Source organism: Acomys russatus, chromosome 13 (genome assembly GCF_903995435.1).
Source record: "Acomys russatus chromosome 13, mAcoRus1.1, whole genome shotgun sequence".
Lineage (NCBI taxonomy): Eukaryota > Metazoa > Chordata > Mammalia > Rodentia > Muridae > Acomys > Acomys russatus.
The window spans coordinates 43,145,401-43,212,171 of NC_067149.1; the positions used below are offsets into that span (position 1 = coordinate 43,145,401).

A 66,771-nucleotide genomic window follows, 5' to 3' on the forward strand; every position below is an offset into this window, starting at 1 on the left:
GTCGCCTTTACTCACAAACGATAGCGACCCTGGTTGTCCTTTGTCCCACATTTTGAACAATTCTGGGCCCTCTGGTCTGTTCCCAAGCTTGGCTTCCATGCTGGGCACCTCAGCCAGATCATTGCTTGCCCTCCCCCCCTTCTCCCCACCCCCGGCCCCCCCCCCCCCACCCCCTCTTGTTTATCGAAACTGAGGTTGGCCTGAAACCACCAGTGCTGAGAATACAGGTACACACTACCACAGCAATCTTCCTCCCTCAGCCCTCATCCCCCCCCCCCCCCCCAATGCTGGAATTACAAGCTTGGAGTAATATACAAAACAAATATTGGTCTATTTTGATTTAAAAAAAAATAAGTATGAAAAAGCTTGCATTCCCCTGAGATAAGCAGGGTGCTGTAGCAGTCCATATCACACATTCTAGAGCCAGGCTGCCTGAGTGTAAAGCCCGTCACTGCCACTTCTCATCCGTGTGGCCCTGAGTCATGTGTTGAGTGACTTCATGCCCCTCCTCCCTCAGCCGCGGACTCGAGGCTAACGATAGCTTCAGCCTCACAGGACAGGGCTGGAGGCCTCCTATGCAGACTGCTGGCTGCTGACCTGCGGTGTGGGTTCTGTAAAAACCTGCCCTCACTGAACCCTCAGACCAGGGAAGGCAGGAGATGTACAGGTGGGGCACTCAGCTAGCAGCTACAGTGCTGGGAGGAGAGGAGGCCAGTGCTAGGAAGTCTTCCAGGGTTTCACCGTAGCTCAGACTGAGGGAGAAGACGCTAAGAGAGGGATAAAGAGCCGCTGGGCTTCAGCCATACGCTCATGGGCCTCCTGTTCAACTCTCCCAGCTCTAGGAAGCCTGTGGGCCACCAGCTGATCCGCAGGGGGCACACAAGTGTTTCAGTGCTTGCCCTTTAAGGAGAGGTGGTGCTAGTCAGTTCGGAGGGAAAGTGTCTCTTCATTTTACAAATGAGGACACTGAGGCTCAGAGAAGAGTAACTTCCCCAAGGTCACATAGTACCCTCATACTTCATTAAGGGGACACAAAGTCAGGCCAGGGAATTGAACCCAAGGCCTTGAGAACACTAGGCAAGGACTCTATTACTCCCAGCATTCCCCTGTGTGATTTTAGTGCAAGTAGGGTTGACAGGCTGTGGTCTCACTCTAAGCAATGTATGTATGTATGTATGTATGTGTGTGTGTATGTATGTATGTATATTTGAGCTGAGTACCACATTTATGCCCAGGAATGTGAAGAACTGGCTGTCAAGAGGCTGAAGTGGCAGAGCTCTGTGAGTCTGAGGCCAAACAACTGTACCTGATGAGTTCCAGGCCACCAGGTTTGTATAGTGAGTTCCTATCTTAAAAAGGAGGAGACCTGGGTGTGGTGGCGCATGCCTCCACCCTGGGTATGGTGGCGCATGCCTTCAATCCCAGCACTCAGGAGGCAGAGGCAGGAGGATTGCTGTGAGTTCGAGGCCAGCCTGGTCTACAAAGTGAGTCCAGGACAGTCAAGACTAACACAGAGAAACCCTGTCTCAAAAAACCAATAAATAAATAAATAAATAATAAAAGGAGAAGGAGGAAAGCTCGAGAGGTGGCTCAGTGGTTAAGAGCACTGACTGCAACCCTGTCTGGGAAAAAAAAAAAGCACTGACTGCTCTTCTAGAAGTCCTGCGTTCAATTCCCAGCAACTACGTGGTGGCTCACAACCTTCTATAACAAGATCTGGTCAGCATTCATGCAAGCAGAACACTGTATATGTAATAAATAAATCTTAAAAAAAAAAAAAAAAGGAAGGGGAGAGAGGGAGGAAAGACAGAGGAGAGAGAGAATTGGGTAAAGAGAGGAAAAGGGCAGTGGGTCTATCCTTATAGGGAGAGGAAGCACCCCTTGCCCCTGCCCCACAATGGTTCATTAACTAAGTCTATGAAACAAGCCAACCATGGACAGGGGGAGATGCTACAAGATATTTGATCCCATTGTGAACTCCGAGATTGTGAACTGTAAAACCCTGTTTCTAGTTGTGGAGTGGTTCAGCCCTAACACATACCTTTAATTCAAGAACTTTCTGTTTATCGTAAACAGGTGATTATGTGTGGCTCAGCCCTAACACACTCCTTTAATCCAAGAGCTTTCTGCGTGCAGGATTTAATAAAGTTAGCCCTAGGTCAAGAGGTGGAGCAAGAAACCACCTGACAGGGCCTGAGTAGGTAGGAGAGACTTTGAGAGGAGGGTACTAAGGACAACATGGAGAAGACAAAGCTCTGGCTTTTGGGCTTTTGGCTTTTTCCTTCTGGGCTGTTGGGTGAGCTAGTAAGCTTGGGCCTTGGGCTTTTGGCTTTTTCTATCTGGGACATGAACTGAGTAGAAAGAGCTTTTTCTTCTGGGGTGTTGTCTGAGTAGGAAGGTCAACTGGGTGCTTTCTCTGCCTCTCTGAGTTAGTAGGTTTTCACCCCAGCATCTGACTCCTGAGTCTTCATTGGTAAAATAGAACAATTTGGGGTCTTTCTCTCTCTCTCTCTCTCTCTCTCTCTCTCTCTCTCTCTCTCTCTCTCATCTCTCTCTCTCTCTCTCTCTCTCTCTCTCTCTCTCTCTCTCTCTCTCTCTCTTTCTCTTTCTTTTTTGGTTTTTTGAGACAAGGTTTCTCTGTGTAGCCTTGGCTGTCCTAGACTCACTTTGGCAATATGGGATCTTAATTTTTTTTTAAAGATTTATTTATTTAGCCAGGCAGTGGTGTCACATGCCTTTAATTCCATCACTCGGGAGGCAGAGGCTGGCAGATCGCTGTGAGTGTAAGGCCAGCCTGGTCTACAAAGCAAATCCAGGACAGCCAAGGCTACACAGAGAGACCCTGTCTCGAAAAACCAAAACCAAACCAAACCAAACAAACAAAATCAAAATCCAAACAAACACAAAGTAATACTTAGGGACTAGAATGATATTTCAGTGGTTAGGAGTGCCTACAAAGCCAAGTGTGCAGGCGCTGCCTTATTCCCAGCACTCAGGGAGGTAGAGGCAGGCAGATCTCTATGAGTTTGAGGCCAGCTTGGTCTATAAAGTGAGTCTAGGACAGCCAGGGCAACACAGGGAAACCCTGTCTTGAAAAACAAAAACAAAAAGAGTGCCTACTGATCTTCTAGAATATCTGAGTTTAGTTCCCAGCACCCTCTAACTCCAGTTCCAGAAAATCCAATGCCCTCCTCAGGGCTCCAAGGACACTGTACTCAGGTGTACATACCCACACACAGATATACACACATGGCTCAGAGGTTAAGAGCACTGTCTGCTTTTCCTGAGGTCCTGAGTTCAATTCCCAGCAACCTCATGGTGGCTTACAACCATCTAGAATGAAATCTGGTGCCTTCTTCTGGTGTGCAGACATACATGCAGGCAAAATACTGTATAAATAATAAATAAATAAATCTCTTTTTTAAAAGGCTGGAGAAATGGCTCAGAGCTTAAGAGCACTGGCTGTCTTCCAGAGGTCCTGAGTTCAATTCCCAGCAACCACATGGTAGCTCACAACCATCTATATGTTATCTAGTGTCCCCTTCTGGCATGCAGGTGTACAAGCAAATGGAACACTCATATGCGTAAAATAAATAAATAAAATCTTTTTTTAAAAAAGCTGAGCATGGTGGCACACGCCTTAAATCTCAGCACTTGGGAGGCAGAGGCAGGTGGATCACTGTGAGTTCGAGGCCAGCCTGGTCTACAAAGCGAATCCAAGATAGCCAAGGCTACATGGAGAGACCCTGTCTCGAAAAACAAAAAACAAAAAACAAAAACAAACAAAAAAAGAGTAATACCTGGTATGAATTTTTTTTAGGCTAGGGCCTGCTTTTGTCATTTATCTTAATCGTCGTCTTTATGTCTCTTGTTCCAAGGCAAAGGAAAGATATTCTGTCTGGTTGTGTAAGTTCCCTGGTGCCCTCGTGGTCTCTAACACTGCAAAGCTTCAGGAGGGTGGCTCTAAATAGAACATCTTGAGTTAGTTGAAGTGTGTTGCGAAATGTTTGCTGTGGTTCCCTAAATAACCGGCATTGGCAGGGAATGATACATTTGTGTGAACCACTACAAAACAAAAACAAAAAGCAAAATGAAAAAGCCAGTCCTGAGAGAAAATACATGTCAAGTTTCCATTGTGGGGCTCAGCACAGAACATAGATAAATGCCTCTAAACAAGGAAGACAAGGGGTTGGCACCTCCTCAGGAGAGAATCAGAGGACAGGTCACACCTAGGCTAGAGCACTTGCAAAACTTGTCCTCAATCTTCCTACCTACTTAAAGAACATGTGGGAAAGCCTAGCAGAGGGAAAGGGAGAAGCCCCGTGTCCCATTGTCTCAGCTGAGCTCAGGATCCCAGCTGTCTCCACCAAGGTGTCAGCTATGTGCCTGCACCATGTTGGACATTCCAGGCCAATTAAGGCACAACCGCCTTCTGTCCCCGCCAGCATGGCGTGTAGCCAAGGCCTGCAGACACCTCGGCGATCATCATCATGTCCATTGAAGCTTGCTGGCATAGTCCCTAAGTGCCCATGTACCTACATGGTACGGCCCAGAACAGACAAGGGCCCAGCCCAGAAAGCAATGTTAAATGTGGCTCTTTCTTTTTTATTTTTTATTTGTTTTATTTATTTATTTTGGTTTTTCCAGACAGGATTTCTCTGTGTAGCCTTGTCTGTCCTGGGCTCACATTGTAGACCAGGCTGGCCTCGAACTCACAACGATCTGCCTGCCTTTGCCTCCCGAGTGTATTTGTTTAATCTGTTTGTGTATATGTGCAGGTGTGCACAACCCACAGACTGAGGATGTCGTTTGCTTGGTACAGTGCTTGTATAAAGACCTGGTTCAACTCCCAGCACTACACAAATTATTTAAAAACCAAAAACCAAAAACCCAGAGTCTCACACAGGCCAGACATGCCTCTAGCCCTGGTCCGTTGTGGATGGCAGCAGACATCTTGATTCTTAGGCACCGGTACTGTCAGCATCTGGGGTTCAGGCCTTAGAGGCACAACTCTCCACTCAGCACCCTCAGCAGTCCAGGGAGTTCCTCTGGACTTTTCAGGGTCCTCAACTCAGATCAAACAGGGCTTGGTGGCTTCTACACAGAAAAGAATTTCAGGACTAACCAGCTTATGAAGCAGAATTGGGGTTAAATACAGATATATTACAGGCTGCTGTAGAGATGGCTCATCAGGCAAAGACACCTGCTGCCATGCCTGATGACCTGAATTCAAGCCACGGGACCAACATGGTAAAAGGAGACAGTGGACTCCTGGAAGTTGCCCTCTGACCTCTATGTACACCTTTGCACATGCGCACCTACACTCACAATAAATATAATAAAACATTATTGACATAGAGTTAAGTTTAAGGGTTAGGAGAAAGTGGTGGGGAGGTTGGAGAGATGGGTCAGTGGTTAAGAGCACTGTCTGCTCTTTAATTCTCAGCATCCATGTGGCAGGTCAAAACTGTAACTCTACTTCCAGAGAACCAGACACCCTCAGACAGACACACATACAGGAAAAACACCAGTGCACATGAAATAAAAATAAGTAAATTATGAGAAAGAGGGGGCAGGATTTGTTAGCATAAAAACCGCTGTCTCTAGGTTGCTTAGCAACCCATGATGTCATTGCCTGCTGCCACCAGATGTGTGCCAGACTATAAATGGGCCAACCTGTTACTCTCTGTCTCCCTCTCTCTCTCTCTCTTTCTCTCTCTTTTTCTCTCTCTCCCTCCCTCCCTCCCTCCCTCCCTCCCTCTCTCTCTCTCTGGCATTTCTCTATCTGTCTGTCTCTGTTCCCCTGGGGGGGCAGTCCCCTTTTTTCTCTCCCCCAAGCTTCTACAATAAATCTTATATCATGCATGTTGTGTGGCGCATATTTAACAGTGCTCACAAAACAAGCTGAGGAAGCACGGATGTGGGCTTCCCAGGGAAGAGTCTCTGAACATAAGACATTTGCAACGTGGGTGCAGGCTCCTACAGGGAGATGAAGGGAGAATGGCTGCTCTTTGTTACAGACAAACTGCTAAGAAACCCAAACTGGGGACCAGACATTGCGCTGCACGCCTTTAAATCCCAGGGCTTGGGAAGTAGAGGCAGGTGGATCACCTGCCAGTTCCAGGCAGAGAGAGACCCTTGTTCCAAACAAGCAAAACAAAGACAGGTAAATGAGGGTCCCAGGTGATTCCAGACAGGGAGGGTACCAGTTGATAAGGTAAAGTCAACTCCCAGGGACACAGGAATGTCAGATATCTTCACTGCAAACACAGGTTTTGTTTGAGATTCTCAGGCCCTGTGGGGAAAGGAATGAAGCCCTAGCCAAAGTCGTATATATATATAAGCCTGGATCATTGCTACTTTTACAGCAAACCTGGATGGTGTTAGAATCCTTGCTTCTTGGCAGGAGGTAGGCTGTACTCAGACTCTAGGGTGAGGGGTTCCTTTCCCTGCCGGTGTCCCCATAATTTTCCCTACTTGTGTCTTGCCTGAGAACTTACCGCTTTGGCTCGCGGGCCTTTCACCCCTGGGCCTCATCAATCCTGAATGAGAAACTTGACTGTAAGCCTAGGCCTAAGGCTGATCTCAGCTGAGATGTTGGGGGCTGTGGAAGGTGGGAGAATAGTTGGCTTTGCACATGAAATATTCAGGGGCCTTGGAAGGCCAGAAGAGAGCATCGTTTCCAGTGGAGCTGGAGTTCCAGGTGGCTTGTGTGCTACCTGCAGGGGGTGCTGGGAACTGAACTTGGGTCTCCGCCTGGAAGAGCAATAAAGTGTTTTTAACCTCTGAGCCACAGAAGCAGACTATGGCGACTAGTCTCCAAAGATGGCCCCCAGTGACTTATGCCTCTAGATGCTCATGCCTTTGGGTAGTTTTCTCCCATGTGGGAGCTGGGATGGTCCAATGGCTTTGCTTTAGCCAATAGAAGGAGGTGGAAGTAATGCTAGGCCAGGTCTAGGTTGATATTAAAGAGACCCTAACAGGGTCAGTTGAGGGAACCCTGAGCCACCTTGTACCAAGAAAGACCACAGCCTGGCATGGTGGCACATGCCTGTAATCCCAGCTTTCTGGGAGCAGAGACAGGCGGATTGCTGTGAGTTCGAGGCTAGCATGGTCTACCAAGTGAGTCCAGGACAGCCAGGGTTACACAGAAGTCTTGTTTTGTTTTTGTTTTCGAAACAGGGTTTCTTTGTGTAGCCCTGGCTGTCCTGGACTCGCTTTGTAAACCAGGCTGGCCTCAAACTCACAGCGATCCGCCTGCCTCTGCCTCCCAAGTGCTGGGATTAAAGGTGTGCGCCACCACCGCCCAGCCGTGAGAAATCTTGTTTTGAAAAAACTAAAAACAAACAAAGAAAAGAAAGAAAGAAAGAAAGACTGTATAGAAAGGCTTTGAAGCCGAGCGTGGTAGCGCACGCCTTTAATCCCAGCACTCGGGAGGCAGAGGCAGGTGGATCTTTTTGAGTTCAAGGCCAGTCTGGTCTACACAGCGAGCCCAGGACAGCCAAGGCTACACAGAGAAACCCTGTCTCAGAGTGAGGGAGTGGGGGGGGGCAGGGGCAGGGGTGAAGGCTTTGAGGGGATGAAGGAGGCTAAAGCTGCTAGGAGAAAGCCCAGCAGAGTCTCAGCCTCCCACCACAGCTACAGAGCACACTCAACCCACAGAGCCCTGAGTTAGCTCTCTCTTTCTTGTGGAAGTTGGTGCTTTTTCTAGCACGTGAGTTTCTGGGATTAAGTTCAGGTCCTCAGGCTTGGTGGCAAACTTCCTCAGCCGCTGATCGGTCCTCTGGCCCAAATGATGGGTTTTGGTTTTGTGACAGGGTCTCACTCTGTTGCCCTGGATGATCTGAAACCTGCTACAGGCTGGCTTCGAACTTAAGTGCTGGGACTAAAGGCCCGTGTCACCATGCCTAGCAATGTTGGTAATTCTTCTTTAAACTTTATTTTAGATTTATTCTTATTTTATCTTTGTGTGAGACTGTGCACCACGTGCAATGCAGGGTGTCCATGAAAGTCAGAAGAGCGCACTGGAACCCCTGGAACGGGAGTCACAGATGGTTGTGACCTACCATGTGGGTGCTGGGAACTGAACTTGGATCCTCTGTAAGACCTGCCAAGTGCTTTTAACCACGGACCCATCTCTCCAGCCCCAATGCTGGTGATTTTAAGCCATTAAGTTGTGGGATATTTGATATGCAGCAATAAATAACTTCAACACCACTGGCTAAGTTTATTCGGAGCACCAAGAACCAGGTTACCCACTAAAAGCATCTTGCAGTCAGCTTTAGGCCAGTGTGGGTTATAGAGTGAAACGGGGCCTGGAAAATAAAGCAAGACCATAATAACTTCAGCTAAGGGTTAGGGTGAGTTTTCTCAGAGCGACAGAGACTCTAGGACTGATGGCTGAGAACTCCCAGCATCTAACAGTCAGTCACAGAAAGAAGAATACAATGGTGAGGTGGAACTAACCAGACAGTGCAAGAGAGAAAGGCTAAGACAGAGCATGCAGGAAATGTGAGCATCCAAATCCAGTCACTGGAGGATTGATGACATCTATCGAGGTATGTGGCCTCTGGGAATCCATTTCGGTTTTTCTTCTGCCTTCTCTCTCTCTCTCTCTCTTTCCTTTTCTCTTTTAAAGACTTTTAAAAATAGGGCCTGGAGGCTGGGTGTGGTGGCATACACCTTTAATCCCAGCACTGGGGAGGCAGAGGCAGGTGGATCACTGTGAGTTCAAGGCCAGCCTACTCTACAAAGTGAGTCCAGAACAGCCAAGGCTAACATGGAGAAACTTTGTCTCAAAAACCCAAAATACATACATACATACATACATACATACATACATACATACATACATACATACATACATACATACATACATACATAATAGGGCCTGGAAAGAGGTTAAGAGCACTGGCTGTTCTTCCAAAGATCCAGAGTTCAATTCCCAGCAAGCCACATGGTGGCTCACAACCATCTATAATGAGATCTGGTGCCCTCTTCTGGCATGCAGGCAGAATACTGTAGTACAAATAATAAATAAGTATTTTTTTTTTTAAAGATTAAAAAAAAAGTTTGTGTGTGTATGTGTGTGTAAGAGAGGGACAGAGACAGAGTCAGACACAGAGTCAGACAGAGAGACAGAGAGAAAAGTATGCCACTTGTGTGCAGATGCCCTGGGTGTCCAGAAGGGGGCGTCATATTCCCGGATGGCATTTGTGTGTTGCCTAATGTAGGTGCTAGGAACTGAACTCTGGTCACCTGCAAATGTTCTTCGCCACTCAACCATCTTCCCAGCGTTTGTTTGTTTGTTTTATGTGTTTTAAATGTAAGGGGGTTTTGGTTTGGTTGGTTGGTTTGGGTTTGTTTTTTGGATTTGTTTTTGTTTGTTAGCTTGGTGATATAGTCCTTTAATCTTTGTACTTTGAAGGAAGATACAGGCAGATCTCTATGAGTTTGAAGCCAGCTTGGTTTACATAGCAAGTTCCAGGCCAGCCAGGGCTAAAGGGTGAAAGACTCTGTCTCAAATAAATAAATAAGCCGGGCGTGGTGGCGCACACCTTTAATCCCAGCACTCGGGAGGCAGAGGCGGGCGGATCGCTGTGAGTTCGAGGCCAGCCTGGTCTACAAAGTGAGTCCAGGACAGCCAAGGCTAACACAGAGAGACCCTGTCTCGAAAAACAAAAAAAAAATAAATAAATAAATAAATAAATAAATAAGAATTTTTAAAGAAGATTTGTTTATTTTTATTTTCCATGTATAAGTGTTTTGTCTGCATGTACATATGTGCACTGTGTATGTACCTGGTGCAGCAAAGGCCAGAATAGCGTGCCAGATCTCATGAAGTTTGTGTTTCAGATGGTTGGCAAGCCACCATATGGGTGCTGAGAATCAAACACAGGTCCTTTGCAAATGCAACCAGTGCTCTGGACCACTGAGCCATCTCTCCAGCCTATATTTGTGTGTTTGTGTGTGTGTGTGCATGCATGTAGTGCCCACTGCATCAGGAAGAGCATCAAGTCTCCTGGATCTGTAGCTGTAGGCAGTTGAGAGTCACCCAGTGTGGGTACTGGGAGCCAAACTCAGGTCCTCAAAAAGAGCAGTATGGGCTCAGAACTACTGAGCCATCTCTCCAGCCTCCTGTTTTCATTTTCCATGGGATCAGCCCTTTACTCAAACTCCTACCAGGCAAAATGAAAAGAGAAGGTCTATAAACTGGAGGCTGCAAGACTGCCAGGGTTGTTTCCAAAGAGAGGGTCTGAAAACACAGGTGTTCAACATTACTCACTCCAGAAATGTGAAAAACTACCAGCAGGCTGGCTATCCAAGGCCATGGGTGGGTTCAATGCCCAGCTCTAAACTAAAAAACAAAAGAAAGAAAGAAAGAAAAAATCCAGCTACCCAAATTGCCACGTTTCATTTGATACCCACTGAACTGACTGAAAATGAAAAGAGCAATCTCAGCATTTCCTAAGGATGCTGAGCTAGTGGGCCTCTCTTCCATTGTAGTAGGAAGGTCGCATGCTGCCGTTCCCTAGGGAACTGTATGGCATCCATCTGTCTTGCTGAAGATGCATTCTGGGTTAGTCAGTCTCCCCCAGAAGCAGATTCTGAACAGCAGGTTGACATAGGGCAGGTGTCTTACTAACTCTTTTGTTGCTTTGATTAAACACCACAACCAAGCCAACTTATAGAAGGAAAGGTTTATTCGGCTTACGGTTACAGAGAGGCGGGTCCGTCCTGGCATGGAGACAAGCTGAAAGATCACATCTTGAACCACAAGCATGAAGTAGCGGGTTAACCGGGAATGACATACAGTGTTGAAACCTTAAAGCCACCCCCAAGTGACAGCCTTCCTTCAACAAGGTCACACCTCCTAAACCTGCCCAAACAGCACTACTAACTGGGGGTTGTGGGGGGCATTCAAGAACTCTCAGGGACACAGGTGAGGGTAGGGGGTGTGACATTTCTTATAGGAAGAGGAAGAACTCTGGCTTATAACAGAGATGTCTGCTGTTGAGATGGCCTTTAGGGTGCGTGGTAGTCATTGTTCTTATCACTATGACCAAATACCTGACACAAGCAAGCTAAGACAGATTTATTATAGGTATCAGTTTGAGGAGACATTGTCTACCATGTTGGGGAAGGCAATGTGTAAATTTCAGGCACCAGTGCACCAATAGTGCACATGTAGAAAATAGCAGAGTCAGTTCTCACCTCTCACCATGGATTCTGGGGATCATATAGGGGTCTCAAAGCATATGAGGCCAGTGCTTTTTACCCACTGGGCCATCTCACTGGCTCTTTTGTTTTTAAGCTGGTCTTGGCCTCTCCGTCCTCCCAGCTCAGCTTTCTGAGGCTAGAGTTCAGGCCTGTGCCACCATGCCTAGTAAGAACAGAGTCTTAGAAGAACATAAGTCCAGGCAGCCAAAGCGTGGGGTCCTCACGACCACTTTGGGCGGCCCTAGGATAGCACACCCTTCAACATCAGCCTCCAGCACAAAACACATCCAGTGAGAAGGGGAAACGATGGGTACAGAGTGGTTAGTAGCCTTCTTCAACTTTCTGTGAGCCATGTCTTTGGGGCAAAGAATAGAGTTTTCAGAAAAGAGGAGAAAGAAGGAGGAGGAGGAGAAAAAGAAGCAGGAGGAAGCTGGGCGTGGTGGTGCACGCCTTTAATCCCAGCACTCGGGAGGCAGAGGCAAGCGGATCGCTGTGAGTTTGAGGCCAGCCTGGTCTACAAAGTGAGTCCAGGATGGTCAAGGCTACACAGAGAAACCCTGTCTCGAAAAAACAAAAAAAAAAAAAAAAAAAGCAGGAGGAGGAAGAGGAGGAGAAGAAGAAGGAAGAGGGAGAAGAAGAAGAAAAGAGGGAGAAAAAGAAGGAGAAGGAGAAGAAAAAGAAAGAGAAAAAAAAATTCCCAGGAGTCTAAGTCTCTTTTTTCTTGTCCCAGTTCTCACTGTGGCCCTGGAGACTCACAGCGGATCTACAGAGACAGAACTTTGGTCTAGCTGGACTGGAAGTCTCCCATGCATTGATAGAGAAAGTCTCAAGGCAGGCAGGGGCACTTGTGGGAAGCATTGAGGGCAATGATGCTCCAGGGAGCACTGAGCACAACAGCTGAAGCAACTATGTGCTCTGACGAAAGCAGAGACACAAGGAAGAGTAAACGCCTGCAGTGCCCACTCTTTCCCTATCTGTGGGGTAAAGGGAGGATGATTGACTTCTAGAATGGCTGGAAAAATGCCTCAAAAAAAGAGAGGGGTGTGGTGGCTCACACCTTTAATCCCAGCACTCAGGAGGCAGAGGCAAGCAGATTGCTGCTATGAGTTCGAGGCCAGCCTGGTCTACAAAGTGAGTCTAGGACAGCCAAGGCTACACAGAGAAACACTGTCTTGAAAAAAACAAAAAAAAAGAACAAAAAAAGAGAGAGAGAGAGAAATAAAAAGAAAGAGAGAGAGGGGAGAGAGAGAGAGAAGGAAAAAGAAAGAGGGAGTGCCTGAAGGCCCATGTGTGGCTTGCATGTAGGCTACAGTTCCAAAGTCCTCTAAGCCAGCGGCTCCTGGGATGAGTCCGTGAGTCATATGCAAACCACTGGACCACTTCAGCTGCCTCAGGAAGGTTATGATATTATCTGAGATCAAATCTTTAGATTTTTTGGTTCTGTTCTGTGATACAGAGCATGAGCAAAAGCGACTTGGCGTGGGAATGGTCCCTTTAGCCTACAAGTCCCAATCACAGTCCACTAAGGGAAAAGTCAGGGTAGGAATTCAAGTAGGAGCAGAGGCAGGAACTGTGGAGGAGGACGGATATTAACTGACTTGATCTCCATGGCTCGCTCAGGTTGCTCTCTTATACAACCCAGGACCACTTGCCCAGGAGTGCCACTGCCTACTATGGGCGAGGGCCTCCTACACCAACCGTAATCAAGAAAATGCTCACCGGCGAGTCTGACGGAGGCACGGGCCAGTCTGATGGAGGCAGTTCCTCAGTTGATGGTTTCTCTTCCAAGGTGGCTCTAGTTTGTAACAAGTTGTCATCAACTCACCAGCAGAGATTGGCTGAGAGGCTCTGTAGCCTGGAAAGGTAAACCCACACTTCAAATATATGTCAGTCCCTGCCAAGATGACTTCCTTATCCTTCCAAGTTAAAAAAAAAAATCTCATGTCTGTCATTAGAGAGATGGCTCAGAGGTTAAAAACATTGTCTATTCTTCCAGAGGTCCTGAGCTCAACTCCCAGCAACCATATGGTGGCTCACAGCCATCTATAATGAGATCTGGTGCCCTCTTCTGGTATACAGGTATACATGTGGCAAAACACTGTATACATGATAAATAAATCTTAAAAAAACAAACAAACAAAAAAACAACTCATGTCATTACTTTGCTACCAAGTGCTGTGGTCTTCCTTGCAGGAGGGCAGCCACACTGAGGGATCCATCTCCGTCTCTGTCACTGGTAAATCAGACATTCTCAGTACCTAGACATTACTGGTGAATTCAAGGCCTTTAAACCTGCCACGTGCTTCCTTTGTTCATGAGCCCAGCAGTGCGGCTGGTGACAGATGCCGATTTGAGCACAGGCTGGCTCATTAAGTCAGCTTGTGGTACCAACCGATGATGGATGCTTTCGAGTGTCACAGATGTGGTGTTAGCATACGACCCCCAGTCTGCCTAGCAACCTATGATGTCATTACCTGCCTGCCACTAAGTGGGCCAGCTGCCTAGGGTATATAAAGGACAAACTCGTCTCCCTCCCTCCCTCTCTCTCTCTCCTCTCTCTCCTCCTTTCTCTATCTGTCTCCTTTTCTGTGGGGTCCCCTGCCCCCTTTCCTGTTCTCCCACATTCCTATAATAAACCATATCTGTTGCCTGGCACCTCATTTTTAATCATTATACGTGGGGTGCCAACGTTTTCACATTTTGTCTGTCATAGTCCATTTTTTAAAAATTGCTATAGTAGAATACCACAGACTGAGTAATTTATAAAGTAAAGGAGTTCTCAATGTGGCAGAGGCTGGGAAGCCCCAGGGCGTGGTGCTGGCATCAAGCATACTGCCTCACAAGCAGGTAGAAGACGAAGGAGGAAAATGGGCCAAGAAGATGGTGGGGCTGCAGCGGGGCGTTTTACAACAACCTACTCTGGAAAAAAACCAAGACCCCAGACAATGACATTAATCTATTCATGAGATTCCATGCACACAGTTCAGTCACCTCCCATCAAGAGCCACCACCCAGCATTGCCAAACTGGAGATCCAGCCTCCACACCCGAGCCAGAGCAGAGCCTTTCACAGGTCTGTCCACACCACTTTTTCCAGACCGCCTAGTCCCTGATCCTACTATATTTATCTTTTATCTTTGTTTAGTTTGTTACACTTATTATGTATGTGGCGGGGGACATGCCACCACACAAATGTAAGGATAAAAAGCACTGGAATTGAGTCTTTCTCCCCATTATGTGGGTCTCAGCGACTGAATTCAGGTTCTTGAGCTTGTTAGTAAATGCCTTTACCTCCTGAGTATTCTTGCCTGCCTAATCTTTGCTATTTTTTGTCTCTTTTTCTTTCTTTCTTTCTTTCTTTTTTTCTGAGACAGGGTTTCTCTGTGTAGCTTTGTCTGTTCTGGACTCACTTTGTAGACCAGGCCGGATTTGAACTCACAGCGATCCGCCTGCCTCTGCCTCCTGAGTGATGGGATTAAAGGTGTGTGCCACCACGCCCGGCACATCTTTCCTATTTTTATCACCCATTGTCTCTCTTGCCTCCGGTGGATGTTTGTGCACACTGCCTTGAAGCTGAGCCTGTTGGTAGAATCGGCCCCCCCCCTTTTTTTTCTTTTTTTTGGTCCTGATTGGTTACTTCAGCACCTTGTCTGTTCTCAGTTTGCACCCACATACCACACACACTCATCTGTAACTCCGGGGCCACCAGTCTGAGGAAGCCCCACTGTGCCCATGGTGGGCTGGAGGAGACGTGCTGCTATGGCGCTGATCTGGGGAGTGAGGCTGCTCTGAGAAGCTTTCTTGTGCAGAGACCCTTCTCAGCACAGGCTTGAGCCTGATCCCACTTGTTACTATCTCTCTATGGTGTCTTCAGGCCACAGGATACAATGCTTCAGTGACTTGCAGCGTGCTGCAGGGACAGCTAAAACCTATGGTCAGATGCCCATGTCTCTCAGAGCCCACACTAGGAGAAGTTTCTCTGCTTTTCCTTCTTTGTTCCTTTTCTTTCTCTCTTTGTTTGTTTTGTTTTTCAAGAGAGGGTTTCTCTGTGTAGTCCTGGCTGTCCTGGAAGTCACTTTGTAGACTAGGCTGCCCTTGAACTCACAGAGATCCATCTGCCTCTGCCCCATGTGTGCTGGAATTAAATAAAAGAGCCACCACCAGGCTCTACCCCTCTTTGTTTCTTTCTTTCTTTTCTCTTTCTTTTTCCTTTCTTTTGTGTTTTTGTTTTTGTTTTTTGAGACAGGGTTTCTCTGTGTAGCCTTAGCTATCCTGGAACGCACCCTGTAGACCAGGCTGGCCTCATACTCACAGAGATCCACCTGCCTCTGCCTCCCGAGTGTTGGGATTAAAGGCGTGTGCCACCACGCCCAACTCCTCTTTTTCTTTCTTAAAGTCTTATTTATTTGTTATTTGTGTGTGTGTGTGTGTGTACGTGCGCGTGTGCACGCGTGCGAGAGAGAGAGAGAGAGAGAGAGAGAGAGAGAGAGAGAAAGAGAGAGAGAGAGAGAGAGAGAAGGAGCCCTTGGAGTCTAGGGGAGAAAGCATCTGATCCCCTAGAACTGGAGTTGCATGCAATTGTGAACTGCCACGTGGGTGCTGGGAACTGGATCTGTGTCCTCTGAGAGTAGCAAGTACTCTTAACTGCTGAGCCATCTCCCCAGCATTGAGAAATTTCTCAACTGGCAATAATTTATGCTGCAGACTCCATGGCCTTGCTCAGAACCCTAGGGGTCCAAATAGTGTCTCTCACACCACAGACCCCACTGTGAGAAACTGACAAAACAACAAAGATTTATCTTGGCTTACTGTTTTAGGGGGTTTCAGTCCATCCCAGCTGGGAAAGGAATAAGGAACAACTCACCCGTGATAGCGGGAGAGCGTGTCTAAGGCTGCTCACATCATAGTGGACCAGGAAATAAAAGGCCAAGCCAGAACCAGAGGATGGGCTATAAATAACCCTCAGAGGCAAGAGCCACCCATACTGATCTTCTTCCTCCAGTGAGGTCCCATACTCTCCCAAAGAAATGTCATCACCTCAGAAACAAATGGGAGCTGTGAGAACTTGTGTGTGTGGGAGAGGAACATTCCAGGTTCACTCCAACACTGATAGCACCCAGTCTTCCAGATGAGATGGAGAGCTGCATATATACCAAAGCCCCAAGCAGCCTCAGAACCCTTGTTTGCCCTAGGGCCTGCTCAAAGCCCTTATTGCTCAGGAAATTAATTAAGGGAATAAATCACCCTTCAGTATGCATGAGATGCATCCAGGATTGCCAGGGAGGGCCAAAGCCCCATCCAGTCGAATCCATCATATAAAACAGAGCAGTGTTTGTATGTCACTCCGGTATGTATGCTTTAAAGCTTTGTTTAGTTCAGTGGTTCTCGACCTTCCTTATGCTGCAACTCTTTCGTACAGTTCCTCATGATGTCATGATCCCAGCCATAAAAATTAGTTTTGTTGCTATGTTATAACTTTAATTTTGCTACTTTTATGAATCGTAATGTAGCCAGGCAGTGGTGGCACACGCCTTTAATGCCAGCACTGGGGAGGCAGAGGCAGGGGCATCTCTGAGAGTTTGAGGCCAGTTTGGTCTACAGAGTGAGTTCCAGGACAGCCATGGGTACACGGAGAAACCTTGTCTCAAAACACCAAAAATAAAAAATAAATGAATCATAATGTAAAGATCTATGTTTTCTGATGATCTTAGGCGACCTTAAAGGGTCAATCATCTCCTCAAAGGAGTCATGACTCATGGCTTTAGATGATTATATAAAGCATCCAATATAAATGGAATATAAACAGTTATTATACTGGATTGGTTAGGGCACTGAATAGGGGGAAATGTATACATGTTCTGTATAGACTCAGGTTAGCCTTGAACTCGCAACAATCCTGCTTCAGATTCCTTAGTGCCAGATTACAGGCATAAGCTACCACAGTTGACTAGATGGAAACATTACCTTCTCCAGTGTGTGTGTGGTTCTCTGAATTCAGGCATGTGGAACTCACAGATGTAAAAGGCTGGCGGTTTTCCTGAGAACAAAGTGTGCTGACTCTGGACCCGGAAGAGGTTGGTGGGTGTTGTGCTTTCTTCCAAGGGAGGCACAGGAATAGTCACTGGTCCTTTCCTTGAGAGGGCACCCTGCTGCTCCATGTCCACACACATCTGTTGTGATGTTTAAAAAAAAAAATCTTTAGATTTATTTATTATCTATACAGTATTCTGCCTGCATGTATACCTACTTACCAGAAAAGGGCACCAGATCTCATTATAGATGGTTGTGAGCCACTGTGTGGTTGCTGGAATTGAACTCAGCACGTTTGGAAGAACAGCCAGTACTTTTAACCTCTGAGCCATCTCTCCAGCCTCTTTGTGCTTTTTTATTTTATTTAATAATTTATTTATTCATATGTTTTGAGACAGGATATCTGTATATAGCTATGGCTGTCTTGGAACTCTCTATTTAGGCCAGGCTGGCCTTGAACTCACATTGACCCACCTGTCTCTGTTTCCTGGGTGCTAGGATTAAAGATGTGAGCCACTACACTTAGCTTGTACTTTAAACAATCAAACAAGCAAGATTTATCAATTTTTATTTTATATGTCTGAGTGTTTGCCTACTTGTATGTGCAGTGTCTGTAGAGGCCAGAAGAGGGCACCAGATTCCCCTTGGAACTGGAGTTACAGTTGGCTATAATTGACCTTGGGTCCTCTGGAAGAGCAGCCAGTACTCTTAACTGTCAAAATATCTCTCCAGGCCCCTGAGCCTAATTCGTAAAAGTGCTAATCCAGGACTAGAGAGCTGGCTCATCAGTTAAGAGTACAAATAACTTCCAGAAGACCCAAGCTTGGTTCTGAGCGCTCACTTTGTGTGGCAGCTTACAACTCCTATAGTGCGTCTTCCTCTTCAGGGGATGTATCACTCTGTTTTGGCCTCTATGGACACTTGCCACACAGATGAACACATACAAATACAAATGAATAAATATGACTTAAAAGTGGGAAATCAAACTCAATGTAGAAAGTGTTAGCTTTGACTCCTGGCAGTGATTGGACAGGCTTTCTCCCCCAAGCTATATGGCAGTACATTTTATCATTTGGTTTGTTTCCAGGATTGTAATGGAAAAGGAGAAAGGGGGGAGGGGCATCAATGGGAGAGAGAAAAACAAGTTGTACCCAAAATTAAAACATGCCTCCCCCAAGAACCAGAGTATCCTGAGGCTGCTGGAGGCTTCTGAAAAATACCCTTTTTTCCCCCACCCAGCCAGGGTCTCCCTGTGTATATGTAGCCCAGGCAGGACTTGAACTCCAAATCCTCCTGACTTGCCCTCTCCTGGCTGTAATCCTCTGTTGGTACCATATGCCAGCATCACCACCCTCGGCTCAGAGATGCATAAATGTCCCAATGAGGGAGCAGCCCCCGGCAGTGTCCTCAGACAAGTCACCTCCAGGGTCTCAGCTTCCTCATCTGTACAGTGGGCACAATGACACTATCCTGCTCAACTCTGAATCTCCAAAGTACCTGACACAAAGGGTCACTTGACAAGTACAGACTGCATCAATTAATTAGTGGCTTTTGAGTATTAAATGAGATGGCACACACAGCCCACAGTGTATGGCAGTCATTATATTCTAGGGCCCGAAACACATTCCTATCTCACCCTGCCCCCCAACAAGGTCTCACTTGTAAACTTTTTTTTTTTTTTTTTTTTTTTTTTTTTTTTGAGACAGGGTCTCTCTGTGTAGCCTTGGCTGTCCTGGACTCGCTATGTAGACCAGGCTGACTTTGAACTCACAGCGATCCACCTGCCTCTGCCTCCCAAGTGCTGGGATTAAAGGTGTGCGCCACCACGCCCAGCTCACTTGTAAACTTTTAAACCCAGGCTGGTCTTGGAATTCACACTATGTAGCCCAGGCTAGCCTCAAATTGGCAATAATCCTCCTATGCCAGCCTCCCTAGTGCTGAGCTCATAGCACATGCTGTCACACCCAGCTCATGCCTATCTTCTGACCCAACAGTTCCACTTGTAGAATTGGAAACAATACTAATAATTTAGGTAATTAAGGGGACAAGTGAACAATTATGATAATCTTATTCAGGTGATTGGTAACTAAGGACACACCAGCAATTTAGATCTAAGTGTGCCACTGGAAAGACAAGGACCTAGCTTTTGAGGGTGAGGAGTCTATGTGTGTAGCACACAGAAAGTCACACATGTGTGTGAGGTGAAGGTATCTGATGTAGCCCAGGCTGGCCTCCTCTCATATGTGCATGAGGATGGATCCTAGATTTCTAATCCTATGGGCTCTACTTCTTCAGTGGGGCTGGGGTTACAGGCATGCTCCGTCACCACAGTTTTATTCAGTACTTCCTGAATGCCCACTACAAACTAGGCTCCATCCTCAGCCCACAGAGAGACCCCATAGGTGATAGACTAAGGTAACAGTCCTCACAGTGAGTCTGGGGACTAGACGTATCAATGCTTCCTGGGAATGTGCTAAAAAGGTAAGTTGTTCAAAACGTTAAAATATGTTGCGTGTGTGCCTAGTATACACAGTACACATGCTCATGAATGTGTAGCTCTGTGTGGGGGCCAGAAGCCAGCGCCATGTTTCTTCTTTGATCACTCTCCATTTCAGTTGTTTGTTTGTTTTTCGAGACAGGGTTTCTCTGTGTAGCCCTGGCTGTCCTGGACTCTCTTGTAGACCAGGCTGGCCTTGAACTCACAGCAATCTGCCTGCCTCTGCCTCCCACCCAGCTTCTCCACTTCAGGTTTTGAGATGGAGGTGGAGCTCACTGACTCATGTAGGATGGGTGGGCCATGAACTTTCCTCTACAGCTCAGTGCTGCGTCCTCCGTGCTGGGATTACAGGTGTCAGCATCACACCTGGCCTTACATGACTCCTGGGGATGGAGATGCAGGCCTTTGTGTTTGGATAACAAGCACATTACCGAGTCATCTCCCCATCGCCCTTCATCCCAGGCTGGGATGGCATGCACTGGGTAGCTCAGGCTATCTCAGCCTCTCAAGTGGTTGGATAATAGACATAAGCCACCATGCCCAGTTTAAGAGTTGCTTTTAGGGGAGGGAAGTTATTCTCTGAGCTGTGTGTGACAAGTACACACACACACAGAAACACAAATACATAAATATACACGTGAGTAAATAAACAAACAAGACACTAATGCTAAAGGCTTTCTTTTAATAAGGTGATCATGAGTGGGTCCAAGTTCAAGCACCACAAGCTCTAAGGTATTTCTAGAGTGTTTGCTTAACAAAGGAAGTATGGACACTTTACTTTTTTTCCCTCTAAGACAGGGTTTCTCTCTGTAGGCCTGGCTGTCCTGGAACTCACTCTGTAGACCAGGCTACCCTTGAACTCACAGAGATCCATCTGCCTCTGCCTCTGCCTCCCAAGTGCTGGGATTAAAGGTGTGCACCACCACCACCTGGCTTAATATTCTTGGTTTGATGTTCTTAATCTTTCTGACTTCCTTGGCACAAGTATGCCTTACCAACTAATGGAGAAACTGCCTAACAGACTAGTTGTGGCAGTGGGTGCCTGTAACCCCAGCACTCAGAGGCTGAAGCAGAGGTACAGGTGTCTACTGCTAAGCCTGAAGACTTGAGTTCAATCCCCAGAACCCACATGGTGGAAGAAGAGAACTAACTTCTTCAAGTCGTCCTTCAGCCTCTGCACACGCACGAGGGTATATGCACCCTTCACCCCAATAAAAAACACATGTAAAAGTGAAATAGTTGAATTTTAAAAATTATTTATTATGTACAGTATCCTATTGCATGTACACCTGCACACCAGAAGAGGGCACTAGATCACATTACAGATGGTTGTGAGCCACCATGTGGTTGCTGGGGATTGAACTCAGGACCTCTGAAAGAGCAGCCAGTGCTCTTAACCTCAGCCATCTCATCCCCTGCTCTGCGCCCCCCCCCCCTTTTTTTAATTTAAAAGGATGGTTGAACTCTTGACCTTGTATCTTTTCTCAGCAAAGTGAGCTGATACTTTTGTTTATTTGTATTAGTCCTTGCGGGGAGGGCAGGTGGGTTTGAAACGGAGTCTTATTATGTAGCCCTGGCTAACCTGGAACTGGCTGGCCTTGAACTCACAGAGATCCACCTGCCCCTGCCTCCCACGTGCTGGGATTAAAGGCTACTTTGGGAAGCCTGAAAAGGTGCAGCCCAGATTCCTGCCTCTAACCCTTCAGGGTATCACACCAGCGTGTCTCACCACAACCAGCTAGAAAGCTGATTAAAAAAAAAAATCTAAATTTTAAAAATATTTATATGTATATGAATGTTTTACCTGCATCATGTACATGCTTGGTGCCCATGGAGGTCAGAAGAGGATGTCAGATCCTCTGGACCTGGAGAGTAGTTATAGATGGTGGTGAGTGGTCACACGGTGCTGGAAATTGAACCCAGAGCTTCCTGAATGCTAGCCAAAACCCTTTGCCCACTGAACTACATCTTCAGGCCCCAAGATAACTTAAAAAAAAAAAAAAAAGATTTATTTGATTTATAAAGATGGGTTTTTATTTATGTGTCTGTGTGTATGCCATATGTATAAAGATGCCCACAGAGGCCAGAGAAGGCAGTGGAAGTCCTAAGAGCTGGGGTTAAAGGAACTTGTGAGCTCCCGGGAACTGACCCCAGGTTCTGCAAGAGCAGCATGGCTTGCTTCTTTTTTTGTTGTTGTTGTTTTTTGGTTTTTGGTTTTTGAGACAGGGTCTCTCTGTGTCAGCCTTGGCTGTCCTGGACTCACTTTGTAGAGTCCAGGCTGGCCTCGAACTCACAACGATCTACCTGCCTCTGCCTACAGAGTGCTGGGATTAAAGAAAGGCATACGCCACCACACCTGGCATGCAGCATGGCCTCTTGACCCCTGAGATGATGCCTCTGCTCCCCAAGGTAATTACATATGGAGGCATTAATGTTACTTCATGAACTGTTTTAGGGGACATCATAAGCAATGCTGGCTAGCCGGCACACACCTTTAATCCCAGCACTCGGGAGGCAGAGACAGGCAGATCTCTGTGAGTTTGAGGCCAGCTTGGTCTACTATGAGAGTCCAGGAGGGCCAGGACTACACAGAGAAACTCTGTCTTGGAAAAACAAACAAACAAATGATAGGTCTGGCTTGGTGGCACACCTTTGATTCCCACACAGGAGACAGAAGCAGACACACTTTTGTGAGTTCAAGGCCAGCCCTGACTACACAGAGTTTACCAGGCAGTCTGAATAACAAATTGAGACCCTGTCTTGAAAAATAAAATAAATTAAAATATGTTATTTTTAAATATTTCTTCATTTGTAAATTGGACTAGGATGTTGTCCTGTTTAGACCCTGTGTATCTCAGTTTCTTTTCTTTCTGTCTCTCTTAAAGATTTATTTTGTTTTTAACTACATGTATACCAACATGCGTAGGGGTGAAGAAGGACTATGCAGGACATGCATGCAGTGCCCTCAGAGGCCAGAAAAGGGCATGGGGTCCCTGGAGCTGAAGTTACAGGTGACTGAACTGTACCGTCTATGTGTGTGTGTGTGTTGGGGGGGCCGGGGGGTTGGGGGGGGCGGGGAGACGACCCAACAGCAGTCCTGTGTAAGAGCAGCAATCAGACTTAGCTGTGAATCATCTCTCCAGCCCAGAGTCTCAATTTCTTTCTCCGTTTGTTAGCCAGATTTCTGCTACTTAGACATATTCTGCAGAGAGTCGAATTAAAAACGAGGAAAGCTTCATTCTGGCTCGTGGTTTCAGACATTTTGGTTGTTGGTGAGGACGCACATTGGAACTGGAGCCAAAAGGAGGCAGCTACTCTAACCCTGGAACAATGAGCAGAGCGGGTGCAAAAGAGAGGCAGAAAGGGGCTGGGTGCTGGGTAGTAGATGCCTCAGCATCCAAACTTTCCCTCCAGAGTCAGGGACCCTCTGGAGCTCATGGAGGTAAACAAGACATCACATTCTGGGAAAAGTGGGAACGTGCAAGATTCTGGGATGCCCTTCCTGGACTTTCCAGAAGGAATGAGCAGCTGTTAGAGGAGACTGTGCAGCCCAGCTGCAGGCAGGAGATATCTTGGATCTGTCAGCTGCTTGCTTGTTGTGCAGAGAGCTCCAGGGTTGCCGCCTTTGTGAGCTGTCATCCTATTGGGTGTTTTTGGTGAGGCAGCTGTTTTTGAGCCACACCTGGTCCTGTGAATAACCCCTCACCCACACTCCTGTAAGCAAGCCCAATAAAAACTCGTCACTTGGACCTTGGTGTGGATGCTTCTTGAGTCTGTCATGAGGTTCCCTTTCTGAGAGACTAGGGGTGTGTGTGTGTGTGTGTGTGTGTGTTCACCCAATAATCCAGTGTCTATCTAAGTAGGTCCCTCCTCTTAAAGGGCCCAGAACTTCCTGACAATGCCACAGGGACAGCCAAGACCCAAACTATAGGAACACCAGGACTGCAACACCAAACATTCATGGAGCCCACCCCAGCCCCTTCACCGTGGATTCTTCCTGTAGTTTGTTTGTTTATTTGTTTTTGGTTGGTTTGTTTTTTTTGAAGCAGGGTTTTTCTGTGTACCCTCAGCTGCCCTGGACTCAAGAGATCCACCTGCCTCTGCTTCCCTGAGTGCTGGGGTTACACTTGTCCACAATCAAGCCCTGCCTGAGTTTGTTATTACTACTCCATAGGATTTATCTAATACTCACCTAAATTCACCTAATACTTACCTGTTAAAATACCAAGCCTGAGAATGTTCATCGCATCCCAAATCTTTCTGCTTTTACACCCAGAAGTCTCAGCGTGCTGGAGGCAAACTCCTTCCTTTGAAGGCCTTAATTCCCTCCACTTTCAAGGGAACCACCACAGGGTTTGGAGTCTTACAGAAAAGACACAGGAAGAAAGCAGAAAAAAGGGCTCACCACCCCAGCCCTGCAGATCTGTCCTCACGTCCAGAGAACTCCACTTTCCCACAAAAGGTCAAGGACGCTCAAGGCTCAACAGAAGGCTCCAGGTGCCAGGAGCAAGCCTGGAGTCCAGCTGAGTCTCAGAAACTTCCTGCTCAGTGTTTTTCTTTGTTGCTAGGAAACCTGATTTCCTTAGGGGATCGCTGGTTAGCACCCCCTCTTGTGTCCATATGAGTAATAACCTCTACAACGGAGCAAAGTGCATGGATTCAAGCGTCCCCCTTCTCTCCTTATATTCTCTCTCTCTCTCTCTCTCTCTCTCTCTCTCTCTCTCTCTCTCTCTCTCTCTGTGTTTCTCACACTCCCCTCTGTCTCTGTTTCTCTGTCTCTCTCTCACACACACTTTTAAAAAAATTAATGTGCCGGGGTGGTGGCACATGCCTTTAATCCCAGCACTTGGGAGGCAGAAGCAAGCAGATCTCTGTGAGTTCGAGGCCAGCCTGGTCTACAGAATGAGTTCCAGGACACTCAAGAGCTGTTACACAGAGAAACCCTGTCTCAAAAAAACAAACAAAACAAAACAAAACAAAAACCCCAAAGAAATAAGCTGGATGGTGGTAGCGCATACCTGTAATCTCAGCACTCAGGAGGCAGAGGCAGGCAGATTTTTGTGAGTTCAAGGCCAGCCTGGTCTACAAATCAAGTCCAGGGTAGTCAAGGCTATATAGAGAAACCCTGTTTCAAAAAACCAACCAATCATCCAAACAAACAAACAACCCCTTCAAAAAACAACAACAACAACAAAACAAAGAAATGGGTCTTTGCCATTACCTTACCCAATCATACAATAACTGTCTCCCTAGCTGCACGTGGATGCCTGCATCTCTTTGCTTTGTGTTTAATTATCAGAACACTTTAAACAAGATAGCCCTTGTTTGGTTGCCGGGCGGTGGTGGAGCACTCCTTTAATCCCAGCACTTGGGAGGCAGAGGCAGGTGGATCGCTGTGAGTTGGAGGCCAGCCTGGTCTAAAAAGCAAATCCAGGACAGCCAAGGCTAACAGAGAGAAACCCTATCTCAGAGTACAAAAAAAAAAAAATTTAAATGATCTAACAAGCCATGTTTGTGAGGTTCATCAACGCTGTTGCATGAAACTGTGTTTTCCTATTGTACATGGAGATCAGAGCACGTTGTTATGGAGTTGGTTCTCTCCTTCCACCATGTGGTTCCTGGGGATGGAATTCCATGTGGCAGGCCTGGGTGGAAAGCTCTCTTCCCTGCTTAGTCATCCCACTGGCCATGATCATTTATTTGCACTGCTGTACAATGCTGTGACTATCCAATAATGTCTTCTCCACTCTGCTCATGGACATCTGGGCTACTTCCAGGTGGAAGATGTCTCCCACAGCACTGCTGCGAACACTCTAAATGCTCTTCAGCTGTGCTGCATAAAGCTGTGCCCAGATACATATGTGACAGTGTGTGGGAAAGATTAAGCTTTGTCACAGGTGGAAGCAGTCTTGGCGGGCTTTACCCTTGGGGCACCCCATGAATACCTTGTGACAGACTGAGTGGAGCCATCTTGGGCCTGGAATTCAGGAAGCAGACCTAGGAACCCCAACTGGGCTATTGTTTTTCTAATTGATCCTCAATGGGAGAAGGAGACCGGCTGCCCTGCCCATGTGACTGAGGCAGGTGAGGAGAAGACAACAAGTTCAGCCTGGGCTGGAGCGCGTGTGGAGCAGCGGACCGGCTGGACCAGCACGCGGGCCAGAGAGACACCTAAGGACCCGTCCCGTGGAATGGATACCGGAAGGTTCACTCTTTTGCCCCTTTAACCTTTTTTCCTTCTTCTGTAAGCTAGTTGGGTTGTATAATAAAGTTTAATTATTAAGAAACAGAGCCAACAACAGTGTACCTCTGACTTTGCTAGATAATGTCAGAGAGTTTTCCAAAGTAGCTAAACAAATGCTTGCGTGCTCCTGCCCAGCAGAGTGCTTACTCCCAATACTCCACTTGGCAGCATTTTGTGTCACCAGACACTAACTGTCACCTGTCTGGTAGATGTGTACGGTAGCCCATCGTCATTGTAATGGTTCCTTATAATTAAGTATGTTAAGCATGCTTCCGTGGGTTTGTTTCTTGACTTTCATCTGAATTGAAATATCTATGAAGGGGTTTGTAGTTTAGCTCAGTGGCAGAGCGATTGCCCAGCTAGCACAAGGACCTGGATTCAGTCACCAGCTCTGAAAAGAAAAGGTAAAATCACACACACACACACACACACACACACACACACACACACACTGAATCAAGGAATACTGCTTGGATAGTTAAAAGTTAACTTGCCCAGTGTAATCCCAGCACTCTGGAGGCAGAGGCAGGAAGATCTCTGTGAGCTAGAGGCCAGCTTGGTCCACATAGTGAGACCTTGTCTTAAAAAATTTGGCGGGCAGGGGGGGGGGGGGGGGGGGGGAATGGGGGGCGGGGCCTGGGTATGATGGTGCCCGCCTTTAATCCCAGCACTTGGGAGGCAGAGACAAGTGGATTTCTATGAGTTTAAGACCAGCCTGGTCTACAGAGTGAGTTCCAGGACTGACAGAGCTACACAGAGAAACCTTGTCTAATACTATATGTCTAATAAATATGTCATATATATATATATGTTCTTTCTAGAGTTTTGGTTTATTTGATGTTTGGTTGGTTTGGTTTACATGTATGTGTTTATGGGGCAGTGCCTGTGTGTACTGCTTGTTGGACTAGAGGCTGGTGGTCTTTCCCTCTTGCCAACAGGGTCTCTCTTTTTCTTTTCTTTTTTTCTTTTTTGTTGAGACAGGGTTTCTCTGTGTTGCCTTGACTGTCCTGGACTAGCTTTGTAGACTAGGCTGGCCTCAAACTCACAGAGATCTGCCTGCCTCTGCCTCTGGAGTGTTTGCTTCAGAGGAGTGTTTGATTCACCCAGCTTTATCGCCTCATTTTTTGAGATGGGGCCTATCAGTGAACCTGTAGCTCATGATGTGGCTGAGCTGTCAGACCAGCAAGCCTAGGTATCCTCCTGCCTCTGCCTTCCCAGCACTGACATCACAGGCCACACTGCCATAACAGCCTTATTTAGTTTCAAAAGATTTATTTGCTAGGTGTCTTACTTAGGGTTTCTAATGCTCTGATGAAAGACCATGGCCAAAAAGCAAGTTGGGGAGGAAAAGCTTTATTTCAGCTTATATTTCCGTATTAATATTCATTAGTGAAGGAAGTCAGGACAGGAACTCAAGCAGGGCAGGAACCTGGAGGCAGGAACTGATGCAGAGACCGTGGAGGGGTACTGCTTACTGGCTTGCTCTCCATGGCTTGCTTAGCTTGCTTTCTTATAGAACCCAGGACCACCAGCCCAGGAATAGCACCACCCACAATGGGCTGGGCTCTCCTGCATCAGTCACTAATTAAGAAAATGCTTTATAGCCAAATATTATGGAAGCATTTTCTCAACTGAGGTTCCCTCCTCTCAGATAACTCTAGCTTGTGTGAAGTTGACATAAGATCAGCCGGGCAGTGGTGGTGCACTTCTTTAATCTCAGCACTGGAGAGGCAAAAACAGCTGAATGTCTTGAGTTTGACGTCACCTGGTCTACAGAGTGAGTTCCAGGACAGCTAGGGTTACAAAGAGAAATCCTGTCTCAAAGCAACAACAACAAAGCACTCGGCTTCATTAATAGAGAAATGTAGATTAAAACAGGAAGTCCCCTCTGCCTAGCATGTTGGCCCATATGGCATGGTGGATAAACACCATCCAGCACATTTGCCACACAGACTGATGAGGAGTAAGAGCTAGAAACAACTTGGGGAGGGTCTGAGGACGTTTCAACGCCATCTCCTTCCTATCGGTCTCCAAAACTGTACCTCTACCCTTCTAAATACATCAAGCACCCCTTAGCCAGCTCAGTAAGGTCCCTAGCCTTGGCATAGGCTGTTCCCACTGCCTTTTTCAGCAGTGTGGCTCTTAGCTGTGGCCATGGGGATGCTTTGGGGATCTCCAGGTGTTTTTTCTACTCTGTTCCTCTCTGCCTTGAGAACTCCAGTGGTCTTGACCTCCTCAGACCCCAAGCGCCATATCTCCATTCAGTGGCATCTTTAGACCCTGCCCTCTGTGTCAGTCATGAAGCATCTTAGACACTGGTGGCTCATAGAATGGAGGAGCCTTGCCTCTCAGCTCTGGAATCTGGGAAGTCCAAGGTCAAGGTACCAGTGCAGCTGGTTTATGGCAGAGCTGCCTTCTTGCTGACTCTGATGTCTCCTCTCAGCTAAAGGCACCAGCCCTGTTGGCTTTGGGCCCTGCCATTGTGAGCTCACACCTCATTCCCTCTTCACAGGCTCCACCCCCAAATTCAGCCCCATTGGGGTTAAGGTTTCAGTAGCAATTAGGGTCAGGAGGAACTCAGCTAAGTCCATAGAACCCCTCCCCCCTCTAGGTGGAGAGCCGAACCAGCTGTTGGACTAAGGTCGTCTTAACTGCTGAGCCATCCCTCCACCCCTATTTTATATTTTAAAAGTTTTTTTTCTACGATTTTTAAAAATTTATATGTGCATGTATGTTCTGTGCCCATGCAAAGCAGAAGAAGACACTAGATCCCCCGGAAATGAAGTTACAGACAGTTGCGAGCTGCCATGTCAGTGATGGGAATTGCCTTAGTTACTTTTCTATTGCTGTGACACCATGACCAAGAAAACTGATAAAAGTTTAGTTTGAGCTTACACTTTCAGTGGGGTAGAGTGCGTAATGGCAGAGCAAAGCGGAAGCAGCTGAGAGGAGGCAGAGGGAAAAGCACACTGGGAATGGTGCCAGTCTCGCTCGCCCCCACCAGTGACACACCTCTTCCAACAAGGCCACACTTCCTTATGCTTAACAAGCAGTCTATTAACTGGCGACAAAATATTAAAACGTATCAGTTTATGAGGGCTATTGTCATTCAAATCACCACCACAGGAACCGGAACTCAGGTCCTCTGCAAAAGCAGCCAATTTTCTTAACTGCTGAGCTATCCCTTCAGGCCCTCACTCATTTTTTATAGTCTTATTCTTCTCTCCTACCTCCTGTGTGGCTTTTAACTAATTTTTCAACTTAGAATACAAAGTAATAGGTTTCAGCATCTTTTTTTTTTTCCTCAAAAAAAAAAAAAAATCTCATTAAGTAGCCATTTCCAGTTTGGAACTTCCTATGTAGACCAAGCTAGCCCCCAGTTTGCAGTGACTCTCCTGCCTTTGTCTCCTGAACACTAAGGCTCCAGACATACAATGACATGTGTGGTCTCTAATTTGCTATTGTTGCCCTTGGTAGGAAGTCTGGAGCTGACTCAGCAAGGCTGCTCTGCAGGCAAAGGCGCTAGGGCTGGGCTTGCACCTGAGTTTGACCCCTCTCCATGCCAGAGTGGAAAAAGAGAACTGACTCCAAGAGTTGCTCTCTGAGCTGGGCAAGGTTGCGCATGCCTTTAGTCCCAGCCCTCAAGACAGAGGCAGGTGGATCTCTATGAGTTCCAGGCCAGCCAGGTCTTCATAGAAAGTTCCTGGCCAGGCAAGGCTACACTCTGATTTATTATTTGTTGAGCTGAAAAATACTAAATCCCCCACCCTGTTATTTTTTGACACAGGATCTCATTAATTTAGACTGTTCTTGAACTCCCTATGTTGTAGCTGAGGCTGGCCCCTTCACCTCCCTAATGCTAGGATTACCAGCAAAGCCATGCTCAGTTTGGACGGTGCTAGGGACAAATCTATAGCTTTGTGGACTTGAGGCACGTGCACTAACTAAACCAGGCCTCTAGTACGCATGTGTGCACATACACACACATGCACAGGCACACAGACATACACACAGACACACAGAGACACACACATGCACAGACACACACACAAAGACACGCAGAGAGAGACACACACATCTACAGAGACACACACACGCAGACACACATACTCTCACAGTTTTTTCACAAGAATGTTTGCAACCTTCTTCCTTGCATCCCCACTTGTGCAAATGAAGTCCTGAATTATCTATCTATCTATCAAGATGTACTTATTATGTATACAGTCCTCTGCCTGCTTGTACCCCTGCAGGCCAGAAGAGGGCATCAAATCACAGGTTGTGAGACACCATGTGGTTGCTGGAAATTGAACTCAGGACCTCTAGAAGGGCAGACAGTGCTCTTTTTTTTTTTTTTTTTTTTTTTTTTTTTTAAGATTTATTTATTACATATACAGTGTTCTGCCTGCATGTACACCTGCACACCAGAAGAGGATACCAGATTTCATTGTAGATTGTTGTGAGCCACTGGCTGCTGGAAATTGAACTCAGGAGCTTTGGAAGAGCAGATAGTGCTTCTTAACCTCTGAGCCATCACTCCAGCCCTAAAGAGGGTCTTTTTTTTTTTTCTTTCTTTCTTTTTCTTTTTTAATTGTTATGTATACAGTGCTCTGTCTGCATGTACACCTGCATGCCAGAAGAGGGCACCAGATCACATTATAGATGGTTGGGAGCCACCATGTGGTTGCTGGGAATCGAACTCAGCACCTTTGGAAGAGCAGACAGTGCTCTTAACCCCTGAGCCATCTCTCCAACCTGAAATCCTGTGTTTTATTTGAACCACTATACTTACATTTTTGTTTATACCCTATGCAATTGGATAAGTGCTCAGCCCATCTAGATGGATTCAAAGGAGTCCCTGCGTGTTCTCATGCTCAAGAGACTGAAAGCAGTGCTAGGGATATAGCTCAGCTGGTAGCATGCTCACCTACCAGGCAGAAGGCACGGGGTTCAATTCCTAGAACCATGTTACACTGGGTACAGTGGCACACACCTATAATCTCAGCATTCAGGAGACAGAAGCAAGAGGATCAGGAATTCAACATTAGCCTTGGCTACATAGAGAATTTGAGGTGAGCATGATCTATATGAGAACCTGTATAAAAATTTTTTTATTTTTAAGGGAGAAAGGAAGGAAGGAAGACAGAGAGAGAGAAAGAGAGAGAGAGAGAGAGAGAGAGAGAGAGAGAGAGAGAGAGAGAGAGAGAGCACACAAGCTAAGGGAATATCTAGTCAACTCTTTTTTAGCACAGGGAACAGAATATTTATTATTTGGGTTTTAGGAGTCCAAGGGCAATAGGGCTGGTCACTGGGTGATGGAGCCACAGCTTTCATAGCAGTAGACTGTGTCCCAAGATGTCTCTGCAGGAATAGTGAGCTCTCTGGCATGGCCTGAGAACACGAGAGAGACTCGAGCCCACAGATGCCAGCCTGTGGGGCCAAGGACTCATGCTGCCCCTAAGAGCAATGGCATCCCAGCTCCTTCTTGCTGACCCAGAGGCCACACCTTTTCTCTTCCCCCTGGGTACTGCATGCCAATCTGCAGAATGAGAGCCTGCCCACTGGAGCCAATACTCAGACCACATGGAAGGAAAAAGCTCTTTTATTGCGTGGCCTCCTGGTGTCTTCCTAGCATACTGTCCTGTCTTCTGGGCTCAGGTATAGCAGTGGTTACAGTGGTCATATTGGAGACTGGCTCAACTGCAGTCTGGCAGTGGTCTCAGTCTGCTCTCCTGAACCCTGGAGGGCAAAGCCAGAAGAATTTGCATCAGATTCTGCAGGCAGCCAAGTCCTCCCCGCCCCCTCCACCCCATACTTCACATGCCCAAACGTCACAGGGATGGCCTCAAATGACTCTTTCTGAAGGCACTGTGGGACCCCATGATTCACAGTTGTAGAGACATTACCACTCCCACCTCCAACACAGAGACACACCATCCCTGGCTTCTAGGTTCTGAGGCACATACCATGAAGTACAAAGCTGCGGTGGGTGGGGGGGGGAACGCTGCTGATCGAAGACAATGGGTGAGGGTATGGCTCTGCAGTAGAGCGTGTGCAAAGCCTCGGGTGCCATCCTAGCAACACACACACGCACACTGACACACATACACACACTCATCGAGATGCTACTTTAGCCCAGGTTATTTCAAAGGCAACTACAAAGCTACTTAATACATCCAGGCAGGAGGTAGCGTTTGGGAAGTATAGAATTCCTCTACATCTTTCCTCACTTGATGGGCTGCCCGTGCAGTGAGAATTACATCAGTTTCCCAGCTGAGGAACCTGAGGCTCAAAGAGGCTGCAAACAGCTGGGTTGTGGCTTGCCCAGCATACTGCAGGTCTTGGGGGTTCCATTCTCAGCATAGTAAAAGGCTGTCTGGGGTCACAGAACAGAGGCAGAACTTGACCCAGAGCCTCCAGCTTCCAAGGCCTTCCCCTAGAAGCCTGCCCTCTTTCCAAGAAGCACGCCCCCAATCAGGAGAGGGTTTGGATGGGGAAATGTGGGGCACCATTACCTGGCAGCCGGAACTTCTGAAGGAGTGGGATGAAGCCCTGAAGTACGCTGTGGATCCGGTACACTGCTCAGGAACAAGAGGGAATGTCGGTCAGGATGATGGCCCCTCAAGGGTCAGGCTCATTCCCTGCTGCCCCGGAACCAAGGCACACCCCACACAAACAAAGCCCTAGCGTGCAATTTCAGGTCAATAACTGGTCTGTGGTTATTACATAGAAAACAAGTCACAGGCAGTAATAACAGGGACAGGAAACCGGCGACCTGGATACCTGGCTGTACCCGCTTGTTTTCCATATCTGAGGAGCTTTGTGTGTTTGTCACTTTAAACTGTTTTTGTGGAACTGCACCCCCCCCCTTTCTTTTCCCCCACCAGGTTTTGCCAATGACCTCTCACAAGACCTCACATGCAGGCAGGAAGAAAACACAGATGTAAGGTGTTTTAGTTATCTCTCTCTTTTTGGTTTTTCTTTTTCTTTCTTTCTTTCTTTTTTTGTTTTTTGTTTTTGGGGGGGAGGTGTTTGAGTCAGGGTCTCTATGTGTAGCCTTGGCTGTCCTGGACTCACTTTGTAGACCAGGCTGGCTTGAACTCACAGCGATCCACCTGCCTCTGCCTCCCAAGTGCTGGGATTAAAGGCGTGCGCCACCACGCCCAGCTGGTTTTTGGTTTTTCAAGACAAGAGTTTCTCTGTGTAGCCTTGGCTGTCCTGGAACTCACTCTGTAGACCAGGATGGCCTCGAACTCAGAGATCAGCCTGTCTCTGCCTCCCTAGTGCTGGGATTAAAGACATGCACCACCAGCACCAGGCAAGGATTTTTGGCTTTTGTTTGGATTAGATTGTGATTTATGGTGAGTCCAGCCGCCACCCCTCCAGGAACCTGCAGGCCTGTGCAGCTTCTTGGCAGGACCACTTACCCAGCCCGAAGTAGATGCCGATCGTCTCCAGGGAGGCAAAGGTGAGCAGGCCAACCCCAAGGGACATGAACCAGTCTGCAAGGGCAGCAAGGAGAGACCAGCCAGCCATTGTAGGGTTGTAGGTTGATGCCTGTCCCCATGCAGCCCCTACCCAGGTCCCCAGCCGGCCTCACCTGCATAGTAGTGGTAACACACCAGCAAGGCTCCAATGGCAAAGCAGAGGAGGACAAAATGGAAAAATTCATCTGCAAGAAATGGTGGAAACCAGTTCTCTCTTTCTCTTTCTCTCTCAACTCAGGCCATCACCATGACCCACTTGTTTTTATTTTTGCTTTGTTTTTCCAGTCAATGTCTTTATGCAGCCCAGGGTGACTTTCAACTTAGAATTCTCTGCCTCAGCCTTCAGGGTATAAAGGTTATAGGTAACGTGCCATGATACCATGCCTGGTTTCTCTTGTTTGTGTGTGTGTGTGTGTGTGTGTGTGTGTGTCTGTGCCTGTGTAGCACATATGTGCATGTATATGCATGTGTGCATCAAGTGAGTACCCACAGAAAGCCTAAAGGGGCATCAGCACCCCTCAGAGCTGGAGTTACAGGCATTTGTGGAAGACCTGATATAGATACTGTGATCAAAACTCCAGTTCTCCAACAAAACGGAAGTGCGCTTAGCCACTGAACCATCAATCCAGCCCCTTCTTGTTTTACAGCAACGGTGCTCCTGCTCTGACAAACCAGCATTAAAGAGCACCGTGGAGCCCCCTTCCTAGCCCTGTCTGTCTTCACTTTGGAACGTGTACAGCCACTCGGCTTGGGTTTTTTGTTTGTTTGTTTGGTTGGTTGGTTTTTTTGTTTTGTTTTGTTTTCTGGTTTTTCGAGACAGAGTTTCTCTGTGTAACCTTGACTATCCTGGACTCGCTTTGTAGACCAGGCTGGCCTCGAACTCACAGCGGTCCGCCTGCCTCTGCCTCCCAAGTGCTGGGATTAAACGTGTGCACCACCACTGCCCAGCTCTCTGCTTGAGTTTTATTTCTATTTATTATCCCCTCCTCCCCGGGCTGTTTGTTTTAGAGAAGGAAGGTTCTAATCAGCCCCCTGCTTGAGGAGACTGGGCAGCCAGAACAGCCACCCAGGGGTGCTTGGGAATTCATTTGTTGAGTGACCATTAGAGCACACAACGCCAAGTGCTACAAGGCTATGAGGCTAAAAAGAGTGAGAGAGGCTGGATCCCAGGGGGCTACTTAAAAGGGATGTCACCGGGTCGATAGCAAGACCTCCTAGCTTTCTCGGACAAGGGGACTACAAAATCGAGTTCAGGGGACATCAGGAGTAGTGGGTGCATACCTGCAATCCCAGCACTGGGAATGCTGAGGAAAAAGGGCCCCAAGTTTGAGGCCAGAATGATACACGGAGCTAGCTCCATGACAGCCAGGGCTACGTAAAGAAACTCTGTCTCGAAAAGCCAACCAACCAAACAAACAAAACCCATGGTTTCCCTTTCCTACACTCACAGTCTTGGCTTTCTGGCCTTATGGATTTCAGGCTTGGGGCAGGGGAAGCCCTGGAAAGCTCCCATCACTTCTCCAGTGGAACCTCGTAAATCCCTGGGCCTAACTATGTCCTGCCACAGGGCGCGAGAAACACGTATCTTTCTGTGTTCTCATGCACAGGAAAGGAAGTGTAAGACTGGGTGCCTAGCCCGGGCCATGCCCTTCAGTTAGCTGTAAGGCCCCCTCCAACCCTGGGCCTAGGTTTCTACAGGAAAAGACAAGCATTATTGCTTGTTCCTGCCCCAGGGTGATCAGAGCTGGGGACCCCTGACAGACATGGCTAGGGTTACTATCATTGTAGCCACCAGCCAGTCTTGCACCCATACAGATGTGCACCAGGCAGGAAAGCATAGCTCTTGAACACCGACTTACTCACCATCTTTCTTTATGTTCAGTTTTCTTAGCTGAGAGGCCTCCACTTCACCTTATGAATGAAAGAGAGAAAGATGTGTCTTTTTTTAAATATTTGGTTTTTTTAAAGATTTATTTATTATGTATATAGTGTTCTGCTTGCATGTACTCTTTTACACCAGAAGAGGGCACCAGATCTCATTATAGATGATTGTGAGTCACCATGTGGTTTCTAGGAATTGAACTCAGGACCTTTGGAAAAGCAGCCAGGGCTCCTTAACCCCTAACCATCTCTCCAGCCCGAAAGATGTGTCTTATAGATTGCAACTCCCCACTAAGAGACATGGTCGCTGGGTGTTTGTCTGTGAGGTACAGGGTTCTCACAGCAGGGGCAACAGGCAGGACCCTGAAGATAAGAGTAGCTGTCCTGGGACCCCCCCCCCCCCCCCAACTTCCTCATCCCTCTACAGGCCTAGCCCTGTTCTTCTTCTCATTTCCCCTATGACAGAGACATCTTTTGGAGCCACACAGGTGTTGACATCCCTGCTAGAACTGGCCCACTCTCTCAGGCCATTTGCGGTCGCCCTCTGGCCCCTCTGGAATTTAGACAGTCCCCTGCTATCCTTGGAGCTTATATATTTACCCCCTGCTGAGCCGGAACCTCTCCTTCGGAGTCCTGGAAATGAGAAACTCAGCGTTAGTGCCAGGTTGGCCAGGGTTCCTTGGCAGGTGCTTTCACCCTGGGAAAGGCCAGAGGTGACTAAGGAAAGGCTCTAAGGTGGCCCTCAACCTGCCTAATGCTGCAACCCTTTAATACAGTTCCTCATGCTAGGGTGACTCCCAGCCGTAAAATTGTTTTTGTTGCTACTTCATGACCATAATTTTGCTACTCTTGTGAATCCTAATGCAAATATCTGATATGCAGGATGTGTGACATGTGACCCCCTCCGCAAAAGGTCGAGACCCACAAGTTGAGAACCACTGCTTTAGGTAATTCTCCAGCCATGGGATCCAAGGGACGTTGTTTAGCTGGCTGATATCTGCTTCCTCTTGTGAGGACCCCATTTTCACATCCCACAACTCCTCTCCTGCCTGTCGTATGCAGTCAGGTCCCTAAAGCCCTGCAGTTTCCATGTCTCACAGCCATGACCCTGGGAGCACCTTATCAGGACAATGCTTGGACCTCACTCGACTCATCACCTTGACTCCCTCCCCTTCCTGGGTACTCACCTGACTCCCCAGCAAGCACCATTTCCCCAGGAGCGCCTGGAAGGAAGGAGAACCAGTGAGCACACACACAGGATGCTGCGCTACTGAGAAGGGGCATTGTGAAGAGAGGAAGCACCTACCTGGAGACTTACACCGAACTGCTATAGGCTGGGTGGGGGACCAGAGCAGGCTGAAAGGTTCCTGCTCTATCTACTGGGATGTCAATCCCCACCACAGACCATGGAAAGTCAGTATTTTTTATTAAAAACAAAACAAGATGGGGCTCTGGCGAGATGTCTGGGTAATAGTAAATGCTCAGGACCTCCCATAGCTCCAGCTGATGCCCTCTTCTGGCACTGCACTCATGTGCATAAACCCACACTCAGACACATACGTATAAAAATAGGGGGCTGGAGAAATAGTGCCTTTTGCTCCTCTTTTTGAGGACCTGGGTTTGGTTCCCACCCTCATGGCAGCTCATACCTGTTTATAACTGATTCTAGGAGATTCCAGCTCCCTCTTCTAGCCTCAACAGGTGTGCACATGGAACACAGACATACATGTAGCCAAAACACTCATACATATAAAATAAAATAAACAAATATCGTTTGTTTGTTTGTTTTTCGAGGCAGGGTTTCCCTGTGTAGTCCTAGCTGTCCTGGACTTGCTTTGTAGACCAGGCTAGCCTCGAACTTACAGAGATCTAGCAGCCTCTGCCTTCCTGAGTGCTGGGATTAAAGGTGTGTGCCACCACACCTGGCTAAAAAATGAAAATCTTAAAACAAAACAAAATAGTAAGGACAAAGAAACAAGCCTTGAGTTCAATCTCTAGTACTAAAATAAAAGAATAAGTACATTCGGATAAGCAAGTGAAATGACATAGAGATCACCCACAATGCCAGTGCGCAGAGGCAGACATATGTCATATTCCAGTATGTGCTGTATGGGTCTTCTCGCTCTGAATGTACCTGTGCTTCTTGCTGTTCCTCTGGGTCATTACCAGGAGTCGGGGGACTGGGTGGCTATTGGAAGTCCTGACTCTCTCACTGGTCAGTATGCATCTGTTGGGCTCTTTGATGAACTAGGTCAGTCTGTGGACTCTCCTGTTCTGTTGTAGTACCACTGACCAAAGTGCCCTGTTGTTGACACCTGGTCTCCATGTTCTCTCCACCTCCTCACCATCCTACAGGGCCCTTGGAAACAGTCCATAATTGGGGTCCTGAGCCACTCTCAAACAGTGCAGGCTTCCAAGAGAGTGGACTAGGTCATATCCCGTTTTGCCGATGGCAAAACTGAGGTCCAGCTCCGTTGAGTCAAGACCATGCTGAGAGTCGGGGTTTCAGTCGACAGAGAGTGTCTTTGATCCATTATAATCATGGTAGAGGGAACCCCCAGTCCCCCGTGACCTGCAGCAGCCTCACTACCTCATCTGTACCTGCCTGGGAGCCTTCAGATTATGAGACCCCCGTCCCTTGTTCTGTCCACTTGGCCCTCAGCCCTCACAACTCTCTTCTCCAAGGCCAGGAACAAGCAGTTACCTTCATAGAGCTGATGCTCATCCTTCAGCACCTCCAGCTCCCCATGGTCAGCACCTGGGTGGAGACAAACCTTAGTCAACCCTCCCCAGTGTCCAAGGGCCACCTCCATCTCCCCACATCTCAAGTCTCCAGAAGGCAAAACAGGGTCACTCATGCTTGACCTAAATGCCTGTAAAGGTTACTGTGTTCTGTTACTGGGATGAAACTGCAGGTCTAATAGGACACAGGGCTCAGTCAAGAATAGTTACAGAAGGAGGGGGCGTGGCCAGAAAGATGTCTCAGAGGTTAAGAGCACTGGCTACCCTTGCAGAGGACCCAGGTTCAGTTCCCAGCACCTACATGGCAGTAAACAGTTACCAGTTTCAAAGTGATCTTATAGCATCTTCTGGCCTCTGTGGGTGCAGGCATGTACATGGTACATACACATACAGGCAGGCAAAACACTCATATACATAAATAAGCCTTTACTTTTTTATATAAAAAGAATAGTTCCCATCGTGGAATGGGGACACATGCCTTTAATCCCAGCACTTGGGAGGCAGAGACAGGTAAGTCACTATGAATTTGAGGATAGCCTGGTCTACAAAGCAAGTCCAGGACAGCCAAGGCTACACAGAGAAACCTTGTCTCGAAAAACAAAACAAAAGTTCCCATTTATTAAGTTGTAAGGTGTGTCAACGGTGTACTAGGTTATTTATATTGGATGTTTCCATTTGGTTCTCATAGAAAGAGTATGGAGAAGGCACCAATGCATGCCTATCTATTATGCAGGCAAGGCAGCTTAGGCTCAGAGGCTCAATTAGAGCTCAGAAAAAAGCTCAGTGGGAGAGTGCTTGCCCTGCATGAGGCACTGATCTGATCCCAGCACGGGGGCGGGGGTGGGGGAGGGGTTGATGGAGAGAAAAAAAAAATGATTCTACCAAACTTCTATAGAAGGAGTGACTCTGCAGGCCTCTCATAAAATCTGCATTCCTTGTTTTGTTGTTGTTGCTGTGGCTTCTGTTTTTGTTTTGCTCTTTATTTGTAATTGCTGTTTTGTTTATTTTATCTACTTATTTGTCATCGTCATCATTGGTACTGGAGACTGAGCACAGGTCTTCTGGATGCTAACACAGACTTCACACATTGAGCTCCATCCCCAGACTCCCCAGCTAGTTGTATCTCGAAAAATAGAACTCAGGAGATTCAACTCCAGTACCACAGGCAGCATTTATTAAGTACTTTGTGTATGTCAGGCTCTGTAGTAGACATTCACTCATTAACTCTCCCTTTGCTCCCTCATATTCTTCTCTTTTCACAAAATTTATTTAATTATTTAGGCAAAGGTAATTTCCTTGGAGTGGAGAGATGGCTCAGAGGTTAAGATTACTGGATGCGTGCCAGGCATGGTGGTGCACGCCTTTAATCCCAGCACTCGGGAGGCAGAGGCAGGTGGAGCGCTGTGAGTTCAGGGCCAGCCTGGTCTACAAAGTGAGTCCAGGACTTAAGAAAAAAAAAATTCCTGGATGCTCTTGCAGAGGACCCAGATTCTATTCCCAGTCCTCATCTACAAGTTGGCTCAAAAAAAAAAAAAAAAAAAAAAAAAAAAGGATGATGACTCCAGTTCCAGGATATCAGACAACCCTCCTCTGGCCTCTATGGACACCACACATGCACATGGTACACATACATGTGTATGGACACGCAAGCAAAACACTCATACACACACGTGATATGGTTTTCTTTTCTGAGACAGGGTTTCTCTGTGTAGCCTTGGCTGTCCTGAACTAGCTTTGTAGACCAGGCTGGCCTCGAACTCACAGAGATCTACCTGTCTCTGCCTCCCTGAGTGCTGGGATTACAGGCGTGAGTGCCTGTGCCCAGTGTGATATGGTTTTTCGAAAGGAGAGATGGTGTGGTTGCAGCTCAGTGTAGCTCAGTGAAAGGATGAGCCCTGGGTACCACTCCAGCGTGGAACAAACAAACAAACAAAGCTCATAACTTCATTATCATAATTACTACTAATATCTTTGTTTTCCTGTTTTGCAAACTATTCTTTTTAAATATTTATTTATTTGCACGGGGCGGGTGGGGGGGGGGGCATGGAGCTCACACCACGGTCAGCAACTTTTGGAAGTCAAGTCTCTCCTACGTGGGTCCCAGGCACACAGCTCAGGTCATCAAGCTTGCCTGCAGGTGCCTTTAAGCCACTGAGCCATCTCACTGGCCCCCTTCTTCCTGTTTTGTGTATAAATCTTTTTTTTTACAAATACATGAGACCAGTTGAGTTTTATGACTTGGCGCCTATCACATCAGAGCTAAAGAAGCGCTCATCAAAACCAGACAAAGCAGGACGTGATGGCACGCGCCATTTCCAGCACTCAGGAGGCAGAGGTGGGGGAATCTCTGGGAGTTTGAGGCCAGCCTGGTCTACATAGGGAGTTGTAAGATAGCCAGGGCTATACACAGTGAAATCGTGCCTCAAAACAAACAAGAACGACAACCGTGACTATCATCACCAAGACAGTTTTCTGCTTCTGTCTGGGGCTTGTGGTTGTTATAGGGTGCTAAGTAGATTATTTCTCATTTATCCAGAACCAACAAGGCTGTGAGGAACCACCTTACAAGGCCCCACTGAGAAGCTCAGCAAGAAGCAATGGAAAGATGGTCACCCTTCCTCCTACCAGAAGAGCTGTCCCTGCGGGGCCTCCTCCGGTGTTTTCTGGGACCTCTGGAGTGCTGGTCCTCATCGCTGCTGTCTGTGAGGAGCAAACACAAGCTGTAGGGCCTCAGCTGGAGGGAGCCAGGGCCACAGTGGCTTTGGTGGGTATTCTCATTGTCCTCACTATGTGGAGGAAGGAGCTTTGCGTGGCTTGGGCTAGGACAGTGGCCCCTAACTTTTTATGTGGCTGTCCTCTTGGTGTTTTGTGGCTGAGCCCTACTTCTGCTGCCTTCTCAGGAGGCTTTCTTGAGAGGCAGCCAGGTCCTGTGAGATGCCATCTTAGGAGTCCACTGAGCACAATGCTGTGTCATCCCTGTCCTGACATCACGTGATTCTGGGTGTATGCCATGTGTGCATCTTCCCCACTTGTCTCTTTGATTATGAAGCTAAGCTGACTTCACACTTCCTATAGAAACCCTATTCACATTGCTCAAGCCCTCATTGGCCTTGTCCTTCCTCCCTGGGGTTTTTATGGCGCTAACTGTCTTGTTCCTGAGTCAGTCAGAGTTAGGGCTGGGTGACGTCTGTCTCTCCAACCACCTGAGCTCCTGAAGGTCACAGCCTGCATCATCTATCACTTCAAGCTGCCTAGCCTAGTGCAAGAGTCTGAGGGGACATAACACATGGCTGAGGTGTGTACATCTTAGGCTAGTCAGTGGTTAAGAATTCAGAGCCAGGAGTTTCTGGCTCTAGGGCTGTCTCCCAGGACTACCAAGATGGCCCCAGATTGATTGTGGATTCAATAAAAATTCCAGGAAATCAAGTTAGCTGTGCTTCCAAGACAGAGAAGATCTGCCTGGTAGTAAAGTTGTCCCTTGGTGTACAAGGGGAGAAGGTTCTAAGATGTGCCACACATACCACAGCCATACCAGTCCCTTACACATAACTTTGTAGCATTTGCATAGAAACTGTGTATGTCTTCTTGTATTATTTTTCTTAATTTTAAAAATATTTATTATAGCCGGGCAGTGGTGGCGCACGCCTTTAATCCCAGCACTCGGGAGGCAGAGGCAGGTGGATCGTTGTGAGTTCGAGGCCAGCCTGGTTTACAAAGCAAGTCTAGGACAGCCAAGGCTACACAGAGAAACTCTATCTTAAAAAAAAAAAAAAAAAAAAAAAAAAAAAAAAAAAAATTACGTGTGGTGGGAGAAGCACATGTCACAGTGCATGAGTGGTCTGTCAGAGTGCAACTTACAGATGTGTTCTTATCTTGACAAATAAGATTTTTAAGTGCCTTTATTCCCACCTTTTTTAACATTTGAGGCAGGGTCACAGTATGTTGTCCTGGGTAGTCTGGAACTCACTATGTAGGCCAGAATGGCCTTCGATTTTTGGTAATCCTCCTGCCTCTGTCTCCTGAGTGCTGGGATGGAACTCACTATGTAGGCCAGAATGGCCTTCGATTTTTGGTAATCCTCCTGCCTCTGTCTCCTGAGTGCTGGGATGGAACTCACTATGCAGGCCAGAATGGCCTTTGATTTTTGGTAATCCTCCTGCCTCTGTCTCCTGAGTGCTGGGATTACAGGCATGTGCCACCATGTCCAACTATGTTCTTCTTTTTTATATTTTTACAAATATATATTCAGTGAGAAAGAAAAAGTGATCTTCATTGCAAAATATCAAACACTATGGAAACTATAAATAAAATAAAACTTATTCCAGATTCTATCAACCAGGGACGATATCTATCAACAAGTAATCAACAATTAATTTAGCTTTGCCTATGATTTATTCATAACATAAATTTGGGGCTTAGAGAGATTGTTTGTTCATCTGTTTTCTATTTGCTTGGGGCAGTTTCCCTATGTGACCCAGGCTAATCTGGGACTGCCTACCTCTACCTCCCAAGTGCTGGCATTACAAGTGTATGCCACCATCCTTGGCTTTACCTATTAGTTATTCATTCACGTAGCCCAGCAGGCTAAGGATGACTGTGCACTTCTGGTCCTCCTGCCTCCACTTCCTGTGTGGTAGGATGATAGATGTGTGTCACCATACCAGGTTTGTGCTGTGCTGGGCATGCAACCCAGGGCTTCTGCTAAACAAGTGCCAGCAGAGCTACACCCTCAGCCCAAGCCTAGGAATCTTTCATCAAATAAAACCATAAGGTCAGGTCCACCATGTAAAATAGATCACAGTGCAGAAGCTCCAGCTGAGCAGGCAGAGAGCCCGCTCCCATACGCTCCCCAGTCTCAGAAAGACCTTCAGGGGCTCTCAAGTTTGTTACTGAGTCTTCCTTTTAATACAGCAGGTCACATAGCGTCCCTGTGTTTCACCTGTCCAATGAGACCAACAACAGTATTGTATCTTCCTCAATGGGGTCTTGTGACAATTGGTTGTGTTGTTATTTGTAAAGTGATCATGATCAGAAGAGTGTCTGGTATACAAATAATAGCTCAACAAATAATAGATCAATGTTATTGTAAATTCAGCCCTATGTGTTTTCTAAATTCCCCCCCCCCCTTTTTTTTTTTTTTTTTTTTTGGTGTTTTGAGACAGGGTTTCTCTGTGCAGCCCTGGCTGTCATGGAACTTTCCCTGTAAACCCACCTGGCCTCAAACTCAGAGATCCACCTGCCTCTGCCTCCTGAGTGCTGGAATTAAAGCGGTGTGCCACCACTACCCAGCTACTAAATTTATTTTTATTATTTTTAATTATTTTATTTATGTGTGTGTGCGTGTGTGTTTGTGTCTGTATGTCTGTGTGTGTGTCTGCGTGTGTGTTTGTGTATCTGTGAATGTGTATATGTGTGTGTGTCTGCGTGTGTGTTTGTGTATCTGTGAATGTGTATATGTGTGTGTGCGTGTGTGTTTGTGTATCTGTGAATGTGTATATGTGTGTGTGCACGGTGCTGTGGATGGAACTCTGTGCATATCAAGTCACACCCCAGTCCTAAAAATGTTTGCTATACCTGAGGAGGAAGAGGAAGATGATGATGACGAAGATGAGGAGGAGGAAGAGGAAGATGAAGAGGAAGAAGACTTGTCTCTCTCATACCGTTCCTGGGCCTTCCCATCTTGCTTGTGGAACTCTGTCTCTTGGTCTGGAGGCACACAGGCACGGTAATAAGTGCTTCCTGTCCCCTGCCCCATCTCTGGCATCACTATAGCCTCTCCAGGGAGCACTCGTCCAGCCAAGAGGGATAAACTACTTCCCTGAAAATCCAAGGCTGATGGAAGGTGTCCAAGATCAGGATTCTAGGAGACCCCTGGGTAGGAGTCGGGGCATCGAAGACAGCTCAAGGCAAACATTCCTCTGCATACATATTCTAGAAAAGAGGCTTCTAAGCCCCCCCTCCCCCCCGGCCCCACCTGGAGACCTCCACCTTAGAGCAGGTTCCGGTTCATGGTTCTCTAAGTCACACACAGGGTAGCCTGTGACCGAGGCCTAAACCTTCTCTTCCTCCAAGCTCAGACACATTAGACCCTTCCCGCCTCCTAGAGACTCTCCCCACTTCCAGCACAAGCTTCCCAGACTGAGGCCCTGGCCAGCTAGGAAGAGTGGGGAGCAAGCTAGGAAGAGTGGGGAGCAAACCAGGTCTCTGCTGTGGCTTTGATGTGGTCATCACGCCGCAGGACCTAGCAGGGTCTCTGATGGTCCCACCCATGGTGGAGTCTCCCCAGGGATTCTGTGCTCAGAGTCTCAGGAGGCAAACGTACAGTCTACAGTGTCCATTTCCCTGTGGACTCCACTGCTGTCTTGAGACTGGGCAGACGCTCCTGAAGCCTCCATCGCTTTTCCTAGAGGAAGAACAGCAAGCGGTTACCTTCACTTTAGCTAATATTCTTCATATGTAAAGAGCTTGGCCAATGAATAAGGAAAAGAAGGGAAACATCCAACAGTTGAAGTTATAAGGAGTCTTTTGTTCTTTTGTTTTTGTTTTTTGTTTTTTGTTTTGTTTTTTTTTTTTTTTTTTAGGCAGGTTCTTTCTATGTATCTCTGACTGGCCTGGAATTTGCTATTGTAGACCAGGCTAGCCTTGAACTCATAGAGATCGGCCTGCTTCTGCCTCCGGAGTGCAAGAACTAAAGGCATATGTCATTTCCAGCACCATTTTTTTTTCAAGACAGGGTTTCCCTTGTGTAGTCTTGGCTGTTCTGGATTCGCCCTGTAGACCAGGCTGGCCTTGAACTCACATTGATCTGCCTGCCTCTGCCTCTTGAGTGCTGGGATTAAAGGTGTGTGCCATCATGATGGGCTCACCATATTTCTTTTTATTTATTTTTTTATTTATTTATTTTTGAGACAGCGTTTCTCTGTGTAATAGCCCTGGCTGTCCTGGAATGCTCTTTGTAGAACAGACTGGCCTCGAACTCTCAGAGATCCGCCTGCCTCTGCCTTCTGAGTGCTTAGATTACAGGCCTGCACCACCACGGCCGGCTCTCACTTTTATTTTTATGTATTTTTATCTACTTATCTATTTTTTTGTTTGTTTGTTTCTTTGGGTTTTTTTTTTTTTTTTTTTTGGTTTTTCGAGACAGGGTTTCTCTGTGTAGCCTTGGCCATCCTGGACTCACTTTGTAGACCAGGCTGGCCTCGAATTCACAACAAACCGCCTGCCTCTGCCTCCCAAGTGCTGGGATTAAAGGCGTGCGCCACCACGCCCGGCCTATTTATTTATTTATTATGTATACAGTGATCTGCCTCCATGACAGAAGAGGGCATTAGATCACATTATAGATGGTTGTGAGCCACCATACAGGTGCTGAGAATGGAACTCAGGAACTCTGGAAGAGCAGTCGGTGCTCTTAACCTCTGAGCCATCTCTCCAGCCCCTCTAATTTTTATTTTTAAAACATTCTTATTTGTTGGTTTGTTTAGTGTGTTGCATTCAAGTGCACAGCACGTATGCAGGTCAGGGGATGACTTGTGGGATCAGCACTCTTTCTCTGACATTTGACTCCCAAGGATTAAACTCAGCTCATCAGGCTTGGCAGGAAGTGCCCTTACCCTCTAAGCCACATAACCAGCTCCAGGAAAACAATTTGAGAAAACAAAACAAAAACAGTGGGTCAGAGATACACATATATATCTTGTCTCAAATAAATGAAACAGACAATAGAAGTACACATTAGGGGAATTTGACTATTGATTGTCTTATGATAACATTAAAGTCTTCTAGAGGCTGGAGAGATGGCTCATTTGCCTCAGTAAGCTTGATATCCTGTGCTCAGACCCCTAGAATCCACACAAAAGCAATCTGAACCTCTGTAATCCTAGTGTACCCCAATGGTAGGAAGGTGGGGGGAGACAGAGTCGCTGGATTGCAGAGCAGCTAGGCCAGCACACTCAGCAGTGAACAACAGAGAGACGCCTTGTCTCAAGACAGACGGCGAGGATCAACAGGCAAGGCTGCCTTCTGACCTCCCATTCCACAGGTGCGCCTGTGAACACACACGCAGCTTTTCTGAGCTGGGCATAGTGGCAGGAACACCGTTTGAGGTTAGGAGTTTGGGTCGTCAGCCTACAAAACAGAGTAAGACTCTCAAAAGCAGCAGCAGCAACAACAACAACCCTCCCGCTTTAATCATAATGATATTATGTTAGTAACTAGGGCTTTATTTTATTTTGTCTAGTAAAGCCAGGGTCTTGCTGTATAGCCCTGGTCAGTCTGGAACTTGCTGTGTAGACACAGAGATCTGTGTAGACACAGAGATCTGCCTGCCTTTGTCTCATGAATCAAGGTATGTGCCACTTACCCCGCAGATTTAGACTTTGTTTGTTTGTTTTTGACATTCATTTCTTATGTGAGCGCACGTGGGCATGTGTGAGCAGAGGGCAGAGACCAGCTCTCAGGAACTGCTTCACTCTCCCACTGTGTGCATCCTGGGAGACAAACTCAGGTCCTCAGGCTCAGCACCCAGTGTTTAAGCCCCAGAGCCCTCTCACCAGCCCCTGGTTTTGCCTGTGTTTGTTTATTCGCTATGTAGTCCAGGCTAGCCTCAAAGTAATGGCAACCCTCCTGCTTTAGCCTTCTGAGCTTTCTTACATCTCTACTTTTTACTTAAAACACACAAACATTTATCTATGTAAAGATAGAAAGACAGGGGCTGGAGAGATGGCTCAGTGGTTAAGAGCACTGACTGCTCTTCCAGAGGTCCTTAGTTCAAATCCCAGCAACCCCATGGTAGCTCACAACCACCTATAATGTGATCTGATGCCCTCTTCTGGCCTGCAGAGGTACAAGCAGGTAGAGCACTATATACATAATAAATAAAGAAATCTTAAAAAAAAAAAAAAAAAAAAAGACAACAGGAGTTAGAGAGATGGGTCATCAGTTATAAGCACTTGTTACAGTTGGGCATGGTGGCAACCAGAAGCCAGGGCATCTTTGAGTTTCAGGCTGGCCTGGTTTACATAGTGAGTTCTAGTCCACCCAGAGCTACATAGTGAGACCCTGTCTCAATCAAACACGGTAGCAAACAAACAAAACAAAACAAAGAGAGCAAAGAGCACTTGCTGCTCTTGCAGAGAACCTGGGCTCCGTTCCCATCACCCACACGGTGGCTCACAGTGGTCTATAACTCCAGTCCCATGGGCTCCTACTCCCTCTTCTGGCCTTGGCGGGGCACTGCAGGCACATTGCGGTGGTTGAAAGAAAGTGGCCCCCACTGGCTCACAGGAAGTGACACTACTAGGAGGTATGGCCTTGCTGGAGTAGGTGTGGCTTTGTTGGAGGAAGTGTGTCATAGTTCCCTTTGGGTTGCCTGTGGCTGCAGAACTCTCAGCTACTTCACACCATGTCAGTCTGCGCGCTGCCATGTTTCCCACTTAAACCTCTTAACTGTAAGCCAGCCCCAGTGAAATGTTTTCCTTTATAAGAGTGGCTATCAAGCACTCGGGAGGCAGAGGCAGATGGATCACTGTGAGTTCAAGGCCAGCCTGGTCTACAAAGTGAGTCCAGGACAGCCAAGGCTACACAGCGAGACCCTGTTTCAAAAAAAAAAAAGAGTGGCCATGTTCTTGATGTCTCTACACAACAGAAATCTTAAAGACATACATGATGCACAGATATACATGCAAGCAAAACACCCATACACATACAATTAATTTTTTTAAAATGCCACCTTGTATTCATATTGTGTCAATCATCTTTTTTTTTTTTTTTTTTTTTTTTTGGTTTTTCGAGACAGTGTCTCTCTGTATACCCTTGGCCGTCCCGGACTCGCTTTGTAGACCAGGCTGGCCTCGAACTCACAGCAATCCACCTGCCTCTGCCTCCCAAGTGCTGGGATTAAAGGCGTGCGCCATCACACCCAGCTATGTCAATCATCTTACAAAGGGCATGTGTCCATGAGTCCCTGCACACCCCAGTCCATGACACACCAGTCCGGTAGGAACAGGATCAGCCCTCGCCTATGAATCTTTGTTTCCAAATAATAAATGATCTTTTGAAAGATGGTCTCGTTTGACCCTTACAATAATCCTGCAAGGTCAGCTTTACTATCCATCTACACAAGGAAATGTTGGCTCACAGAGATGATCAGATTCTGTCTTTCACACCGGAAAACAGTGACCAGGGACACCAACTAGCTAATGGGCCTCCATGGAGGCAGGTCAGATGTTTACGAGTGACACTGGTGAAGACCAGGCCAGGAGTTCAGAGCTCAGTCCCTTTGGGACAACATGCTCTGCTTTCCTGAGCTTCTGAGAAGTCATTAGTGGTCACTAGAGGTATGTCTCTGAAAATCTGAATGGCTAGCAGAGCAGGTTTGGGGGGTGGTGGAGGTGGGATAGGGAGGGGAGGATACATGTGGCTGGGACCAACAAGACTGTTTTAGATTAGGAAACCACCACCTGGAGACTACATTTCCCAGAATCCCTTGAAGTTGAGTGTTGAGTGTGGCCATGTGTCCCTTGCTAGTGGACAGGAATAGATATAGTAGCCTCCTGGGAAACGTTTACTGGTTGTAGGTGAAGAAGAAATGCAAATTTCTCTCTCTCTCTCTCTGTGTGTGTGTGTGTGTGTGTGTGTGTGTGTGTGTTTACTGACTTGAAGCATGTAACTTTCACATGCTTATACTTCATGATTCAGGTAGGGCTCCTCAGAGGGCCTGACATCTCCACAAAGTCATGAACCTAGGCAGGACCTCAGGCTGATTCATGTATCTGATTCCTGTTCCCTACATGCATAGGGTGAGGCACAGAGATGAAGAGGAGGAGGAGGAGGAGGAGAATGACCATGAAGGTAATAAATCAACCCTCAGAGCTCACTGCATTTCTGGGCAATGTTCTTTTTTTTTTTTTTTTTTTTTTTTTAATTATGTATACAGTGTACATTAGATCACATTATAGATGGTTGTGAGCCACCATGTGGTTGCTGGGAATTGAACTCAGGACCTGTGGAAGAGCAGACAGTGCTCTTAACCACTGAGCCATCACTCCAGCCCCTGAGCAATGTTCTAGTAGCCACCACTACCCAATAAGGGCTTACTATGATTATACCCATTTTATAGGTAAGAATGCCAAGGCACAGAGGAGCTGAGGAACTTGCCAGGCACACATGGCCTGGAAGGGGCTGAGCACGGGCTGCTGTTCTGTCTGGGTTGGGAGACTGGAGCACAGCTGGCATCTCCTTCCAAGCCCATCATTAGGATCAGGAAAGAAGCCACAAAGTCACTAGTAGCACCATGAGATTCTGCTGCCCTGGCTTAGATTTAGTCACTCTGGACACCAGCATGTCCCCATGGCCTACGGGACTTTCTGAGGGCATGTTTCCATTTTTTTTTTTTTTTTTTTTTCAGAGTCAGGGTCTTGCTGGATAACCCAGGCTCATGTTACATTTCTGAGCTTAAGTCAACCTCCCCTCTGAGTAGTTGGGATGGCAGGTGCACACACCGAACCCAGCTTTCTTGGGCAGTATGGTGCTGATCCATTAAGAGGGGTGGGTGGCCAGAGGCCTGAGGGTTTTTGTTTGTTTTTCTTTTGTTTTTCTTTTTTCGAGACAGGGTTTCTCTGTGTGGCCCTGGCTGTCCTGGAACTCACTACGTAGACCAGGCTGGCCTCAAATTCACAGAGCTCTAAATACCGCTGCTTAAGTGCTGAGTCTAAAGGCATGGGCCACCACACTGGTTTTGTTATGTTGCTGTTGTTGCTGGGTTTTCTTCAATTACTTTATAGCTCAGGCTAGCCTAGACATTACAACAATTCTCCTGCCTCTCCCTCCTGCGTGCTAGGACTACGAGCATGCATCATGTCCAGTTTCTTCAATCTAATTTAATCCATGTGATATAAGCCTTATCTTCCACAGGAGGAAACTGGGGCTCAAGTAGATAGAATGGCCTGTCCAAGGTCTCCGATTCATACTTGCCCCTCTACCCCTGTCCTATCACCAGCTAAAGACTCCCAGCTCCAGGGGTGAGCCCTTCTCTGAGGCTGGAAGAAAATGACGTATCTCATTCCTGGGCACTTCTTTCCAAAATGCTCAGCACTTCTTCAGTTTCCTTTTCAGAGATAGTGTCTTGCTGGGTCACCCAGGCTGATTTTACCCCTGAGCTAAAAGCCACCCTGCCTGTCAGGAATGCAGATGGACATGCGACAGCCAACTTTCCTGGAGAGTTTGGAGCTGCTGACCTATCAGGAGGGGTAAATAGAACCATCACAGAGGTAGGGTCCTCTGAAACCAGTTACAGGGGACTGTGAGCCACCATGCAGGTGCTAGGAACCAAACCCAGGTCTTATGCGAGAGCAACAAGTTTTTTTTGTTTGTTTGTTTGTTTTTTAAGCATCTGAGCCATCTCTCCAGCTCCAGCCTTTCCTCTTTTAATGTCCTCATCCCTCACTTCCAATGTCACCAGAGCACCTGTGTGCTCAGGATTTCCCCTCCAGCTCCAGTTGTCACAGGCTCACTTATGCCCACTGGGGGTGCTGATGACCACAGCAAACCCTCCCTGCCTCACAACTTGCTCATCACACCACTCAGGAGGAAAACATCAGAGGATTCCATTGCACAGAGGGGGAAACTAAGGCAAGGGAATAAAGAAAGAAAGCTGTATGAGGCCAGCGCTGTGGTCTGAATGCACTGGCAGAGGTTCATCGGGAAACTTCATCTCGAAGCAACAGTGTTGGGGAAAAGTTAACAGGGCATGATCAAGCCCTGAGGATATTCCCTGGGCAATATGTTGACTTGTAAAAACAAGTTTGCAGACATGGTAGTGCATGCCCCTAGTCCCAGCACTCAGGGGGCAGAAGCAAGTAGATATATGTGCGTTTGAGGCCAGTCGGATCTACATGGTGAGTTTTGAGACCAGTCTCAAAAAAAGAAAGAAAGAAAAGAAAGAAAGAAAGAAAAAGAAAGGAAGAAAGAAAAAGAGAAAGAAAAGAAGGAATGAAGAGAAAAGGAAAGGAGAAAAAGCAGGGGAGGGATGGTGGCTCGGTTGGTAGAGCTTTCACTTAGCGTGCAAAAGTCCCAGGGTTCACCTGCAGCATTACATAAAATGGTTATGATGCCACAAGCCTGTGTAATCCCAGCTCTGGGGAGATGGAGGCAGAAGATTCCAGAATTTAAGGTCATCTTTGGCTACATGGAGAGCTGAAGGCAAGCCTGGGCTACATGAGACTCTATCTCAATCAAACAGCAATAGCAACAAAACAAAAACAAAGCAAGGCTGGCCTTGGCTTGTTTCCTCAACTGCTAGGAGGCTCAGAGGTCTTTGTGCTCACAGTACACTCACAGGTCCCCTGGAGTGTGCCATCCTGTCCTTGTTGGCTTTCACCACAAGGCTTCATTATGTATGTGTGTGTGACTGGCCTTGGTGACCTCCAGTCCCTGGACGAATGTCCCAATCCTCCAATCTTATCTTGCTTTTCTGGGACCAGAGCCCCACAGTCTCCAATGCCCAGGTAAACCCCCCAGTACTCTCTAGGATGCCAAGGCACAGAAGCCTTGGAGGTACCAGGCAATGCAAATAGACTTTACAAGGTCACCTAGGAGCTGGTTTAGTCAGTCCCTTGAGCACTTTTCATGTCTGCTGTAGGAAATGTCCACACTCGAGGCCAGCCTGGTCTACAAAGCAAGTCTAGGACAGCCAAGGCTACACAGAGAAACTCTGTCTCAAAAAAAACAAAAAACAAAAACAAAAAACAAAAAAGAAAAAGAAATGGCCACATTTATAGTGGCTCAAAACAAAATACATTACTATTTTTAGTAGTTGAACACATTAGAAGGTCAACATGGGCTTTTCTTTTATTTCAGTGCTGGGGATTGAACCAGGGCCTCAGCATGCTGGACAAGCTTCTACCAAGTCTGCATCCTCGATCCTGTTTTTGTTTTTGTTTTTTTTATTTGTTTGTTTGTTTGTTTTTAGTTTTTCGAAACAGGGTTTCTCTGTGTAGCCATGGCTGTCCTGGACTCACTTTGTAGACCAGACTGACCTCGAACTCACAGTGATCCGCCTGCCTCTGCCTCTCAAGTGCTGGGATTAAAGGTGTGTGCCACTACACCCAGCTCGTTGCTGTGTTCTTATTCTTGTCTCTGCTACCAGACTATGTTATCCACAGTCTCCCCGCCTGTACAATGGGATGCTAATCTTTGTTGTTCAGAACATCATGGGAATTAAATTTTAGAGCCTAAAATACTGCACACAAAACATAAGCCCCCTCCCTTGTAGATTCACAATGTCTCCTAAGTTTAACTAGTGATCTGGTTTCATGGGAGTTTGGTGGCCATGACTTCTTGAGGCTCTCTGGAGGTCTGAAGTCAGGGATCCACTGTCAGGAGCAAAATTAGCCGAGAATGTGGTTATCTAATTGTTCTTCACCTGTAGCTAGACTGTGGCCCCCTGCAGGAAGCCCTCCCTCACGGCTGGCCTGCTCCCAGCTTCCCCACTCCGAGCACTACTGGATTGCTTTGGAGCGCTGTTTCCCCGTCTCTGCCGTACACTCCTAAACCAGGAGCTCTCCCTTCTAGATGAAGCCTTGAAGGTTAGCCTGTCCAATCACAAGAACCCTGGAACTCAGGCATGATGGGACCTGTCAGAGAAACTAGAACAGCCTTTAACAATCTTGTGAGGACAGCAGGCCTTTAACAGGCTCCAAAAGCAGGAAGCTGACTTTTTTTTTTTTTTTTTAATACAGTGTTCTGCCTGCACACCAGAGCCAGAAAAGGACACTAGATCTCATTATAGATGGTTGTGAGCCACCATGTGGTTGCTGGGAATTGAACTCAGGACCTTCGGAAGAGCAGCCAGTGCTCTTAACCTCTGAGCCACCTCTCTAGCCTCAGGGAGCTGACTCTTGAGACTTGTGCAATACGCACATTGAAGGCTCTGAGGCCCGCAGGAGAGACCGCTCCTTCACTTGGCTTCATCCCGTCTCTATGCAGGAGCCCAGGCCTTGTCCAGGATGCAGTCCAGTGCTTTCCACACAACCCTGATGACCTCAGGGTTCAACTCTCCCTCTGGAATCCAGGACAGTCCACCCACTGTGGACGGTGCCCACCTCTCAGCTCATCAGTCAGAACAGCTGGGGCACACGGAGTCAAACATAACCCGGGTGGCCCAGGGACACAGACCACAGAGCTGACTCACCAGCAGCAGAACCTGAGGTGTGACCTTCAGAGACTGCTTCAGAGATCAACGGCTGGCCAAGAGCTGCAGAGGAAACTGAGGCAGCAGCCCACGAGCCTGGCCCTGGAGTGTCTTAAGGCTACTACCATGTCCTCTGAACCAGTGGACATGTCACTTGCCTCTGTGTCCTCTCTCCTATACAAACAGGAACAAATGCCATCCATCACTGGGCTTTGAGTCCAGCGGTGGCCCGGCTGCAGACAGGGTCTGGATTAAGCCATTCTGGGAAGTGGGGTCCCACAAAGCCTGTGTCCTCACTTAACTCCTACTCTGCCGTTTCACATTTGCAAGCCTGCTCCCGCTGTGTGAGATGGTTATAATGCCATTGGGTTACAAGGGCTGCTGTGAGGGTTGAGCTAAGAAGACCACTGAGCTCCTATGAGTGGGAGCCACACACAGACAAAGTGCTTCATAAAAAGCAGTCCTGAACTGAAGAGCTGAGGAGATGGCTCAGTCAGCAAAGAGCTCACCTTGCCAGCATGAGGACCTGAGTTCAGTGGCCAGAGTCTATGCAAACAGCCAGGCCTACGGCACACACCTGTAATCTCAATGCAGGAGAAGCAAAGCCGGGCAGATCCCTGGGGCCCGATAGCCAGTCAGCCTCATCTAATCTTCAAGCGCCAGTACCAGTGAGGGATCCTGTCTCAAACAACAAGGTGGGTGGCTGGAGATGTGGCTCAGCAATCAAGAGCACTGGCTGTTCTTCCAGAGGACCTGCGTTCAATTCCCAGTACCTACATGGCTGCTGACAACCATTTGAAACTCCAGTCCCAAGGGATCCAATGCCTGCTTCTGGTCTCTGAGGGCTGGGATTAAGGCTGTGCGCCACCACACCTGACCCAAGAATAAGAACTTAAAAGAGCAACAAGAACCCAAGGAACAAGACCTGAGTGTTTCCTCTGGTCTCTACAGTCACACAAGCTGGTGTGCAAACTCAGAACTGAAAAAAAAAAAAAAAAAACAAGCTTAAGATGGCAAGGTGGCTCAGTGGGTAAGGGTGCCTGCTGCAAAGCCCGACGACCTGAGTTCAATCCTCAGGACTGACTCCCACAAGTTGACCTCCGTACGCATGCCTCACACTCACGCATGCATGCACACACACGCACATGCATGCACACGTGCATACACACAAATACATAAATAAATGCAATTTAAATAGATTACTGTTATTTGTTTTAAAAAGCAGGCCTGCACCCTCTTAGGGAAGCTGTGTGCCAAAGAACCAGTGTAATAACCCCCTCCTCCCTCCTGCTGAGCTGATGTTGCATTGTTGCATATCCCAGCTACTCTGTGGGTTTTGTGAAGCTGTGTGTGAAGTCTCTACCTCATTGTTGTATATGCAGGGCCTCCATCCTTGGGGTCACTCTCCGGGACCTGGAGAGACCAACAGAACTCCGAGGGTGTGGGGTCCCAAGACTCCATGCAGCAGAGGTGCCGAAGGAGCAGGGACTCTGCCTAGGGTTGAGCACAGTCTGAACAGGTCCAGGCTGCTACCTAGGGGGTCAGTGCAGGGTCACTCCTGGGTAGAGCCCCATAGGGTTTCGAACCGTCCTGTTCAGTACATGAAGTAATTTTCTCAAAAACAATTGTTTTGGGGTAGCCCTGAGCACAGTCAAGTGTGGAGTCAAGTTTGTGAGCAGTGGTGGTTAGTGACCATATCCTTTAGCCCAGAATCTGTTAGTCCCTGGAATAAACGTCTCCAGAGCAGAAACAACAGGTCTGCTTGTTTCTTTCCACACAGGTCCCACTGTGTAGCCCTGGCTGTCCTGGAACTCACTATGAAGAGCAGGCTGGTCTCATACTTAGAAAGATACACTTGACTTGTGAGTACTGGGATTAACGGTGTGTGCCACCATAAAGGTCTTCTTTCTACTGTTTTTTGTTTTGTTTTCTCTTGGTTTTTTTGTTTGTTTGGTTGGTTGTTTTTTTCGAGGTAGGGTTTCACTGTGTAGCCTTGGCTGTCCTGGACTCACTTTGTAGACCAGGCTGGCCTCGAACTCACATGGACCTCCTGCCTCTGCCTCCCAAGTGCTGGGATTAAAGGCATGCGCCACCATGTCCAGCTCTATTGTATTTTTAATAAAAACCAGCTAATAGCACATAGTATAATCTTAACATGCACTCATGGCCCATGCCAGGCAGAGCACAAGCGTCCATGTGCAGTGTCCCCAAGGCTAGTGGGGAGCCCCACAATACAGGCTGAGATGCAAGCAGGGTGCAGGAGCCCTACTGAGTCAATGGGAGGCTCAGACTATACAGCTGTCATTGAATCAAGGGTGAACAAGTGTCTTCAGAGTCCCCAGAAAGAAACCGCGGATGGAGATAGCGCTAATCGTGGAAGTACAAGTGGGGACAGGAAAAGTGCAGGCAGTCCAGCCGCTGCACTCCCGAGGCCTCTGCCAGCCTCATTGCCATTGAGAACATGCATTTCTCACCTGTGCAAAACTGTGGATTGGCTGCGCACGCCTTTAATCCCAGCGCTCAGGAGGCAGAGGCAGGCGGATCTCCTAGTTCAAGGACAGCCTGGTCTACAAAGCTGGTTCTAGAACATCCAGGGCTACAAAGAGAAACTCTGTCTCAAAAAACCAAACCAAACCAAACAAACAAAAAATTGTTTATTGGACTGATAACAAGAAAAGTGCTTTTTTTAAAAAAAAGTGGCTCTCCCCCTCTCTCAGGGGCCAACTTTACTCCCTGTGGATATCAGGCCTCAGGACACAGTGCCTACCAGCGTACAATGTACACTGTGTACTGTATTATACAGTGTACAGTATAAACAAAGCTGCTTACCAGCATACGGTGGGGTTGGGTCCAGATAACACACTGTAAACTGAAAGTAAATTGAAAATGCATTACTGTACCTAACCATCAGCCCATTAGCTCAGCCACATAGCACATTGAGTGCTGGGTTTTCTTTCTTCTTTTTTGATTCTTTTGAGACAGGTTTTCTCTGTATAATAGAGCCCAAGCTGGCCTTAAACTCACAAAGATCTGCCTGCTTCTCCCTCCTGAGTGGTGGGATCCAAGGCATGCACCACCATGCCCAGCAAGTGCTGGGTTTTTAATGAGTGGCTGATTTGGAGATGGCTGTTCCTGTTTTAGTACTGGACTAGCATTTGCTCTGGATGCCTAAAGAGGAAAGGCTGGTATTATTGGTGGTGTGTGTGTGTGTGTGTGTGTGTGTGTGTGTGTGTGTGTGTACATGTTGCAATAAAATGACCTGTAGCTCAGTTTAAAGGTGGGCCAAGGATATGAATAGATGTTTCTCACATACATGGCCAATAGATCGCATCATAATTCATTAGGGAAACATAAATCAAAACCATAATGAGATCCCACATCACTCCCACGTGCATGGTTAAAATGAGACAGACAATAACAAATGTTGGAAAGAGTGAGGAGACACCAGAGAGAGCCCTCACAGACTGCGGTAGCATGGTAATACCATGTAGCCTGGCCTAGAGAGCAGTTTGGCAGTCCCTCAAAATGCTAATCATAGTTACCAGTAGATCCAAGATTTCACTCCCAGATATATACTCAAAAGAACTAAATTCTGGGTGGGTAAGGGCACCTGATGCCACACCTGACAACCTGAGCTCGATCCCCCATGACCCACATAGTGGAAGGAGAGAACTGACTCCCAAAAGTTGTCCTCCCATCTCCACATTTGTGCCACAGCACATGCACACACGTGCCCCATACACATCCATAAATTAAATAAATAAATAAATAAATAACACCTTTTTATAGACCTGAAATGCCTAGCTACATCCATTGAGTCAAGTTCTTGTGGGGGAAGTGCCCACTTTGGGGTACCAGGTCGATCTTAGGATGAGAAGTGTTTTAAACCCGATAGTCAAGGTTGTATAACTTAGTGAGTATATGGGAAACCTCCGAATCGTACCATGTAAAGAGGGAAAGATTATGGCCAGTAAATTCCATCTCTTAATAAAGTCGGTTTTTTTGGCAAGGAACAGGTGAGATAAGGTGCCATGTAGCCCAGGCAGGCCTTGAATTTACTATGTAGCTGGAGGTGACTTTGAACTTCTGCTTCTCCTGACCACCTTCCAAGTACTGGGGTTACAGGTATATGTTGTCATGTCTGGTTCAATAAAGCTGTTTCAGAGAGACAGAGACAGACAGAGACAGAGACAGACAGACAGACACAGACACAAAGACAGAAAGAGACGAAGACAGACAGAGAAACAGACATAAAGAGACAGAAAGAGAAAAAGAAAGACAGGGAAGAAGGGAGGAAAGGAGAGAGAGAGAGAGAGAGAGAGAGAGAGAGAGAGAGAGAGAAAGAGAGAGAGAGAGAGAGAGCGAGCGCTAAGAAAGCACCTTTAGAAGAATGTTAGAGTCCAGATGGCCTAGTGTTGCAGAGGGCCACATTACCCTGAGTTCTAGTCCTATTCCTTACAGATCTGCTTGCTTGACTTTAAATAGGACACCATCATCACCCTCCCAATGCGTGCACGCATGCGCGCAGGCGCGCGCGCGCGCGCGCGCGCGCACACACACACACACACACACACACACACACACGTACATACGTTGTTTTTCCACCATGCCTCACCTAACACAGGCTCCCAGCCTCTAGATCATCTGGGGCAGTTTTAAAACAGAACAAAAGAAAACAATAGTGCTTTGGATAACCTTTCTGTCCCCTTTAAAATGCCTGTTGGAGGCTTGAGGACCAGAATGCTCTGGGCAGACACCCCCTGGTGAAGATGGCTGCCATGGGCAGAAGTGTCCCCAAGAGGGCTAAGAGGAACTCTCTGGGGTCTGCCAGCACCCTCTCCCCTGAGGCCATCCCACTTGATGAGAGGCTATGCCTGGCAGCAGGGCCTCCTTCCCCTCCCCCTCCCACTGAGTTCAGCATTTTCACACTAGAGGTGCCTTTCAGCACCTCTCCCCAGCCTCCTAGCCTGTCAAGGGAGGGTGATGGCTAAGCCAGAGGCAGAGGCTGAGACCCTTTACATCCCTAAACGGCTGGGTTCTACCACAGCAGGCTGAGAAAACCCTATAGATACTTAGCCAAACTCTTCACTTCCAAATGGGGAAACTGAGATTCAGTGAGGGATTTTCTGAAAGTCCACAGCAAGCCAGCGATGAGAGTCCGAGCTGGTCATGGACTGTAGGCAGGCCTAACCTGATGGAAGTATCCAAACAACTATGGCGAGGCAAAATACTTCATCCTGGCCTGATTTCATCCACAGCAAAGCCTGAGGGGCTTCAGCAAGCCAGGAAGATGCAGAGTTGGGCTTCCGTCCCAGGCCCACCAAGGAAGCACAGAGCCAAGTCTAAGGATCAACCATTTCTCCCAATCCTCCTATAGCCACCCACACTACCCCTCTGATTGAACCAGTCCCGTGTCCCATTACCTGGAGTCCCTGGGCTCATGTGAGCAGCAAGGCCAGCTGTGTGTTGATTGTGAATGTGGCCAGGCAGAGGTAGGGAGGTAGGAGAGGCCATGGCACCATGACAGCAGAGGGCGGGGCCACCATGACGTTGCCCCTGGGCCCCACTGGCTCACCCCTGTGCTGTGGCATTCCTTCCTGTGGTGCTATCAGCCCCCAGGCCTTCCTGTCTGACTTGCTTCTTCCCTGCCAGCATCCTAGGAGGGACAGAGGGTGGCAAATGCACCCCTACAGACCCCAGGATCGCATTGCAACCTCAGGCCCCCTGGGGTGGCAAGCATGTTGGGGCGCCCTGGGCTGTGACAAGCTCCAGGAAGGGAGGAGTTGAGGGTTTGTCTTGGGCTCCCCCTCCTTGCTTGGGAAGTTGATTCAGGCCCCAGCCATGTGTCCCAACCTGCCCTACAAGTTGGAAGACACTGTCACATTCCCTACTCCTGGATACCAAGGCTGGAGCGATATGTGTAGAGGAATGGGCGGCCTTGGAGCCCATGAAGGGGGACTGGAAGCTAATTCAGTGCTTCTCCTAGGAAGGGACCTGGGCCAAAGCAAGAGGCAGGCCCGGAGAGCAGCCTTCTGTCTAGAAATGGGTAGGAACTGAGTCCTCAAGAGGCAGGAAACCAGGGGTTACCTCACCCAGCTACCACCTCTGCCTTGTGCTCAGTCACCCTGAGCAGTAGGACAGGAAATGTTTGCTGCCACTGTCCAGGGGAATACTAGCCAGTGAGGATGAAAAGGCAAGGCCAGGAGCTTCCTGGAAAGGGAGTCGCTCCCATGCTAAGCTCAGGCCTAACCCTTGACTGTTCCCTCAAGCTCAGCATATACTTGTCCTGTGTGGCAAGTCCTACAGGCCTGCCTCTGATTTGTCTCAAATCCACCCCCAATTCACTTCCACAGCCACCATGTGGGTCTAACACCACCACTACTGTTCCCCTGCTTCTGCCCTGCCCCCCACTGCTGTCCAGCTGGGCAGCCAATTCCGCTACAGAGCATAACCATCATGCCTAAGTACCTGCTCTCAGGGCACGGCCCATTCTCACAAAGTTCTTTGCCATCTACCCCATTCTTCTTGTTCTGACCTTGGATCCATGACAACCTCTCTCCCTCAGCTAGTGCCATACTGGAAAATGAGGCAAACAAACCAGAGAGACACCCACCTCAGGACCTTTCCACCGGCTTTTTCAGAATGCTCCTCCCTAGAAAGCCACCTGGCTCCTTCCTTCACTCTTTAGGTCACCTCCCCCAAGGGACGAGCCCTGATTAACCTGCTAGAACAGGGACCCCAGCTCCACCTCCTCCTCAGCCTGCCTCACTGTTCTCCATGTTATTTTCTTGGGTAGGTTTCCTCATTAAATATTCGCTCTAGGATCTGGGACAGTGACCAATGTGTAGAAGGCATTCAGTCAATTTTGCTGAATGAATACAATATCTTCAAGGTCAGTCTGATATGTGTGTGGTGGAGGTGGGCAGGGGGCACACCAAGCAGAAGGAGGAAAGAGGTATTATTACTCATTTATTGTGTTGAGGAGCTGGGTATGGTGGAGCATGCCTTTAATCCCAGCACTCGGGAGGCAGAGGCAGGTGGATCGCTGTGAGTTCGAGGCCAGCCTGGTCTACAAAGCAAGTCCAGAACAGCCAAGGCTAACATAGAGAGACCCTGTCTCGAAAAAAAAAAAATCATTGTGTTGAGGAAAAACACAGATCATTCCATACGGCATGAGTGAGGGCTTTGGAGCTAAGACAGACAGATGGAGAGAGAGAGAGAGAGAGAGAGAGAGAGAGAGAGAGAGAGAGAGAGAGAGAGAGAGAGAGAGAGAGGAGCTTCAAAGCCACATCAAGAGCTGCATGGGGACCTGAGGACAGTGGGGAGCCACATGGTCAGGTCTGTTCTGTAGACAGCCCTTGGAAGCTATGGTATGGACTGACAAGGAAGTCTTGAGAAACAGGAAGACATGAGGACCAGGGACAGGGACATGGGAAGTTCTGGGGTATACTGAAGAGGACAGTGCCCACCAGCCACAGGTGTGACAGCACCTGGGATCTGTGACTAGGCAGACAGAGTTGTGCAGGGCATGTAAAATGCATACCTAATTAAAGGCTGGATGGAAAATAGAGAATAATTCTTTCTGAGACAGAGTCTCACTATGTAGCCATGGTTGGCCTGGAACTCACAGAGATCTGCCTGTCCCTGCCTTTCAAATGCTGTTACTAAAAGCGTGCACTACCACATCTTGCTCATATATTCTCTCTCTCTCTCTCTCTCTCTCTCTCTCTCTCTCTCTCTCTCTGTCATACTGATGATGTTAAAATGAGTTAATGTTAGGTAGACTTGGTTAATAGAGTATGCTATTAAAACCTTAACTATTTTTAATGTAGCCACTGAAAGCTTAAAATGTTTAGTGTATGACAGGGCTGAGAGGATAGCCAACGGGTCACAGTAATGTGGGGGTGATGATGTGATGATGTAGGGGTGAGGGAGACCTTCAGACTAACTGTAAATCTCCTCTCTTTGCCACTAGTTTCTTTCTGATGAGATTGGATAGGGCAGAGGCCACAGGGAAAAAACTGGACGGACAGCTTTCAGCTGGACACAAGCACACGTGAAAGGTCTCATCTTCCAAATAAGAATTTGCTAGAAGTGAAGTAGGTTGATGGGAAAAGCAATGAGCCCTGCTCCTGAGAGCAGTGTGTAGGAGGAAGGAAACTTCAAGACGCCTATGAAGCCACTATGAGGAGGCTCGACTACTCTTGTTTTGTTTTGAGACAGGTTTCTCTTGGCTGTCCTGGGACTTGCTTTGCCGATCTGCCTCTGCCTCCCGAGTGCCGTAACTAAAGGTGTGCGCCTCCACTGCCCAGCAGTGGTAGCCATTTATACTCCTGGCACTCAGAAAGTTGAACCAAGTTGATCTTGAGTTCCAGGTTAGCCTGGGCTACGTAGGGAGCTTTTGTCTCAAACAAACAAACAAACAAACCAAATGCATTCTCATTCTCAATGTGCTCTTTTCACTAGATGAGCAAGAGATAGAATCATCCAGAAACCTCTTAGAAACTGCTAGGCCCCCAGGTCCCTTCCCAGCTGAGCTCACCATGAAGTCTTGGGATTGATTCCCCAGGGCTATCCTAGCACACCTGTGCTGACACCTGCTCACGTCACAGACCCACGGAGTCTGAGTGTTTTCTGCTGTCTGAAGCTTTCAATTCCTGCTACACAGAAAGTGCTCCCCCAAAGCCATCCTCTGACTTTGGTTTGTCTTTGTCTAGTCCTGTCACAAGGAATCACCCCACCCCCACCCCCCACAGCCTCCTTTTCCTTCACTGCCTCTCCTGTAACACTTGCTCGGGTATTCACCTGGAGCCTGACAGGCGTCCTTCCACGTGGACAGATGTCACAGTCAGGACAGACCTGCCTGAGATGTCAAGGAGTCCCCACCCTAGCTTAGCTCCACCCAGGTGACTTCAGGGCCCAGAGTGTGGGTGACTCACGGCACAGCCTCCCACCATGACAGAGCACAGCTGGTGGCCCCTGGGGAGTCAGCACAGCAACTGGGCGTGACTTACATGGCTTTCCTGCATTCCAGAGCTGCCACCCAGGCCCCTGACTCAGGAAGCGTGTGGGCTCTGCAAGCAACAGTCAGCTAGCTCGGCTTCAGTTTCCCCATTTGTTAAGATGATGAGGTGGCAGCTCCCTACACATGACAAGGGTACTTCTGCATACTGGCCGGTGACAGCCAGCCTTTGCTATGCCTTAGTGTCCTTGGGATGAGGCCATGGGATTCTTGAAGAAGCCCCCAGTGGCTTCTTAGGCCTGTCACACGTGTCCTGTAGGTGTAGAGGGAAAGGAAAAGAAACTTCACCTATGGGGAGGTTTACACCTTCTCAGAAGGTTGCCTGGGAGGGCAGGACCTATATTTTTATCATCTGAAATCGTCTGTTAAATGGATTCTCCAAGGCCAGGCGTGGCGGCTCACTTACACTCCTAGTACTCAAGAGGCTGAAGGAAGCAGAAGGATTTCTGTGAGTTCGAGGCCAGCCTAGTCTACATAGGGAGACCTTATCTTAAAAATTAATTAATTAGCCTATTAAACTAAACACAAACACAACCCTAAAGTCATAGAGTATTGTGCCCATCTCGTGGCTATGGAAAGTGAGGCGAAACGATTCTTCTCAAGGTCACAAGGCTGAACTGAGAGTCGCACCAAGGTCTCCCTGGATTGAAACCCCAACCTTTCCCACCTCTCTATGCAGAAACTCCAAGTTAGTCCACAGGCTTAAAGAGCTCCAGTCTGCGCTATTCAAATCCATGTCTGAAACCAGAATTTCCTCCTGCTCCTCCTCCTCTTGCTCCTCCTCCTCCTGCTCCTCCTCCTAGTCTTCATCTTCCTCCTTTCCACGGTGCTGGTGGTTAAACAGAGGGCCTGCGCACTTGAAGCAAACCCCCCCTCAGTGAGCCACGCCCCCAGCCGTGGATCCCCCATGTCTTTTCCTAACGGCTAACTGTGCTGGACAGCACTACGCACCCTTATTTACCTTTCTTTTGGTGAGATGTCAGTCCACGCCTCTTGCCTTGCTCTCTGCTTGCTCTCGCCTTTGCTGCTGGCTTAACAGAAGATCCGAATCCTTTGTCAGCTTGTGTCCACAGGCCACTCTCTGAAAGTGCTGAATAGCCATCCTCTCTTGTCTGCTCACAGCAGTGAAACAGAATGAGTGAACAGGGTTTTTTTTTTTTTTTTTTTTTTTTTAGCAGTTTGGATTTTTCCCTCCAGTGCTGCTAACTAGGCCTCCTGCATGCCGGGAAAGGGCACTGCTGAGACACACCTTGAGCCCAGCACCTCATCGGTGGGTGAGGGGCAAGAGCTCTATGGGCGAGTCAAGTCGCCAGCTCCTGAACTGCCGTTCTTTTTCTAAACAAAAGTCTCACTATGCAGCTATAGCTGGAAGAATACGGAACACCACGCTGGCCTCCTCTCCCTCCAAAGTGCTGGGATTACAGGTGTGGATCGCCACGCCTGACCTTTGAGTAGCCATTCTTAAGCTCATTTGACAGATGAGGAAGTCTAGGCCTAGAAGTTGAAGGGACTTGCCTGTGGATGCTAAGGACTTTGGGGGCAAAGGTGAGACCACAAGCCAGATCCTCGGACCTTCAAGCCAGCTCTCATGGGCACTCATCTCAGACCGGTGTGCACTGGACAGCAGCAGCTCCTTCTCTAGCCAATACTGCCGAGCCACAAGAAGGCGGAGAGCTCACTGTGGAGGGGCAGGGCCAACCTCCGGAAGGACCCACTTGAAGAGAGGGAAGGGTAGGACCCCAGAGTGAACGAGAGACCCTGAAGCCCAAGGTCAAGTAATTTACTTGAGGTCACATAGTCATTACCAGTAATATTTGAAGAAACAGATGTGGTGGTGCATGCCCCTGATTTTAAGCCCCAGGGAGGTTGAGGCAGGAAATTTTTGAGTTTGAAAACAGCCCGGAGGACCGGGCATAGTGGTGCACACCTTTAATCCCTGCACTCGGGAGGCAGAGGCAGGTGGATCACTGTGAGTTCCAGGTCAGCCTGGTCTACAAAGTGACAAAGTGAGTCCAGGACAGTCAAGGCTAAACAGAGAAACCCTGTCTCGAAAAACCAAAAAAAAAAAAAAAAAAAAAAAAAAAAAAAAAAACCAACAACAACAACAAAAAAAAAACAAAAAGAAAGAAAGAAAGAAAATAGCCTGGATAATATATTGAGACCTTGTCTTAGTCCAAATAACAACAAAAGAGAACAACAAAAGAGGTTTCAGTTAATAAAACTTACTGTGGCTCCCTCTGTTCAGCACCAACACTGGCTTTCTGTAGAGGAAGGAAATACAGCGGTCAAACGTACCTGATTGATAGGTTCTGGAGGGACCAACATCAGAGAGCAGTCACATGGATTCAATAGGTCCTGGAGGGACCAATGGTCTGGGTTTCAGGGGAAGGGAAAACTTTCCTTAAAGCCAAGGCAATGGGGGCAGTCATCCAGAGTCCCTCTTTCCTAGTAACCAGTATACCATTAGAAAGCGGCAGGGAAGGCTGCTGAGGTGGCTCAGCAGCTGAAGACGTTTGCCTCAAAAGTCTGGCGACCTGAGTTCAATCCCCAGAACTCGTGGGAAGATGAAAGAAGAGAATCAACTCCGTAAAGTTGTCCTCACACACACGGTGGCAACCACTCCCGCCCCCAAGTCATACGTTTTAATTTTAATTTTGAATTAGAGAGGGAAGGAGTGGTCAGGAACTATAGCCAGGTTATAAGCCTTGAGGTCTTTAGGGCATCAACTTGCAGGTAAAAGATGGAGTGGAAAGCCAGCCTTAATGGTGCTGGCTTGTAATCCCAGCATTCAGTAGCCTGAGATAGGGGGTCCCACACTAGCCTCTGCTACACAATAAATTTGAGGCTAACCTGGGCTACATGAGACCCTGTAAGAATTGGGGTGAAGAAATGAAGAAAAATCCCTATGAGACTTTAAGATGGGTCTGTCTAGGTCCTGGGTACCAATAGAAATGCCCTCCTACCCTCCCAATGTGAAACACACTTGGACTCTTCTGAACACCGTAGCTCTACAGAGGCTACAGCACGTGACCTCCCAGGACACAGGAAGGCAGTGCTGGAGGCCAAGCCCACCCATCACGGCTGGTTCCCGTTCACAGGTCTCCTGTGAGGCCACTGGGTCCGTTACAGGGCTGGGCTGGCACAGCTCTTGTCTCTGCAACCCTCACAGCTGTTCCTGAAAGCAAAACCTGTCTGAATGAGAGTCAGAGCCCAATGGCATCACGTGGTCCACATCATCCCTCAGCCGGAGCCTGCCGGGAGCTATATTAAAGCATACAAAAGGGGGCTCTGCCTCTCAGTGCAGGAAGGAAGTAACACCGTGAGGCTGGGAGAGAGAGATCTGCTAGGACAGTTCTGCTCTGACTGACAATCACAATCACAGGGAACAAAGAATGGGCGGGGACTAGACGGGGTGGGTGAGGGGTGTTAGGGGCAGAGCCTGCGCCTGGAATTTGAGAGATCTGGGGAGGTGGGGTTGTTTCCTTTTCTGACAAACAGGAAGAGAGGGAAGGGGCTGGAGAGCTGGCTCAATGCATAGAACTCCTGCTTGATCTTCCAGAGGACCCCAGCTTAGTTCCTAACACTCAGGTAGGTGACTCCCATCTCCCAGGAATCCAGCACCTTCTTCTGTCTTCCAAGGATACCCACACGCATGTGGAATACATACATTAATTTTATTTTATTTTTAATTTTCAATTGAGGAGGAAGGAAAGAAGTTAGAATGGAAGGAAGGAAGCAGGGAGGGAGAAAGGAAGATCAAAATAACGCCCATACATTTGTTTATTGGGGAAGGGTCCCAGTGCCTGTGTGGAGGTCAGAGGTCAATTTGCAGGAGTCGGCTCTTCCCTCACCCAGCTTTCCAGGGATCAAACTCAGGTTATCAGGCCTGACAGCAAGCACCTACTGGGCCATCCCACCAGCCACAAAAAGGCTCTTTAAGGGTGTTTTCTGACTAGGTATTTGGATAGGGGTCATCTCCACAGCCAGACCCTGCTGCTAGCCCTGGAATCCTCCCTGCGACTCCGCGAGTGTCTCCCTTAGAAGTGGTGTTGTCTCGGCTCAGTTCAAGCCAGGGCAGGCAGCCTTGCCATGGGTGTGAGAGGCAGGGAGGGCTTGCTGTGTGAGCCTGTGTAATCCTGCTCCCAAGCCTGCCTCCTGTCCTCCTCCCAGGACCTCAGTCACTGCTTTCCACAGAAAAGAACGAGCAGGTCACAGAGGTATATGACTGTAGAACTTTCCCTGGAAAGGCCCGAACATACATCAATTCACCCCATGATGGGACACTCATGACTCCCCTCAGCTAACCTCCCTCCTTCAGTATACTACAGTGCCTCCCAAGACCACACTGCAGCTGGGGTACTACGAGGGAGGGAGGGGCTGGAGTCCCAAGTGAGTTCACATCTGTCCTATGCCATCAGATCTTATAAGGGTAGTTACAGTTTCTCTGATTTCAAGATGTCAG

General features: G+C 47.8%; 1 protein-coding gene across 1 annotated transcript; it reads right to left on the reverse strand.

Annotated features, from left to right (window-relative positions):
- Positions 1-31,292: 31,292 nt before the first annotated feature.
- Positions 31,293-59,006, reverse strand: Tmem40 (transmembrane protein 40). Its single transcript, XM_051155642.1, has 12 exons — positions 58,863-59,006; positions 44,420-44,500; positions 43,672-43,803; positions 40,723-40,797; positions 38,060-38,113; positions 36,543-36,578; positions 35,956-35,988; positions 35,338-35,385; positions 33,588-33,659; positions 33,415-33,489; positions 32,503-32,565; positions 31,293-31,378 (listed from the first exon to the last, which is right to left on the reverse strand). The coding sequence occupies exons 1-12, from the start codon at positions 58,876-58,878 to the stop codon at positions 31,293-31,295; spliced, it is 771 nt and encodes a 256-aa protein (XP_051011599.1). The 5' UTR covers positions 58,879-59,006.
- Between the last annotated feature and the right edge of the window lie 7,765 nt (positions 59,007-66,771).

Excerpts from the sequence above, each read along its gene's own strand:
- Tmem40 (XM_051155642.1), bottom strand. Across the intron at positions 43,804-44,419 it reads GGAAATGGACACTGTAGACT|ACCAAGAGACAGAGTTCCAC; the intron begins GTACGTTTGCCT and ends GTGTGCCTCCAG. Across the intron at positions 35,989-36,542 it reads GGTGCTTGCTGGGGAGTCAG|GACTCCGAAGGAGAGGTTCC; the intron begins GTGAGTACCCAG and ends TCTCATTTCCAG.